We start from the raw sequence: 57,388 nt of genomic DNA, 5'->3' as shown, positions 1-57,388 counted from the left end.
AAATGCACAAAAATCTGAAAACACCACCATTCTCTACTTCAGGAGTATTTCCACCACACTGAGAAGAAATGTATAAGCTTTCTTGCAGTTACTTCCAATCCCCATCTCCCTCTAGTCCCTGGTAACCACTAACCTAATTTCTGTCTTTATGGATATGAATGTTCAGGACATTTTATACTGATATAATCAGATAATTTGTGGCTTTTCATGTAAGATAATATTTCAAGGTTCAACCAATAATAGCATGAATTGGAACTTCACTCATTTTTCAAGGCCAGATAATATTCCACTGTATGGCTAGGGCATATTTTGTTCATCCATTTACCCATTGTTGGGCATTTAGACTCTTTCCACTTGGTGGCTAACCCTTCTAACATTTCTGTACAAGAGTTACTAACAATATCTTTTTATTATACTAGCAGTGGAGTTGTTGGTTCATTCATTGATAACTCTGTATTTAACTGAGGATGTATCCACAGTTTCATACAAGATCTTATTATCAGTCATGCAGCTTTGTCAAAACAGGAAGGACAGATGCCAGTTTGGTGGGGCTGAATCAGTGTGGGTGCTATAGTCCTTGTCAAATGCTTCAGGTAACCCCTATATCATGGATATTTGCTCACCCTTGTTAAATGGGTCAGTCCTTATAACCTGGGAATTTCTGTTTCTTTGCAGCATTTTTAAATTTTTTAGAACTTGAGAATCAATTCCTTTAGAACTTTGGTTTCCCAGACCTTCTCATCTACACACACACACACACACACACACTTTCTTTATCCACAATTTTTTTTTAATCCAAATTTTTCCTAATTTCACTCCAAATCTCTGTTCTCATTCTCAGGAGCCTCTAATGTACTTTAGTTCAGTGTATATGCCCAAGTCTGCTGCTGGCCATGATCCCCCAGCTGTGGGCCTTAGGAAAGACCTAAATCTTCCTGTGTTATCTGTTAATGTAGAACTAGAAAATGTACCATGCAGGGCGCTTTCCCTTATGTCTTTTCCTCAGAGGCTGGATCTGGTGACAGTGTAGTCGAGAGTGGCTCTGCTGTACCAGCTCCATCCCCTCAGTCTCTCCTGAGGGCACCTGCTGGGACTTGTAACTCCCAACCTTTGGAAGAAGAAAAAGGGGAGTGAACTGTCTATGGGTCTTAGTCCTTAAGGTTGAAATGACATTTGGTCAAAGGACCGAAGAGGTAAAAGGAGAAAGAACTGTGAGGTTTGTAACCTTTCAAGTCTAATCACACTTTGTTTTCACTTTCTAGTACTCCTTCTTTTTATTATTAATCTTCCTTTTATTTCATTATTTTTTGGTGGTTGTTATTTCATATGTCTATGAAATAAATATAAACAAATGTTCATATGTTTATGTTGTATTTCTATATGTTGTTATTTCAATATGTGTATTTTCTTTCCAGGTCTAATTTCTGTGTTGATAATTTTCATGAATGTTTTGGGACAAAGTGGGGAGTAACTGCAATAGAGCCACCAACCAAAGGCCATTTCAGGTAGGAAGTTCCCAAAGTAAATCTCAAGATGCTTAGGACTCTGAAGGTAGGTTCTATCCAGAGGTTTCTTTCTGTGCTCTCTCAAGCTTGCTGTATTGTGAGGACCTCACCTTGTCCTAAGCCATAAAAGAAACAGCTGAAGGTAATTCCATGGCTCTTTCTGCGCTCCTCTTGTGATGCATGTCCCTATGTGCACCTGGAAGGGAGGACAGTGCGGGATCCTGAGTTGATGGCAGCTCATTCTGGTACAGCCAGTGTGAGACAGCAAAGAGAGGACATTCTCTGGGCCCTGGGGATGGTTTCTTAGTGAATACTCAGAGAAGTCTAGCCCTTTCATCATTGAAAGTGTTGCCAGATCTGCTGAAGGACTCCCAGCCTTCCTCGGTACACTTTCTGTCTCTCCATAGTCCCCGTCTACCACCCTATCAACACGTTGGCATTACCTGGTATTCAAATATCCACTTATGCCGACTACAGGATACCCTCATCAGAGGCATTTAGCTCTCTGCTTTTTTTAACTTACTCATTTTTTTTCTGGAGTTTCTATAATAATTTGCCTTAAAACTGGGAGTAGAAACAGAAAATTATTTCTTGTTTGTTCCAGAGCATTATAGGCTTTTCAACTTGAGTGACTCCTGTCTGTAGATGATATAGAAAAGTACAATTTTTCAGTTTGTCACATACCCAGAAGAGTTTGATTATAGCCATTTGTAAAGTTACATTAAATGCAGCAAGAAAAATGGAATGAGCCATATCATATACCTGCTCATCCTGCAGTTTGCTTCCCTTTCAGAAACCAAACTAAGCGATTGGTATGCCCAGCTGTGTTCATGGTCCAGTCATGACTCAGGAGGGGATCAGGGGATAAAAGTTGTAGTTATGGTGTTTTGGTATCCCAGGAAAGGTCTGTTTCTTCACTTTCTCCTTTTGTCATCAGAGTATAATCTCATGTGCCTTATTACCTGGGGGACACTGGGACCAGTTACCATCAGAAGCATCCACCACAAAGGGGCTTCTGCTATAAAATATATCACCCTTATTGCCTGGGAGCCTTACAAGGTTGAAATAAAGTCTACTTTTTGCACTGCTTTAATCTTGCATTTCAGAATCCACCCCTCCCCTCAAAAAGCTCATACATGGTAGAATTCTAATACAATAGAGAAGAATTATTCGTAGCCTTTTAAAGCCAAAACTCTGATTTCTGATTTAACTTTTTTGATATGTTTGCAGTTATGTTGTCTATGATATAGTGTTGCTATGAGGATTAAGTAAGATGAAGGCATTCAAGTAGTTTAGTGTGTTTTCTTCTCATTTTTTGAGTCTCATCTTAAGGTTGTTTCCTTAGAGGGGTTTCCTCATCATCCACGTAGAATTTTCACTTGTCCTTTGCCTTCAACACTCAGTCCCTGTTTAAATTCTTTCACATTCTGATCACAGGCTGTAGTTAATGTGATATTTAATCACCCTTCCTCTTGTTTCTTCCTTCTTTCTGTCGTTCCTTTTCTGTCTCTTCTCACTAAAATGTCTTCTGTGAGGTTAAAGGAAGGCACATTGTCCATCTCCTTGACCATTGTACCAGGTACCAATACAACCAAAAAGTAGATTAAAACTCAAAAACAATTTCCTGCATCAATCAATAAACAGAAAAGGTTTCGGTGTCCAATTCAGTGGAACTGGCTCTAGGCTCTCTCCACTCTTGATCACATAGGGGACCCAAGGATAAATCTTAGCCTCTCTGGACTCCACTGCATTCATCTGTGAAGTAAGGTCACTAGATATATTGAGGTGAAGATGGCCCCCAAATTTTGATGCTGTCTCCTTCAATTTTGGTTTCCTTACAATAACACTGGAACAACCAACATAAAGGGATCCTCAGAAGGAAGCCTGGATGGGACTTGTGGAAGAGCAGCAGAATAGCAAAGAACAGTGCATGCACATCCCAGGAGCCTGGGGCCAGGCTGCCCCTAAGGTGCACAATAGCCTCCCTACTGCAGTGTGGGGGATGTTTCTCCATGAAGTTCCCCTCCCTGCACAACAGCTTCCCAGTGGTAACCTGACAAAAGGATCTCTGGAAGACAGGAAAACAGAATGGGGAGGAGCACCATGTCTGGAAGGGCCCCTTGCTGGGAGGTCCAGGGTGGGTAGAGTTGGCCAGTGAAGGTGTCAGGAGGGAAGAGACACTGACACAGATGGCAGAGATGTGCTGGGAGAGAATCTAAGAAGGAAAGGAGCATCACGAGAGGGGAACACTGGGGGTGCCATCCTGGAGGGTGACCCAAGCTGCCCTGCCCAGTGGCGCCTCTGCTGCCTGGTGTCTGACTAAGGAAACTCCTCACAGCTTTCATCACAAGGCTGTGCTCTGGGGAGGGAGGGCTGTGGTTGAGAACTTGTTATTTATTTTGTGAAAGTTCTGACCTTGTGAAATGAGGCAGCATTGAGTGGATTATGTTGTCCATCATGTTGACAAAGAAGGTAGATGAATCACTAACTAAGAAGAGGGCCACAGAGAGACATGAGCCCTGAAATGACAGAGGATGGCAGGCTCTGGAAGGTAGTTGCTAATGGGAAGGGAGACGGGCTTGGGTTTACAGTGAAGAGGTCATGTTGAACCAACAGAACTAGTTTGGCAATGATTTCTTGTGGTTTAGATCTAGAATATCCCCAAAGTCTCCTGTGTTTAGAGGTGGACTTTGGGGGAAAACATTGAACCATGAAAGCTCCGGGGATTAATCCATCCATGGCTGCATGGACTACTGACTGGGAAATGGGACCTAGGCAGAGGAAGCAGGTCACCAGTGGTGTGTCTGGAAGGGTTCATCTTCTCTCAGTTCCTTTCACCCTCTCTGCTCCTCAGCTGCTGTGGGCTGAGCAGCTTTCCTCCACCGTTGCCTTCCACTGTGATTTCTGCCTCACCTCAGGCCCAGAGCAACAAAGCTGCTGAACGTGGACTCAATCCTCTGATACCATGAGCCAAAATAAATCCTTTCTTCTCTAAGTTGTTTTTGTCAGGTACCTTGGTCATAGCATGGAAGAGCTGACTAACCCATAGTTCATTGGTTAAGAAATAAAAGTTCAAGATCACACAGCAAAAGTGGAGCTGGAGTGTACACTATTTAATTTTAGAATTAAAATTAGAGAAGAAAATAGCCAAAGGAAAAACCAACCAGAGATGGAGATTATTTTTTTCTGATTTGTTTTGTGGTGTTAGTGAGTTTATTCTGAGGAGTAGGGATGAATGTGGCCAAGAGGGTTAGAACCTTACAAACCTAACCCTGTCTGTAAGTAAGAGGAAACATGTCAGAGAAGACAGAGGTAGCCAAGAAGGATGGAGAGCAGAGGGATGCACTGAGGAATAACTGTATACATATGGCAATATAATTGACTTACAATGAAGTGCACATACTTAAGAGTATATGGGATTACACCATGAACTCATCCCACAATCAAGGTGGTGAACATCCAAGTCCTCATGCCCTTTTGTAATCAATTCTTCCTGCACCGCCCTATACCACTGATCTGCTTTTAGTCACAATACGTTAGTTTCAATTTTCTAGAATTTTAAATAAATTTTAAGTACTGCTAGCAGGTTCCTCTATTTTTGTCAGATTCAACCAAGGATCTGAGTCTCAGTCACTCACAGTAGTTGGGCTTCAGCCAATCACACATGGTACCTCATAAGGCAAAGGCCAGCCGCAGCCACTCGGGTTGTTTCTGTAGGTCCCTTCATTTTCTCTGTTTATAAATAAAACCTGTACCTGGGGGAGGGCATTCTGCTCATCTTGGATATGGGCTGCTGCCAGGGTCTAGATCCCCTCTGCTCTTGGAAATAAGTGTTTAATATAAATGGTCTCAGGTTTGTTTGTTTGTTTGTTTTTTTGAACAGTTTCCAATGGACATTGTAACAAATTCTCACAAGCTGCAAGGTTTAAACTATACAAAAAATGTTCTCACATTTTCTAGATGTCTGAAATAAAGGTGACAGCAATTTTGTCCCCCTCTGCAGACTCTGAGGGAGAAGCCGCTCCACGCCTCTCTCCCAGGCTCTCACAGCAGTCCTTGGTGGTCCTGGGCTTGGAGCAGCATCAGTACAGACTGAAGGAAATGGACAGTGGAAAAGGAAGCAAAGAGGAGCCGAGGGAGAAAGGGAAAGAGAACGGGGAATGAGAAGAGGAGGTGGAAAACACCAGAAAGTGTTAAGGGCAGGTGAGGAGGACTTTTCACCTCAGCCTTTGCTGATGCAATTGTCAGTTGCTTTTTGACAGTTTATTCCAACACAAATTTGAATTTGGTCAGAAAGTGATCTCTGTCTTGCAGAAAACTCATTGCCCAGGCCACTGCAAGTCCTTGTAACTGTCACTCCATGACTGAGCACCAGAGGGCGCACTGTCCAGCACAGAGTGACCTCCCTGGGGCTGGAAGGACTGCAGCCCTAGGTACACAGCCTCCACAGTTCTCAGGAGACTTTCCACAGAAGAAACTCAGCCCAGCCTTTTAACCTCCCCCTGTCCACATCACAGAGAGAGCCCACTGTCCCATACCTCTGTCCTCTTTGGGAGAACTTCTGGGAAAGGTTTTCTGTAGCTACTGTCTCCATTTCCTCACTTCTCACTTCTCCTCCACCCACTCTAGTCAGGCCACCTCTGTCCCTGCGACTCCACTGCAGCTGACCTGTCCAGATCACCAGTGTCCAAGTTCCCAACTCAGTCTTCCCTCTTCAGTGCTCACACTCCTCTCCTGGATTCATGAGGCCATGCTGTCTGTCCTGAGTACCCCGGACTCCACTGTCGCAGCCTCCTCAGCCTCCTTGGCTGGCCCCACTCAGCTTCCCTTCTCCTCCTCACTGCCCTCCCCACAGGCCATCTCCTCAGTCTGTCCATTCTCCAGAGTTTGGCCTCCAATGTTAGGTTCCAGAGACCTTTTAGTTTCTGTCTTGCTCTCTCTTGGGACATTAGTGTCACAAGGACAGTCAAGAGCCCTAAAGAAGAGCAGACATATGAAGGAACTGAGATCTGGTGCCACCTTCCAGGGAGGAACTGAGGACTCAGCCAACACCTGAGTGAGGGGGCCACGTCTGAAGTGGACCACCAACAATTAATCCTTCAGGTGACGACAGTACCTGAAGGTAAACTGCAGCCTCCTGAGACATCCTGATGCTGAATCTCCCACTAAGTTGCTCCCAGATTCCTGACTTTCATTCACAGATTGTGAGCATAATAAATGCTTGTTGCTTTAAACCAGTAAACTTGGTGGCAATCTCTGCAGCAATAGATGGCTAGCACACTCATGCCCACCTCTCTGACCTCATCTTTCAGTGCTTCCTCTCCTGATCCGACAGCACCGACCTTCCTTCTTCCTGGTTTGAAAAACACCAAACTTGTTCCTGACCAAGTTCTCTGCTTCATCTTCCTTCTGGCTGGGGTTGTCTTAGCCTGGATCTTCACACGTTAGCTTCTTTCTGTCATTCAGGATTCCTTTTTTTTTTCTTTTTTTTTTTTTTTTTATGAGAGCCCGTGTGCCTAAAGCAATTTGGGTAACACAATGGGTGTGATCAGTAAATATGAAGTAAAATAATGAATGAAACCAGGTAGATATCATTTAGTAGAAACATAATGCTTGAGAAAGTCTACCTATTTCTGTGGTTAAAGTCCGAACATTTTTCTATTAGTTAGCTTGTTGACTTAGAATGTTGCAACTGTACTAAGGGTTTCCAAGGACAGATAGAGTCAAACATAGCTAAGGAGTTTAGAGGAAAGGCAAACAAACATTGTGTGAGATAGTTTAAAGGCCTAATGTTTCAAAGTCTACAAAGATTAAAGTTGTGCTGATTCATCCTGCCCCATCTAAGTAGCTCTAGTTGTCACAACACTGCTAATACACACATGTTCTTCAACAATATTTTGGAAAACTGATAAGTGAACGTAAATAATTCCTCACATCTTGAACTAATCCTCCTAGTTCAGTCAGATAAGTTGACATCCACATTTACCTCAAATATACACACATACAGAGCGTCTCTTTGAAAATGGTGGATGATATAAAGATTAAAAATCAAATGTTCATTTCTTTATATTTTTATATCACAGACTACCAGGAGAAACATTAAAAATATTTAACATCTGTTGTGATAAAAACAATATATAGGGCTGGGGATGTGGCTTAAGCAGTAGCATGCTCCCCTGGCATGTGTGCGGCCCGGGTTCGATCCTCAGCACCACATACAAACAAAGATATTGTGTCCTCCAAAAACTAAATAATAAATATTAAAAATTCTCTCTCTCTCTTAAAAAAAAGACAATATATAAATCTACATATGTATCTTACATTAAAATTATATTTCTTCTTATTTTCTAACTAATATTAATGGTGTGTCAGATAAAGATGGATAAAGCTGTGGAACAAATCGGTCATTAGTCATTGTCCAATTTTGAGTCATATTGCGATTTCATAAACTGTCCCTGCATCTGGGCTGTTTAGTTTGACAGTGGTACCTTCCTCTCTGAAGGCCATCAGGCTCTAGGAGGTGGCCCATCTTGGAGGTGTGATTCTCAGTGTGTTCCTAGGTCCCTATACTAGGACCTTGTCATTTCTGCACTTTTTATTGAGGGATGGGGTGGTAGAGTCTTCTTACTGTTGCCAGCTTCAGAGTTCTCCAATCCCCACTTGAGGGATCTTCATCCTATACTTATACTTATAAATAGGTATTTCATTCAACTTTCTTCAGTGCCTGCCTCTCTGCTCTTTTCTTTTTTCTTTTCTTTTTTTTTTTTTTTTTTTTTTTGATACTGAGAATTGAACCCAGGGTTGCTCTATCACAAAGCTATACCCCAACTCATTTTTAACTTTTTATTTTGAGATATGCTCTCATTAAGTTGCCCAGTCTGAACTTGAACTTGAGATCCTCCCTCCCCAGCCTCCTAAGTGCTGGTTATTACAGGTGTGAACCACCATGTCTGGCTTCAGCCACTCTTTTGGACTGGTTCTTTGGCTTCTTGCAGGGATGCTCCTTGGCCCAGTGTGACCTATTGATTTGTAATTCCTTTTATGCAAAGTTTTTTCATTATGGTTTATTATGCATTCCTCAATCTTGTATTCCTAGCACCAAGAGCAATGAGGTAAATCTTAGGAAATTCACTCCAGGATAAAAAGAAATTCTAAATATATGTAATAAGCTAAGGAATGCTGAATCTGGGGAGTTAAAAAAAACTTTGTTCTAGAGTGTGTTAGTCAGCTCCCCTTTCCATAACAAGGGACCTGAGATAATCAACTAAAAGAGGAAAGGTTCATTTTGGCTCACAGTTGCAGGCGTTTCATTTGACCTTTTTGTTTTTGTTCCTGTGGTGGGCCAGTATATCATGGCTGGCAAGAACATGTGTCCGAGGAAAACTGCTCAAATCATGTTGGCCAGGAAGAAAGGAGAGAATGTAGGCAGAGTGAGGGGAGGGAAGGGACCGGCTTCCCACAATCTTTTTCAAAGTCACACATCCAGGAAGGTTAAAAAATCTCCATTTTAAAGATTTCTACCACTTTTCAGTAGTGCCAAGCTGAGGAATAAGTCCTAAGACAGGGTCTTTTGAGGGACATATAAAATTTAAAATGTAGAATTTTGCCTGGGACCTCCATCGTGTACATCACAATACAAAATATGTTGGTTCTGTCCCCAAGGCCGATTAAGAGTGTCCTGTTCAAAAGACACGTAACACCTAATTCCCTGAGGAGTCTCCAGGTGAGAGCAAGCAGGTGAATATGCAAAGGGACCTGGGAACTCTTTAGGAAGCTGTCTAGGAAGGAACATCTTGGTTGGTCTCAGTTGAGCTAATATTGAACAGACATTTAAAAAGTATGAGCCATGGGTCCCAGGACACCCTCCGCCCTGCTACAGCCATCTGTGGGGAAGCTCACTCTACAAAAATGATTAACAGAAACTAAGCCCCAGATTCAATTGCCTGCATTCCATGGGCTTGCCATGGGACAAATGACTAATTATCTCAATCTATATTTTGAGATTGCAGACCTGAAGGAGACCTCCTCTTCCTTCCCTTCCTGTAGGGAATGTGAATGCTGCTACTCAGGGGGAAAAATGGTGGCCAGCGTTTTGACCAAACCTCAGATCAGGGAGTCTGTGAGACAGCAGGAGCAGTGTGTGCAGATGGCAGCAGAGGACCACTCAGATTTTCAGGTATTGTTTCTGAACTACTTGATTCCTTGAATGGAGTAAGCCCCAGGCTACTGTCTCTTCATGGCCATTGATTGTGCTGACCTCTGCCTGGATTCTACTCCTGCTGCCCAGTGCTGGTGCCACCCGCCCCCTCACTGATTGTCCCTCCTGCTCATCTCACCTCAGATATGACTCCCCTCCTTGAGAAACCTGTCTCACCCACAGATCCCAGCAGATGTCTACTCATGGTGCCCTCCCAACATTAACTCCTCTGAGCATGGTGTTGTAGGAGAAAATCTGTCCTGTGAGAGGGCTATGTTTAAGACCTACCCTTGACTACCTGTCAGTGTGACCTCATATGGAAAAAGGGTTTCTGCAGAAATAATACAGGTGAGGTCACCCTGGAATAGGGTGGCTCTTCATCCAACTGGTGGTATCCTCATAAGAAGAGGGCAGTTTGGACAGACAACACATACAGGGAGAATGTCCTGTGACCATGAAAGAGGAGATTAGAGTGTTGTGACAAAAAAACTGAAAAACTCCCAAAATGGCCAGCACCTGTCAGATACTAGGGAGAGGCTAAGAAGGAGCCTTCCATAAAGCCTTCAGAGAGACCACGGCACGGCTCATACCTGGACTTCCCACTTAGCTCCAGAACTGTAGGGGAATGCATTTCCATTATTTTAAACCATAGCAGGTTTGCAGGAATTTCTTGTAGCAGCCTTAGGAAGGTGATACACATGCTGTGTATGATTTTAGATTATTTTATCTGTTTTTTTGTTTGTTTCTCCCACTAGATCCATTGCTATGATAGAGAATGTATCTGGTTTTTTCATCATTGATTATCTGGTTCCAAGTACACAGAATATTTCATGCTAGACATAAATATAGATTGAACAAATAACAGGAAAAAAGTTTAAAGAAAATGGTTCTTTATAGGTTTGTTTTTAATGTGTTTTGGTGAGAAAGGTAGCAAAACACAAAACAAAAAGATATTTTTGCCTAAGCAGGGTATCAGATGAAAATTTCTACCTAATTTTCTTTGAGATAATACATGACAGATGTTATAAGATAATTTTTAAATAGACCAGTGCCTAAGAAACTTTCTCCATTCTATCAAATTTAAAGAGATCCCAGGTGGTGATCATGGTTATAAAACTTCACCAAAACTAAATAGACTGGATTGCAAAGAAATATGCATAGCTCCTTTCTAACTAAATTAGCACAGAAATTTTGGGAAACTTTGTTAGCCTCATAATAATCGGGATCAACATTTAGATAAAGCCCAGTATTGTATGTCTCCATGTCTGCCTCCATTTAACTGAAAAGCTTCCTTGCTATTTCCACACATTTTCTATCATCAAAGGGCTTCCTCTGGCTGCCAGGCTGCAGAAACTTCTTCACTGTGGGCAGGTTGCTGACTCTGGTTCTCAGGGCCTGCAATTCAGAAGAACACAGCCTGAGAGTGGAGCCCACACCAACACCCATTAACACAATCAGGAAGTCTTGGACATTCCCAACATGCTGTCTGGGAAACACAACCAATGAGCTTTCTAGATAAGAGCTAGAAAATAAAATTCAATGACAATTTCCCCCAACTTCTTTTTTTTAATATTATTTTTTAGTTGGACACAATACCTTTATTTTATTTGTTTATTTATTTTTATGTGGTTCTGAGGATCAAACCCAGGGTCCTGCACGCTCTACCTCTGAGTCCTAACCCCAGCCCTTCACCAACTTCTTTTTAAAACTGTATGCAGTTCTAGCCATCCTGTCTTTCACCTTACACTTTAATCCTATAAATTCATTGCTACAGTATGATATAAAGAAAAAAATGTGACATTTGCCTGTCATACGTGGAAACAGAGAAACACTCAAACAGGTGAAAAGAAGATATGGTAATACTGAGTTAGAAATGATGATAGAAATAGACCAGAAAGTGCAGGTGCCAGTCACTACAAATTATCACACTGAGAGATAAAGATGGCAGTTGCTGAGGGTGGGAGTAAGGGAGGGAGGATTGAGAGAGAAATATAATGTTTGAGGCTGCGAACCTGAGGAGGAGGAAGGAGAACTGATGGAAGGAGACCTGCTCAACATGGAAAGACAAGGGCATACGGGGGGTGGAGGGATTCCCAAGGAAGTCATGGATAGAACTCAAATGGAATAGGGGCTTTGAAGAGAAAGCTGGGCCCTTGGTTTCACTTATTATACAAAGCCAAATATACTTCTTAGAGTAGCATCCACCTCAAATGTCCTTGCATAGCAAGATTCTTTTCATTCCTCAGAACCAGGGCCTAGAAGATCTTTTTGGAGGCCAGAGAAGGGAGGGTGAAGACTGGAAATGTCTAGAAGTCAGAACACCACGAGCCCTAGTGTTTAGATGTTAGATTCCTGATGGAGGTGTGGGCCTCTGTGAGGACTTGAGAGAGAGCACCTTCAGTAGAGGGAAGTTGGCCAGAACAGTGGAGTCCAGCTCTTCTGTGTGGTAGAGAAGTTCAGTGAGGTGAACGTCAGCCTTGCTCAGCCTGTTGCCAACCAGGTAGTCTTGCCCATGGCTGGTTAACACCTGAAGATAGGAGGAGTCAGGTCACGAACACACATCACACACATGACTTGAATCATCATATTTTTGTGACATTGGCTCAGCATGATGGTACAAAATACACGTTAAATTATCTAGGAGTGAACTGCACTGACATTTGCATCTTAGTCTGAAATGCACGGGAAAAGCAATATGTGGTGAGACAGGAGTGGAGAGATGGACACATGATAAAATGTACATCATACGATGTAAATTCTGCTACCTCAAAGATGGGCACATATGGATTCTTTAAACTTTCTGTCAATTTCTGAATGTATTATAATTTTCACAAAATATTTTTTTGTAATATGTGATATTTGTTTAAATATCTCAGCAATAATGAGGAAGAATAAAGAGAAAAAAAACCATGGCACTACCAATTAAAAAAAATATTTTGTCAGCCACCCTATCAAATTAAGTTTACACAGAGAAGTATGAACAATTGCTTGGTACAAGAACAAAACACAACATCATATTTATGCTACAATTTAAAGCACTCTTTTAGCTTTACCTCCAGTGTGCTCGGAACTTCCCACCGCCCAAGGGTTAATTTCTATACTATGAATTCTGTACATAGAGAATTCTAGTTTGATTCCCAGTAATTGAAACTTTGAACTTGGTATCACTAGTGCAAGCCTTTCTCCCAGTCTATCTTCACACAATTTCTCAAGTGCCAGAGTACTAAATCAGTATGAAAGAAGGCCCTCTGGAAGTGAAGGTCAATGTCCAAGGAATCCAAGGCACTGTTTTTCTCCTGCTTCTGTTATGGGGAGAATGTCTGAGTCCCTCCAAACTCATATGTTGTGATCCCAATGCTGTTAGGTTGGGCTTTTGGGACATGATTAGGTCCTGTTGGAAGAGTTCTCAGGAATGGCACATTTTAAGGAATGCTCTTATAATGAGAACTTGGACCCATCTTCTGTAGAAGGACACAGTCCAAAGTCATCCATTCATGAACCAAGAAGCAAAGCTTTCCAGATACCAATCCACCATGTCCTTGATCTGTCGCTTCTCAGTCTATGAGAAATATATATGGAATTATTCATATGGCAGTCCTAAGTACTAAGATAACCTGTTGGGACTAAGACGCCCTCTAAACTCCGTCGCTGTGCTGTACTCATGAACTGCATCCTGTTCTATATGACTCTTCCCTCCTTTCCACTGGACTGTCCCATCAATAGCAAGCCTCACCCAGATAAACAGAAAGCCAGTGTTTGTGCTCAGGCCCAGCCTGATGCTGGTCATGATCTCCCTGCCCTGGTCCTTCTCACTCAAGGCATAACCTAAATCCTACCCCTGTTGATATAAGAATAGAAAATAATGCAGTACAGTGTTCTTTCCTTATGTCCTTCATATAGAGGTTGTATTTGGTGGCAATATAGTTGAGAAGAACACTGGGCTGACCCAGTTTTATCCTGTCAATCTTCAATTTAGAGGGTGCCCTATAGGTGAAATCAATTCCACTTACCTTCTCAAAGGCAGGAAAGTAACGGTTTCTCGATTTCTCTTTGATTTGAGTAAGTCTTCCATCTTTGTCCCTAGATGGAAGGTATGGGTAAAGAAGGACCATTTCATTCAAATCTACCATCCCTTCTGAATACATATCAATTCTGGAAAAAAACAAAACAAAACACAAACACTCTGTCAAAAGCCTTCTGCCCTGCATTTTTTTCTGACCCACATTTTATAGTTTTGAAACACAAGAGAATAAAGCATCAGATAGGAGCAAATTAATTCTCCTCTAGTAAGGACCCTTCAAAATCCAGTTACAATCTTCTGGGTTTTATTTATAGATTAACATTTATTTCTTGGAGCAACCTACAGGGAATGCATGTCTAAATTTTTGTTATATACATGACCACATACAGTTCCAAAGAGCATACTGGGCCATCACAAGTTAAGGTCTTTAGAGAACTTGGTAGTACATATAGGCTATGCTCTCTGTGCTGTGCCTTGTTCTGGACATAAAGATACTGTGATTCCAGTGGCTAAGCACTTGCCTCCTAGGTACACTCAAGACAGAGTCCCTGGCCCAGCCTCTCAGACAAGTCCCTCTCCTTCCTTCTTTCTATTATATAGCTCAGGATCATTCCATGTTCAATGTTAGAAATAAAGTGCTTCCAATTATTTCCCATAATTCATGCTCCCTAATCCGTTCCATATACTGTTGCCCAAAGCTGATCATGATTGCATTTCTTGTATCCCCACCTAAGAAAGTCCTCTACTTGCTGCAATTCTTTATATAGTTACAGTAAGTTCATGACATAGGAAAGCTTCATTTCTTTTGCTTCAAGTGGGTTTTTCAAAATTCTTTTTAAAAAGCAATTTTATTGACAAACGTTCACACCGTAGTTGTCACCCAATTAAATTCTACTATTCAGTGATTTTTTTAGTACATTCACAGAATTCTGCAAATATTAATATTCTCCAGTTCCAGAACATTTTGATCATGCTGGGTAGATTAAAAAACATGTATACCACCTCTCCTACTAGCTCCAGAAAATACTAATCTCCTTTCCATCCCTGTAGACACAAATGTTCTTCACCTTCATGCTTGAGAAACCATACAAAATGTGATTGGGATCTTATTTCTTTAATGTGATATAATGTTGTCAAGGTCCATCCATGTTGCTACATGCATCAGTACTTCATCTCTTTGGACATCAAATACTATTCCATTGTATGACCAAAGAAATTTTCTTCATCCATTCATCCATTGGATGTTTAGTTTATTTCCACTACTTGGGTATTATGACAATGCAGCTGTGAATATTTGTGGACAAATACCACTCAGGATGTATTTTTATTCCAGAACTAGGGTATATCCCTAGTTCTGGAATTGCTAGGGTATTACTAACTCTAAAATTTTTGAGGAACTTTCCACAGATCCCTTCAAGATGTTATTTTCAATAAAGCAGTTCCAGCCCAGGAGGGAGGAGACCTAAACCCCTGTGCTGAATCAGTGGACTTCTTCAAGTCTACATGAAAGCTTTGTGTCACCCTCATGTCTTGACACCAGACTCCACCAATCCTCATCCAGTTGACCCATTTGTAGAATAAGAGGATAGCTTAGGTTCCTGCCTGTCTGTCTTGCACTTTCTGGAAATGGAAAATCAGATGCTTTAGACCCTTCCTTCTCGGGCCTTCAAGTCTAGACACTCAAATCCTTTCCCTGTACCAAGCTATTGCATAGAGTTTGTCCTATAAAGCCAAAGCAAATGGAATCAGGATTCCACCATCTTCCTGAATTCATAGTTCCTCAGGATTTGCAAGCCTCTATGAACCATGTCCTCTCTACATGACACTGCCCTGAATCCACTCCATTCTTACTCTTCCTGCATCTCCACAGCACTCTCCCATACTGACCTCAGTGTTTATGCCCAGGGTCCACCTGGGGCTCCTCAGGATCTCCCTGCCTTGGTTTTTCTCACTCAAGGAAGAACCTTAATTCTTCCCATGTTATCTGTTGATGTAAGAATAGAAAATATGCCATACAGGGCTCTCTCCTTTATGTCCTTTCCATAGAGGTTGTATTTGGCAGCAATGTAGTTGAGAATGGCTCTGGTCTGCACCAACTTCATCCCATCGATCTCCACCATGGGCACCTGCTGGAACATCAAACTCCCATCTTGTGGAAGGAGAAAACAAACAGAATGAAATGTGGTCACTCATGTCCACAATGTAAAACAGTTGTGGGAATGACTGAAGATACAAGAGGAAAAATTATCACTTGATAAATCTTCAAGTAAGACACCAATTCATTTTTAGTTTTTGTTTCTTCTTTTACTTATCCAACTGCTTTACTTTTAACCTCTTGTCTCACAGCTGTTTAAATTTCCCATCCATACATACACATTGTGTGTCCCTGAATATTTGTGAGTTTAGCTCATCTTCAGGAATATTTTATAAGAAGTTGGGGAGCCTGCGACTGGTCAGGAGCCAATTCCATTCAGCGAATGAAGAAGGCAAGGAGAGGGCATACAAGGGGCCCTGAGTTTGTTCCTTAGCAAGGACTTACAATGGTCTCACTCTTGGGACCCCAGAGAGTTGCCAGGTGTTACATTTTAACCACTCTCTACCTCTCCTCTATCAGCACTGCCATCCTCACAGATACATGAGTATTGTCTGGTGTTTCAGTCTTCCACTAGGAACCTTCTTGAGAGGTATTAAGATATTTGTTCTTACCTTTTCTTAACTTTTCCAAGTCTTCTCGAGTTTTCATGAATTTCTCTTCAAACTGGAGAGCAGAAACAGTAAATGAGTCCTGATTAGTTCACTCAATCGCCTTGCATGCTTGTCAATTTGAATCATTCCTGTCTACATATGACATGAAGGGGGTAAGATTTCTGAGATTGGACATATTTATGGAAGAATCTGGTCAAGGCTATCTGGAAATTTATAGTACATCTGTCAGGAAAAATGCATGGGTCACAACCTTGAAAAATGCTTGATCCCATCCATCACAGATGTGTGGGCAGCTCAAGGGCACGGACCTCATCTGTCTAGTTCACTGTGTATCCCCAGGACCTACTACAAAACCTGGTTCTTTACAGGTGTCCACACAATTATGCTGGATGAATAGGTTCCAATGGTTAATAGGCAGTTTGTTACTGTCTCCTCCCTCCTGCCCACCTCACAATTGTGGTGTGTATTTTCAGTATAATTGCATTCATTTTCTTATGTGGTAGAATTTAGATCTTTTTTAATGGGAATTTCTGACATGCATAAAAATAAACAATTGAGTATATTGTTGCTCCTTTATCCCTCACCAATTTGAACAATTATCAACTGTTACCAATAGGCTCTCATCTAGGTGTTCACCCACTCTTCTTCTCTGGTAATAGTTTAAAGGAAGTCCCATCTTTGATTTCATGTACAGTCATGCCCCATAACAATGTTTCAGTCAATCACTGACTTTGTACACAAAGATGGTGCCATAAGATTATAAAAGAAAGGAAAATTTCCCATTGATTAGTGAATACATCAGTGAACAAAATTCAGTGAAGCATTTAGTAGAAGCCTTTGAAAACCTCCATAAGATCCTTCAAAATGTTGAAAACACAAGGGCTGCAAGTGTAGCTCAGTGGTAGTGCACTTGCCTGTCATACACACTGCCCTGGGATCAATCCTTAGCACTGTAAAAAAATTAAAAATTATGGGGATGGGGGTGTGGCTCATTGGTAGAGCACTCGCCTAGCACGCATGAGACATTGGGTGCCATCCTCAGCACCACATAAAAATAAAATAAAGGTATTGTGTCCACCTAAAAACTAAAAAATAAATATTAAAAAATTGTATGCATTTCAGCTAATGTGTTTAAAAAATATAGAATTAGAATCACTGAGATTTGCCTGTATCAAAAATAAATTTTTTAAAAGTTGAAAACATAAATTTCAAATGACAATTTTCTCATTAATAGTGAGAATTTTTCATGGTACATTATCTGCTTCCAAGTAAATTATATATTTATAAATAAGAAAAGTTATGTATTTATTAATGAACAAAAAGCAAAACAAGCAATCCACCATGCACATAATTCTGCACACTGATGCCTCCTCACTACAAGCATCAGAATGATCCTTAGTAGCTAGATCAGGAGAAGGCACTGTGATCATAGCAGGTGACAGATCCATGCATGTTTTTGCCCCCAAAACCTTCCAGTGGTGCCTGGTGGGGAGGAAGAAGACAGTGATATTGTTGATTCTGAACTTGTGTTTGCTTCTTAACTTTTAATGGAAGAGTTTCCAAAAAATAAAATTAAATAAAAATAAAAAATGGAAAAAGCTTAGAGAACAAGAAATAAAAATATTTTACACATCTGTACAATGTTTTCATTTTAAGTATTATTACACAAGAGTCAAAAAGTTAAAAAATTAAATGGTTGTAAAGTAAAAAGTTTACAGTAAACTGAGGTTCATTTATTATTGTGAAAGGAAAACATTTTAATAAATTGAGTGCACCCTGTGTGTACACATTCATAAAGTGTGCATTGTGCTAAATCAGCTTTTCATTATCTTAAGAAACACCTAACATAATCAGCTTTAAAGAGGGACAGGTTAATTTTGGTTATCACTGTTTCAGAGGTTTTGGTCCCTGGTCATTTGGCCCTGTTGCTTGGTGGCAAGGCAGAACATCATGGCAGGCTGCACGTGGGGGAGCAAACCACTCACCTCTTGGCTGTCAGGAAACCAAGAGAGACACAGGGGCTGCATTCCCACACCCCCCTCAAAAGCAAGCCCTCAGCCACAGAACTCCTCCCACTAGGCCCCACCTCTAAACAGTTCCATTACACCCAGTGCTGCCTCAGGGTAGGGACACACCTTTAAAACATGGGCCTTTGGGAACTTTTCACATCCAAATTATAGCATTGGGTAGTGACCTGGGCCTTCACTTTCACTCACCACTTACTCACTGACTCAATTGGAGCAATTGCCAGACCTAAAAAAAACTCTAGGACTGATAGAGTGCTGCATATAGGTGTTTCATATTTCTTCTTTTTGTACCACGTTTTTTCTGTGCCTGTTTGATGTTTAGATACCAAATGCTTATCATTGTGTTACAATCACCTACAATATTCAGTACAGTATCATGCTACACAGGTTTGTGACACATGACTGTGTTTCATTCTTAAATAGCTCAATTAGTTTCTCTAAAATACAGGAACTATGTTTAAAAATAACTATTAATATAGTATCCCACCAAAAACATTAATAAAAATTTATTATCACCAATATTCAATCAATAATCATGTTTCTAATTTTTATACATTTTATGAATTATTTTCTATAGTGTTTAAACTCACATCCAAATAAGGTTCACAAATCATGGTATATTTTTTACATTAATGTTTATCTTTTTTATGAGAATACTGACAATTTATTTAATAAAGTCTGTGAATCTCTTAATAATTGGCAATGTTGTTTAGGGTACAATTCTTGACATTGTATCTAGTAAGAAATATCACCTAGCTTATGTAAGAAGAGTATCTAATAACAGTGAATATTAGATCCAATTTAAAATGATCTAACTCAGAACTTACCTCTACTCCAGCTGCGGCCAAGAGCCACCGGATGGACTCCATTCTGGCCCGTCCATCAAAGTAGTGAAGAATGGGTTTCCCTGCCATGATAGCAGTGTGGGGTTTTCCTAAATGTGTGTGAGCAAATGAAGCTGTCACGATGGCAAAATCTAAACAAATCCTCTAGCTTCACTTGCTCTTAGTTGACTTTTTAAAAAATCACTAATTTTTGATTCACAAAGTTGGACAATACATTATTAGTCTCATGTTAGCTTTCCTAGTAGAAGACACCTCTAATTGAGGCCACCTAAAAGATTTAAAAACTATTCCTCAGAGAATGTTATCACCCCTATTCTCCAGGGGAAAGATGCTTTTCTCCATCTCCCTTGTTCTGGGGGGATAAGTAGCCTTGTGTATCCTAATAAGTGCAGAATGAGCTATTCTTGAGAAAAGTAACTAAAAAGATAAGACTTTTTAATCAGCAAATTTCCTTTAGATTAACAGAACCCTCACTATCCTGTGACCTGTGCTAATAGCAACCTGTGCATGAGAGAAGCAGGTCACCCAAATTAGTAAGTACACTGGCACCTGCTTCTGTGATGTACTTCCTAAAACTCCCAGAACAAGTCCTGCACTTGGAACCCTATGCAACATGGTCTTTGTTGGAAGTAGCCTTTGATTTGCTACATTTTCAATAAATCTTTTTTTTTAAGAGAGAGTGAGAGAGGAGAGAGAGAGAGAGAGAGAATTTTTTTAATATTTATTTTTTAGTTCTCGGTGGACACAACATCTTTGTTGGTATGTGGTGCTGAGGATTGAACCCCGGGTCGCACGCATGCCAGGCGAGCGCGCTACCGCTTGAGCCACATCCCCAGCCCTTCAATAAATCTTTTTTCTTTTCCTCAGCAATTTTCCTCAAGCCACTGGACTTTTCCAGAAGAAGCAGTGAACAGGGATTGAAGGTTTCCAGACCATCATATCAAAAAACATACTTTCAGATGTACGGTAGAACACCACCAGCTATACAAAAGAAAGACCTGCCTTCTTTGTGACAGGGTGGGAGAAGTTCTTGGAATATACACCTAGGTCCAATGGGTTACCCATCAGTAGCCACCCTCAGATTGCACCAAACCAGTCTCATGTCCCCATTAGTTAAATGTGACTATTCTTGGCAGGCTCATTGGTCACCATGGATGGTAGAGGATGTTAGTGGGAAGAGAAAGAACCAGAATTTATTGAAAACTTCCAGAGCCCACCCCAATACAAATCTCATTTGATAATCATGTTTTTGATATTCAGACAGCTTTGATATCAGTTGTGTTTAATCTGCACTCTTCAGTTCATGAAACTGAGCCTCATTGAAGTGAAATGTAATGTCCAGTCACACCAAAGACACCAGGGGACATGAAAAATCACAACATGAAACAAGAACAAGGAGGGTCTAGAACCACACAGGTGAAGCCCTTGAGAATTTGTGAAGGCTCTGAAATAAGGATGCCACCAACAGCAAGGACCAAGAGGAGCAAAATCACTGTTCAGTCCTTTGGCTGTTAGGCTGCATTGCATCAGAAGTAGAAATGAGGGCTCAGGATTTGTTCACTTGTAGCTCACAAAGTCCCAGTTCCTCCCAGAGGCAGAGGTTGCTGATTCCTTTCTTTTTTGGAATGCCACACTCTACAGCTTTTTCTGTGATCTAGCAAAGGGATGGTGCTACATTCACTTGACGGTAACATTTGTTCAATGCCAGCCACATTCTCAGAATGCCACAAATTTATCACAAGTTTAACCTAAAAGAAACTAATCCTCAGGGGACTTCATAGAATGTGATCATTTTATAGTTGGGGATGATGTGGTTTCTAGAAGAACTTGCCCATATGAAGTGATGAACCAGAGTTCAAACTCACCTCTGTTCAAAACCAAAGTCTAGGCTTGAATTTCTGTTATTGATTTTCAAAATATGCAATCCTTCTGTGGATTGTGAGATCCATTAATTTTGTAAATGAAGTAGAAAGAAACAGCAAATATCAGGGTGTGGAAAGGGTAAGCAATGTTTGGAGAGGGTTCCACTTCAGTTTTGTGTATGGAGTGTGCATAGGAGTGTGTTCATGTGTGTGCTCAGATGGCCATTGTAAGTGGTACTAGACACACTGATGGAATCCAGTGAAGGAGCTTCAATGGCCCTCTCTGTGTCTCAGGCTGCTCAGGGGGTGGAGCACAGCAAAGAATCAGAGAATGAAAATAAGTGGCTCCTGGAACTGAGGTGACTTTATTGTCATGAGTGTGAATACAATCACAGGAGACCCACTGAAAGCAGGAGTCCTAATGAGAGGACTTCAAGGGAAAACGGTTACATTTCATCTGAAGTTCTATTTTAAAACATTCTGTCTTCTTGCAAAGTTTTGACATTGAGTTTAACACAAGAATATACTTGTCTTTACCATTAGAAGTACTTCTGAAAAATTGTGTGTGATTGAATTTTAGGTGTCACATTTTAAAATATCACATTATAAAATAAAATATTCACATTTTAAATTATGGCACACAAAAATCTAAACTTTATGAAGTATGATCCTTTAGAAACACTGAATTAATACTCAGTCTGTTAGGAAGTCCATTGTGTGTATGAGGGAAGTGGAGGAGGCGTGTTCAGCACAAGGGAAGGAAAGTGAGGCTCAGACTTGTGCCAGGCGTGTTGAGCTTCTCAGGAGCTGAGTTCTTAGGGCCACATGATCCTCATCCTCATACTGTGCTCCCTCAGCTGTTGTCTGGATCCTGTTACACAGGGTGATGAGTTTTACCTTACATAAGGCTCTATCATGATGCTCTTTCTTCTAAGTGACTTTCTCCAGCTTCTGAATGTGAGGCATTCAAAGGCCAGGCCAAGACTGGGACAGAGGTCCCCATAAAGTTTTGCTGGTTGGACAAAGTGGGACCAAGAGACTGGATGCTTTGCTGGGGTCCCATACAAGTTCCTCACTCATAGTCAATATCTAGTTGTGAGTGTCCCCTCCATGACTGTTAGGCAAGAGATGGATATGAGCAGTGGGTCAGGAGTTTAGGACAGTATGAAATGGTTCATCACAGTTCTGCCTCATTGGAGCGGCAATGTCTGACAGGATGGCTATTTCAGGACCCTTGCCTGGTCTCAGCTCTATAACCTATTCCTCCTAAAATGGAGGAAGATAGATGAATTCAAGGGCCAAAAAAAAACACAAAAAGCAAGCATATGTTTGCTCAGAGGGCTCAACTGCTAAGACATCTTCAACAAGACCCTACACAAACAACACACACCAGAGATTTCCAGGCCGAGGAAAGCAGGATGATTAAGACTGGAGCCCCCTGACCTTAAATCTTGTAAAGCTAGACCTAATTAAGACCTGTCAGTGAAACCAAGATAACCAAGAGTTGCTGTTAGGTTGTTAGCTAATGTAGTGTATCGATCCAGAGGCCAGAGGCAATACCTCTGTGGTATCTTCTAAAACCTCTCTCCCACTCCAATAGAAGCTGGGACACAAACAAGTGTGCTTTTGCTTTCTCCTCTCTCTCCCTTGAGGGTGCTTCTTTCCCCTTGTTTCTCCTCTAATAAACTTAGCTATACGTTCACTAAGTCTTAGGTCTTGCTTGAAACCCTCTGATGTGAAAAACACAAGAGCTGAGAACACAGTGCATTCTCTCTGGTAGGATCTGGGCATCTTCTATCCCCTATTACCACAACCACCTGGGGACAGCTCCTGGTGTCCTACTGCAGAGGACACACTAAAGGTGAGGAGGGATGGCCACCTCCTGCTCACACACTTCAGTGTGGGTTATTTGCACTCCTCTGGTTCCAGGTCAGGCCTTTTCCACTCCAGCTTGGAACCCTCCCCTCCTTCTATGCTTCTCTCTGAGGAAATTTCCATATTTTCCCAACCAGAGTCCTATAGCCACCTGAAGATGAGAAGCAGAGGGAGCTAGGAGACATAGAATTCATGAGCAGCTTTTCAGGGGCTTCATGAGAAACAAAAACAACAACAACAAAATGATAAAATTGTCTCTTGCTTTTTCCTTGACATCCCCCAAAATGAGTGAATTGAAAACTAGAATAAGGATATTTGCTTCATTAAGAATATGGGCTTGGGGGCTAGGGTTGTGGCTCCGCAGTAGAGCACTCACCTCCCACATGTGAGACCCTGGGTTCGATCCTCAGCACCACATGAAAGTAAATAAACAAAATAAAGATATTGTGCCTATGTATAACTAAAAAAATATATATTAAAAAAGAATATGGGCTTGTTTTGAAAGGACTATAATCTACAACAATTCCAGTAGTAGGTTAAAAGAGGTATGTCTCTGAGCTGGTTTCCACCCCCTACCATATAGAAGGCTGACTTACAGAGAAATCACTACTTTCCTCTTGGGGTAGGTGAACTCAGTACATTGTTTAATTTCTTTTTTCTTTTCTTTTTTTTTTAGAGAGAGAGAGAGAGAGAGAATTTTTTAATATTTATTTTTTAGTTTTCGGCAGACACAACATCTTTGTTTGTATGTGGTGCTGAGGATTGAACCCGGGCCACACACATGCCCTGTGAGCGCGCTACTGCTTGAGCTACATCCCCAGCCCCGTTGTTTAATTTCGGACTCCAAATTTTCTTTTCTGAAAATACATAGAGTTCCAGCTAAGTTTGAGAACTTTTCAGAAATTGCACTGAAATAATGTGCATACACTCATAATAGGCACTCAGTACATGGATTCTCACTGTTTCTCCATCTCCTGGGAGATGAGTGTGCACCTGAACACATTGGGTAGCCCATGAATCCTTTCTCTTTCCATCCATCCTACTAACTGATCATCCACCCATCATGTACTATCCATCTATCTGTATCTGTTTTGTCCGTAGAACTCTGTAGCAGTTTCCATGTACCAAGCAAGAATGATGGCTACAGGGAGCAAGGTACCAGTTTGACTTGGCCTCTTCCCTGAAGGGATTAAAATCTAGTCAAGAACACAGCATTAGAGACACCTGGCAGATCAGAAAGACTCTGGAAGTGAATTCACTTTATGGGTCTCTGGGAATTCCAACCCAAGTTCTGAGACCAGGGCAAAGGACAGGTAGCCAGATTATCAAAGAAAAGGAAATGGGTAGAGAGCACTTCCCCATCAAGCAGTTGATAATATCTCCAGGTGAGGGAAGAATCACACTCTCCAACACAAGGAATTGCCCCTCTGGGCAGCTTTGTTCCTGCCTTTTGGTGGCATAAGCATGATAGGAAGAGGAGGTGGAGAAGGAAAGAAAACCTGACATCTATAAAAATGCAAGACACCCCACTCCCAGGGGCACCAGCTCTGGGTCCCCAGCTCCTCTCCAGAGGAATGTCTCTCTCTCTCTCTCTCTCTCTCTCTCTCTGACACACACACACACACACACACACACACACACACACACAGAGATATATAGAGAGAGGAACAAGGACCTGATTCTGATTTCCAATTCCAGTATCAGAACCATGATTCTGCTCACCAGGTAAGTCAGCACAAGGGGAGAATCCTGCCAGCCTCAGAGAACTGAGGACCCTGCCCTTTTACCAAAATGAGCTTTTGGTTACTAGGATAGCCTCTCTATCTCCAGACTGAATTGATTTTGCCCCCCAGGTGTCTGCTTCCTACTCTGTAAACCAGGATCACAGCTCATCCTTCTCCAAACCCTCTCTGCAGCCTCTTGCAGCACGCTTTTCTTCATTGTCATTTCAGTATCTTCTCCCAGAGGTGATGCACTATGTCCTGTGATTCTGGTAGACCCTGGTTTCTCTGACACCTGGATTTTCAGACACTCTCCCTGAAACTCAGCCTCTCCTTTATAGAAACTTTCCTTCTTCCCAATATTAACATTCGTGCAGTGCATTGCTGGCTTTTAAATTCCAATTCTAATAACTCGTGCATTCCAGTTAAGTGTTGCTGTGCTTTTAAGAACTAGTTACACGCTCCAGTGATTGACGAGTCTTTGCACATAGACTTCTGAGTTATTGCCTGGCAAATCATGTCTCTCAGTTATCCTCAACCAGAGTGGCACTGCTTCGCCAGCGCTGAGGATGGTGGGCAATGTATGGAGAGGTTTCTTTACATCAAAACCTACCAACTGGAAGCATTGGAAATGCTACAGCATCAGGTGGGGCAAGGCCAGGACGCCTCTGAATATCCGACAATGAGCTAGACAGCCCCCCACACAAAGGTCAAATGAGTAGTCTTGTTAAGGTTGAGAAAACTTAACCTTTGTCATTCTCCTGTTTCGCCATGAGATGGTGAACCCCAGAGAGCTAAGACTTGCCATCTGGTTAATTAGTAGCAAAGACTGAAATAGAGTCTAGTTCCTCTGTTATTCAGATTACATTTTCTGTATCATAATAAACCTTAATTTTGATCTTCACAGGCTAAGTTGCATTACAGTAACACAATTCACAATTGTGTGTTGATGACTTTTATAGAAAAAATAACTCTAGCATAAGCTCCTACATCCCTCGTCACTGGTCACAGTCTCAGTTGGTCTACACTGTAGTCGTCTCTCTTTTCTCCTGACATTTTTTTTTTCTCATACCATGAAACTCTCCTGCCTTAGTTTTCTAAATTCTTCTTGTCGACATTTCTGTAAAGTTGTATCCAACAGAAACTGAATCAATAATTCTTGAACTGTCAGCTAAGCACAAAAAGAAGACTTAATGTGAACACAAGACAGACTTTTGCTTGTGGCTACAGATATTTTAATGTATTTTTCTTGGTATCTAAAGATGAGCAGGTGAAGAAATGTAGGACATTTGATTAGATCAGTACTTACCTATTAAGGGCGGCTCCCTCTTAGCTCCACAACACCACAACAGAAAAGAGTCCCTAGTGTGTTTAGGAACTACTTATTCATTGGAATAATTCCTCCCAGTAAAGAGTGAAGTCTATAATTAAGGAAAAGTCACCTGCATAGTGTTTAGGGGCCACAAGTTTCTCTACTGGACTAGAAGGAAAGTGCCAAGTCATCTTCTTATCAGAAAACTGTTGGTTAATATGTTGCTTTTAAGGGTTGGCAAAGAAAATTTAACCAAAACACTTCAGACAGGTTTTACTCTCTCTGCCTGTCACTAAGATTTTTTTTTTAATTTTTTTTTTTTAGTTGTATATGGACACAATATCTTTATTTATTTCTTTGGTGCTGAGGAACGAACCTAGTGCCTCACATATGCAAAGTAAGCCCTCTACCGCTGAGCCACAACCCTAGCCAGAGGATTGGGTTTTCGAGGACTAGGTTTTTGAGGAATCTGACTGCACAGTTTTCATGAACAGAATGCAAGGATTTAGACAGATTTGAAACCTCCACTGTGAATTGCAAACACCATTTTTTTCTGGTGCAGAATAGATTTGCACAAGGGAACAGAGTGGCAGTTTAGATACCAATTAAATATTCCACTAAGGTTAAGCAGGACTGAGATTGTCATAATAAAAAGGATGTCAGTGCCCCAGCTTTGCATCATCCAGGGAAGATTGGTGAGATTGGCACAAATTCTGTGGTCATTTATTTTGTAAATCCACTGGGGTATCCATATCAAGAGCAAAATTGTTGTAGAAATGACAAGGCTAGACACGGAGGAATTAGCAGGAAGCAGTTTTATTGGCTGCACCCAGGTCCAGAAGGGAAAAACATTTTCACCATGATCAGTGAATCCCCCTAAACCCAGAGTTCAGAGTTTTAGAACTCTATATCCAGTGTGTAGGTGGAGGGGCTCAGAGGCTCACAATCTGCAGAGGTCCACATAACAGTAGGGTTTTTTTGTTGTTGTTTTTTTCCCCCTATACTTCTGGGCTCCCAACTCAGGCCAAATTACCAAATAATACCAAGGACACTCTCTGGGCAGTGGCTGGGAAAGGGAGAGTCTTTCCTCCCCTTTTTCCTGCCAGGTGGCTTCCAGGATTTAACTACTACTCTCCTTTGAAATGCAAACACCTCTGTGACCTTGAGTTAGTCTTTCTTCTTGTACTCTGCTTTTGCAAACATACCAACCCCGCTCAAGATTTGCTGAGAGTCTAATAACAATTATGGTGAGGGTCTGTGGAGAAGCTTAATTAAGATTTTCTGTGAAAGAGGGTTTGCCACTACAAAATGACACATTTAGTATTTCTCAAACTTTGTGAAGTATTGTGCCATAAAAGTAAAATCGCTGAGGCTTAGAAAACGATTTTTCCTCTCTTTTTGACTGTTCTGAAGACATTTAGATTTCTGTGTTATCATTTTCCCTTTGTCACAAAAAAATCTTCACCAAAGACCATATAGGTTATCTCTGTAGTTAGTGTTTCTTGCTGTGCAGAGGAAATCCCACTGAGCTGGGAAGGCTCAATCCCAGGAATCTTGGCTCACAAGAGAGAAAAGATTTGGTGATTTCAGAATGTGATCAGAGGGAAAATGTCCTTTAGGAAAGGTAGGGCTATGTCAGAGCAACAAAGACATTTTTCTTGCTCAGGAGGAGAGGCAGCTCCCCAGAGGCATGTCTTATGGTTTAAACCATCTTGATATGGTCCTTTTTCATTTGGTTGCAGTGAGCTATAAACTTTGGGGAAGGGGATCTTTGTCTTCCTGGAGCACACTGTGCAAAGATTGTTTTACTGAAGAGTAATGATTGAGTGATTAGTGCTGAGGATTGAACCCAGGGACATGAGCATGCTAAGCACATGCTTTACCTCTGAGCTCCATTGCTAGCCCAAATGGATTTTTATTACAACCTTGATGAGCTCTTGACAATATGCATGAATTCCCCCTTGTGTGATTTAAGAGTGCACGGCTACAGGACAAAATGCATAGGGTTTTTGTCATGATTTAAAATGGAGAAACATGCTTTCTCCTATGGAGACAGGCCTTAAATTGGACACAATTATGGGAAGAGCTCTGGGCTATGGCAGCATAAGAGTGTATACATTTTACCAATTGGGTTTCTATAACATAAATGCTCTAGAATTTGTTAGATTCTACAGATATTTGTTTGATTTTCCATCAAAATAAGGACTTTTATGCCTGCGTAATCTCCCAATTTGGAATGATTATCATTTTAGATGCACTTTCTAAAACAGTAGCTCATCTATAAGGAAAGGCTTTTATCCAATAAGAAAACCTACAAGTCAATATTAATAAACATATTAATAATGCTGTTATACAAATATGACTTAAAGTATTAAGGAGTGATTGCGATAAATCACTGAGTCTATCTTAAAGCAGGAGACAGAAATTTTATTCACCAGTTGGCTGTCTGGATCCACCAGCTGGTGGGCCAAGGGGTAGCTGCAAGTCTACACCCTTCCACCCACTCCTGGGGTGTGAGTAAACCTTTTATAGTCCAAAACCACATTAAAACACATTAAAAAGTGGCTGTTGCTATGATTCAAAACCACAAACAAATGTCATGAGATATGAAATCATACACATAAAAGAGAGTGGGCCAAAATCTGCCTATTTGTGTACAAATTAAAGAATGGTTTCTAACATCTAGACAATCAATCTCTGACAGGTTACATTGTCCAAGAAAATTGGGACCAAAAAGAGAACACTTTTACATTGTATAAGAACTGCCATTTTGTGTTGCCAAACATGCTATGCTAAGCAACTGTGATGGGTACAGAGGTGAGACTTTCCCTGGGGAAGCATTTCTTACATGACGTGAAGTTTTAGGGCAAAATGGAGTCTGTTTGGTCATTGCCCATATAGCCTAGCCCAAAACAAAAGAAAATTAAACACCATTTTTAACATCCATTTTTCCATGTAATGTAGCAAATCAAAAAAGATTGTTTATGTTTTCTCAGCCTTCCAAAGGTTCTTCTGGAATGTTTAAAGTTCTTTTGAGACCCAAAAGACTTAATTTTAGAATTTGATTTGGGGAAGTTTGTCATATACTAAAGGTTTAAAACACTTGATCAAAATGAATACACAGATCACTGTGAAATAATAGCTATTTATTTGGTAACTATGATTTGTAAACCAGATTTAACCATCTATAAAGTGATCAAGACTTTCAAACAACTAGATAAAAAAATAATCTTAATTCTTTGAAGGCTCAGTTTTTTTTTTAAAGTAATCAAGACTATAACACATCGAAAAAATCACAAAAAAATATTGACAAACACAAAATCTGTACTTTTAGGTTAATTATCAAAAGGTAAAGAAAAATTTGTATTGTGATTTGCCAGAGTCTCGGCTTGGCACCAGAATCACGAGCCACCACACACCTTTGTAGGTTCAAACAGCAATTCTTTATTCCCGCTCTCACACCGCCTCCAGACAGGTCCAGGGGCAATCGCGTTCTGCCGTCTGCCCGCACAATTCACCTACTCCATGAGGCTATCTCCAAATCCCATTTTAATCTCACGAGAACTCAACGGGAACAAGCAGCAGGAACACCCTAATCCCAGCAATAATCTTCAACCTCCAACTTCCCTAAAACCCATTGTCTTAAACTGGCAACGCCTTAAACTCAAGGAGCCGGTTACTTCCTCAAACCTGATCAGCTCTAAACCCGGATCCGCCTTGGTCCTTGAGCAAGGTCACCTTATTAAAGCATGCATGCAATGTCCCATCGAATGTCCTCTAAGCAGCATGGGGTACGCTTGGCAAGGAAATTTCGATGCGTCATTCCTACTTGACAATGGCCCTCAGCAGTGATTGATTCTCCTGCGGGGAAGCAATTTAGATCACTTGGGAGTCAAATTAGTCTCTGGAGCAGAGAAACTTGTGACTCTTAGAAACAGTGAAAAGCACACAAAATGGTCTGGTCACATAGAACAATCTGGATGCACCAAGGGAAAAAAAAAATAAAAGCAAAGAATAAAGTTATTTTAGGCTGTCAAAATTAAACATTTTTAATTTTAGACCCTAACAGCAGAAGTCAGAACTGGGGAAATATAATACGCTTCCAGGAGCCAACTGAAGAGTTGAGTGAGTCATGCTTAAATGCACATTGTAAAACAGGAAAAGCCAAAGTTCGAGAGATGGTTAAAATTTTTTAAAAAGTAGATTTTAGAATTAAACATTAAACCTCTAGCAAGTTTTTACTAAGAATAGTTCACCATGTCAAGAAAACCCTATTGCTTTAAACATAGCGAACTAAATTTTGTTTTCAAGATAGTATATGGATGCCTAAGTTTTAGACCAAAATATTAAAAGTTTTCTTTTAGGCCAGGCTTGGTGGCACTTGTAATTCCAGTGGTTCAGGAGGCTGTGGCAAAGAGGATCACGAGTTCAAAGCCAGCCTCAGAAATGGCAGGCGCTAAGCAACTTAGTGAAAACCTGTCTCTAAATAAAATATAAAATAGGGCTGGGTGAAAGGAAATCGAGGAACCAGGAGACAGGAGAGCAAGAAATGAAAGACAGAGACCAGGCAGACATACACACGACAAATAAAGGTCATATCTCCATAGATGGAGAAAGACAATACAGGATTGGGTTCCGTGATTTTTATGGGGGTAGGCTCAGGAATTAGAGCCTGGCAGGTCCTAATGGTGGTGGTTAAGAGTGGGGTTGGTATAAGGGAGTGGTGAGCCTTTCTCAGAGACATACTTTTTCTTAAAGATAGGAGCGAAACTTTTTCTTAAGATGGGAGCTGTAACTTATGATGGCCATCCAGATGCTAAGCCAGGACCTTACACTGGGGATGTGGCTCAGTGGTTGAGTGCCCCTGAGTTCAATCCCCAGTACTCATCTGCCCCCCCAAAATGTTTCCTTTAATCCAACTTGACCCCATACAACTTTAATAAGATTTGTCCTTTACAAACCATTCATGACTTGCTTAAATCTTTAGTTTTATATTATACATATTTTTTAAATTCTAGAGCAATCTAGTCATTCAACTGTCAGATAAAAATTTTACTCCATCACAAAATTATTTCTCAAACAACAACAAAAAATCCTTTTTCTCTTTTTAAGTTTCTATACCAAAAATATATCCTCATATTTACACCATTCTTTCCTTCTTTCCCCACTACTTACTAGTTTCTTTCCATCTGGGTTTTATATCTTTTACTAAATTTACTTAAAATCTCTGAATTTGAAGAAAATTTGTCTTTTCAATAAAAGCAAATATTTTGTCTTTTCATAATTGTTTATCAAACAACTTATTTTTTGTATTCTTTGCATAGAGAATTGCATATGTTTTTCAGACTTTTAAATTTTTATCAACCTTAATTTTTAGTGAAAAGTAAGAAGCACTGAGAGTTGTCCTGTATCAGCATTTACCATTTTATAACTTCTAGAAAGATATGTTTTCTCAATTTCTTATTATTATTAATAGACTTATGTATTTAACATTTCTATACCATGTAGAAACAAGATGTCAAAATATATGAACCAAGTTTTATAATTAGTAATTAATGTTTTTGTATTTTAACTTTCTTGAAATGACTTAGTCATTTTATAAATATCTGTTAAATAGTATAACTTTAAGACTAAGTTAATAAAAGATTTTTGAAATTATTTTTAATAGATATATATTATATAATTATTATTGTGAAATAGTTGGTTTTTATATTTTTATTCTATTACTTTGATACCTTATTTAATTTACTTAATTTTAATAATTATGTCTGAATCATTTGTAAAGAACAAGACTAGTTATTGTTTCAGTTCTTAGCTGCTATTTTATTTATTTATTTTTTAAAGCAAAAACTAAGCTAACCTTGACTCAGTCAGCCTTGTCTTTATTTTTGTTTTAAATATTGTTTACTTGTCAATGGCCCTTTTTAAATTTAATTTAATTTTTTTGTATGTGGTGCTGAGAATAGAACCCAGTGCTAAACAAGCACTCTGCCACTGAGCCACAACCCCAGCTCCAGCCTTGTCTCTTAAATTTTTTTTTTTTGTACAGGGAAGTGAACCCAAGGGTACTTAACCACTGAACCATAACCTCAGCCCTATTTTGAGACAGGGTCTCACTCAGTTTCTTAGGGCCCCCTAAGTTGCTGACACTGGCCTTGAATCCTCCTGCCTCAGTCTCGCCAGGTGATTATAGGCATGCACCACCATGCCTGGATTTAGCTAACCTTGTCTTAACCAAGGCCTCTGAGACATCAGATGCAGTATCCTTCCCAATTCCTCCTTCTCCCTAGTTAGGTGGTGTCCCAAGCACCTATATGGCTCTCAGGGCAGCTATGAAACAGGGCCCATCTGGTATGGGTCCTTTGATTTATACACTGGGTGCAGAACCTAGGACAGAAGACAGGCAGCTGTGAATGTCTGTGGGCTCTGACCCCTTACATAATGGCCAGCAGGCAGAACCCAGCCAGGGAGGATAAGCCCTATTTGTTTAGCTTTGCCTTGTAGCTGGAGGTCCAGGAGTTTCAGACACACACACATGTCCCCAGATTTTACCATGGCCACCTGCCTAGACCTTAGAATCCAGAGGCTTCGAACTGAAGACATAGTTCAAAATAAGATATGTGCAGGGCCTTAGGAGGCCCAACAGCTGGTCCTTACAGCTTTAACTCACTGACAAGACAAGCACGCATCAGAAATATCAAAGTAGCCACTGTTTTATGACCTTACATCTAGCAGAGGCAATATAACCTGTTTGACTGGCAGACCAAAGCAAAAATGTCCTTTATATTTAAATACTGACAAATTTGAACTTTTTATTTTATTTTACTAACTATTTCAAAACTGGCTTTATTTACCAAAGATTTATTAACTCATATAAACAAAAGTGATCTGGATTAATTACTCTATATGAATTTTAAGAGGATAATTTTTGTTTATTATAAGTGCTGAGTTAATTTGCTTAAATTAATTAAAATACAGTATTTATAAATCAGTAGTAGAAAAAAGTCACACATTTATAAAATAAACATATTTAGACACAAATGCATGAACAGAAATAGATTTTATAGTTTTTGTCTGTGCAGCTCATAGTCATATCTAGGTCCTATAATTTAAAATATATAAGTTGGGGTTGAAAAATGAAATAAATTAACGTTAAAAAAGGTCTTTTAAGAATTAATTTGCTCAAATTTTAAATAGTGAAAGGACTGTCAAGAGAACTTTTAGAAGCATATTTTAGTTTCCTCCTCATTTTGTTTTTGAGCATGTAGTATTAGCTTAGTTGAAAAAGCCAGAAACAAGATTCTTACCTTTCTTTCTTGAGTCAAAGGAACCTTCTGAGAAAAAGGATTTAGAGAATACCTAGCAACTTTTCTGGTGTTTCCTCTTTAAAGGACCAGAAAGGCAGCAGGCTGCCAGAAATAAAGAGACAGACAGACAGACAGAATGTGCCCCAGTGTGGCAAGATAGGATTTTTTTTTTTAATTGAAATGTTTTCTAAGCAACCTGATAATTACTTTCCCTGGGAGAATCTATACTTGATTTGCTATTTCATTTTATTTTCTTTTTTAAAAAAAAATTCCATTTAATTTTATTTGGCTTCAATTTGCTTTTTCAATTGAAAGCACATGTAGATTAATTTGGAGGTGTCAAAAGATCCCCGATTTTGTATCAAATAATGCAGTTTGTAGTAATCTGTGATAGGAGCCACAAGAAACTGGTGCATTCTTTCCCACCCCCCACTAGCATGGGATTATTTTGAAACAAGTGACAGGCACCATATCACTTTGCATATGCTGGCATTTATGTCTAACAGGTCAGGAGTCTTTACTAAACATAATCACACTATTCTCCTACCATGCCAACGTTTGAATTCCTAAAATTCAGCAACTATTTAGCATTTCTCCAGTTGTTCCATAAGGATTTCTTTAAAGTTGAGTTATTTACATTAAAATCCAAGCAAGGTCCACACAAGGCATTTGAGTAACAAGAATAAATATATTTTGTAGATGTGACTAAATGAACACAGAGAGTCAGGCAGAAGGTGTAGAGATGTGTGAAGAGTTCTCAAAGCCCACAGTGAGGAGGTGCCAGGTAGTATTAGCTTAGTTGTGACAAAAAGTCACCTGGAACAGAGGATAGCTCTGTTCTGTTCTTCATTATTTCTCTATCTCTTAAAAACAAACAAACAAATGAAAAACAACAACAACAACAACAAAACACTGAAGAATCCATAGTAGACCTAGAACTCTTCAGATGCATGTAAAAAAACACTAATTTTTATTATCTTGAATAAAATGGTTTCAAATAAAAATTTCATCATCCCATTACTTAGAAGAGTATCAAAAACAACCATGAAGAACCATTTTTCCTGTTTATACCTGAGATTGTCACACTTGACTCTGACAGACTGTATCACAGATAATACAGGATAATTCCTAGACAAGATCAAACAGGCCACATAATTTATCCTGGTGGCTTATTTCTTAACAAATACTCAGAGAAGTCTAGCCCTTTTATTATTGAAAGAGTTGCCTGACGTGCTGAAGGACTCCTAGCCTTTACATGGTATCACATTCTGTCTCCTCACGGTTCCCGCCTACCACTCTATCAACACGTTGGCATGACCTGGTGTTCAAATATTCACTTATGCCTTCTAGAAGATACTCTCATCAGAGACATTTAGCTACTTAGTCCTCCTGTTTCTTGACTTACCTTTTTTTTTTTTAATTTTTCTGGAGTTTCTATAAATTTCTCTTAAAACTTGAAGTAGAAACAGAAAATTATTTCTTGTTCATTCAAGACCATTATAGGCTTTAAAACTTGAGAGACTCCTCTCTGTACATGATATGGAGAAGGCAAGATTTCTGAGTTTGTCAGAGACACAGAAAAGTTTGATCATAGACATTTGTAAACTTACATTGAATACATCAATAAAAGGGCATGAGCCACATCATATAGCTGCCCATCTTGAAGTTTGCTTTACCTTCAGAAACAAAACTCAGTGATTTGTATGTCCACCTGTGTCCATGGTGCAGTCATGATTCAAGAGTGGATATCACTAGAGAGAAGGGAATAAAAGTTACAATTATGGTGTTCCAGTATCTGAGGAAATGTCTACTTCTTCACTTTCTCCTTGTGCCATCAGAGCATAACCTTGTGTGCCTTCTCACCTGGAGGACACAGGGCCAATTACCATCATCCACCACGAATGGGCTTCTGGTATAAGAAAGATTATAAATAACAGAATTCTGATAAAATGGATAGGAATCAGCGTGTAGCCAATTTTAGCCAAAACTGTGGTTTCTGATTTAACTTCTTTGATATGTTTGCAGTTATGTTGTCTATGATACAGGGTTGTTGTGAGGATTCGATAAGATGCAGACATTTGAATCAATTAGTTTTCTTCTCATATTTTTTATGTCTCATCTTAAGGTTGCCTCCTCAGAAGGGTTTCCTCACCATCCATGTAGAGGGCTCACTTGCCCTTTGCCAGCAACTTCTCAATATTCAATACTCAATCATAGACTCAGTTTAAATTCATTCACATCCTAATCAGAGGCTGTAATTAATTTAATATTTAATCACCCCTCCTTTCCTTATTTTTTCCTTCCTTCCTTCCTTCCTTTTCTGTTTCTTCTCACTAAAATGTGTATTCCATGAGGTTCAAAGGAATATACATTGTCTGTCTCTTTGACCATTGTACCCTGCATCAATGCAACGACACATAGATGAAGACTCAAAAACAATTTCCTGCATCATGAATAAATTCCTCCAATTCAGAGGAACTGGCTCTAGGCTCTCTCCACTCTTGATCACATAGGGGACCCAAGGATAAATCTTAGCCTCTCTGGACCCCACTGCATTCATCTGTAAAGTAAGGTCACTAGATATATTGAGGTGAAGATGGCCCCCAAATTTTGATGCTGTCTCCTTCAATTTTGGTTTTCTTACAATAACACTGGAACAACCAACATAAAGGGATCCTCAGAAGGGAGCCTGGATGGGACTTGCAGAAGAGCAGCAGAATAGTAGAGAACAGTGCATGCACATCCCAGGAGCCTGGGGCCAGGCTGCCCCTAAGGTGCACAATAGCCTCCCTCCTGCAGTGTGAGGGATGTTTCTCCATGAAGTTCCCCTCCCTGCACAACAGCTTCCCAGTGGTAACCTGACAAAAGGATCTCTGGAAGACAGGAAAACAGAATGGGGAGGAGCACCATGTCTGGAAGGGCCCCTTGCTGGGAGGTCCAGGGTGGGTAGAGTTGGCCAGTGAAGGTGTCAGGAGGGAAGAGACACTGACACAGACAGCAGAGATGTGCTGGGAGAGAATCTAAGAGAAGAAGGAAAGGAGCATCACCAGAGGGGAACACTGGGGGTGCCATCCTGGAGGGTGACCCGAGCTGCCCTGCCCAGTGGTGCCTGTGCTGCCTGGTGTCAGACTAAGGAAACTCCTCACAGCTTTCATCACAAGGCTGTGCTCTGGGGAGGGAGGGCTGTGGTTGGGAACGTGTTATTTATTTTGTGAAAGTTCTGACCTTGTGAAATGAGGCAGGATTAGGTGGATTAGTGTGCCATCATGTTGACAAAGAAGGTAGATGAATCATTAACTAAGAAGACGGCAACAGGGAGACATGAGCCCTGAAATGACAGAGGATGGCAGGCTCTGGAAGAGAGCTGCTAATGGGAAGGGAGACGGGCTTGGGTTTACAGTGAAGAGGTCATGGTGAACCAACAGAACTAGGTTGGCAATGATTTCTTGTGGTTTAGATCTAGAATATCCCCAAAGTCTCCTGTGTTCAGAGGTGGACTTTGGGTAAATCATTGAACCCTGAAAGCTCTGGGATTAATCCATCCATGGCTGCATGGACTACTGACTGGGAAATGGGACCTAGGCAGAGGAAGCAGGTCACCAGTGGTGTGTCTGAAAGGGTTCATCTTCTCTCAGTTCCTTTCACCCTCTCTGCTCCTCAGCTGCTGTGGGCTGAGCAGCTTTCCTCCACCGACCCCTTCCACTGTGATGTTCTGCCTCACCTCAGGCCCAGAGCAACAAAGCTGCTGGACATGGACTGAATCCTCTGACACCATGAGCCAAAATAAATCCTTTCTTCTCTAAGTTGTTTTCGTCAGGTACCTTAGTCATAGCAAGGAAGAGCTGACTAGCATATATTTCACTTGTTAAGAAATAAAAGTTCAAGATTTAGACAGAGAAAATAGAGCTAGAGGGTAGACTACTTGAATTTCAAAACTAAAATTACAGAAGAAAATAGCCAAAGGAAAAACCAACCAGAGATAGAGATTTTTTTTTTCTGACTTGTTTTGCCGTGTTTATTAGTTTATTCTGAGGAGTAGGGATGAATGTGGCCAAAAGGGTTAGGACAGTACAGAGATAACCCTGTCTGTAAGTAAGAGGAAACATGTCAGAGAAGACAGAGGTAGCCAAGAAGGATAGAGAGCAGAGGAATGCACTGTGGAATAACTGTATACATTTTAAATCTGCAGGTTTTTAATTTGACATTATTACTTTTATTATCATATTTGGGAATATAGTTGGCTTACAATGAAGTGCACATACTTAAGAGTACAATTGGATTACCCCATGAACTCATCCCACAATCAAGATGGTGAACATCCAAGTTCTCATGCCCTTTTGTAATCAATTCTTCCTGCACCGCCCTATACCACTGATCTGCTTTTAGTCACAATACGTTAGTTTCAATTTTCTAAAATTTTAAATAAATTTTAAGTACTGCCAGCAGGTTCCTCTATTTTTGTCAGATTCAACCAAGGATCTGAGTCTCAGTCACTCACAGCAGTTGGGCTTCAGCCAATCACACATGGAACCTCATAAGGCAAAGGCCAGACGCAGCCACTCGGGTTGTTTCTGTAGGTCACTTCATTTTCTCTGTTTATAAATAAAACCTGTACCTGGGGGAGGGCATTCTGCTCATCTTGTTATGGGCTGCTGCCAGGGTCTAGATCCCCTCTGCTCTTGGAAATAAGTGTTTAATATAAATGGTCTCAGGTTGGTTGGTTTGTTTGTTTTTTTGAACAGTTTCCAATGGACATTGTAACAAATTCTCACAAGCTGCAAGGCCTAAACTATACAAAAAATGTTCTCACATTTTCTAGAGGTCCGATGTCTGAAATAAAGGTGACAGCAATTGTGTCCCCCTCTGCAGACTCTGAGGGAGAAGCCGCTCCACGCCTCTCTCCCAGGCTCTCACAGCAGTCCTTGGTGTTCCTGGGCTTGGAGCTGCATCAGTACAGACTGAAGGAAATGGACAGTGGAAAAGGAAGCAAAGAGGAGCCAAGGGAGGAAGGGAAAGAGAACGGGGAATGAGAAGAGGAGGTGGAAGACACCAGAAAGTGTTAAGGGCAGGTGAGGAGGACTTTCCACCTCAGCCTTTGCTGATGCAATTTTCAGTTGCTTTTTGACAGTTTATTCCAACACAAATTTAAATTTGGTCAGAAAGTGATCTCTGTCTTACAGAAAACTCATTGCCCAGGCCACTGCAAGTCCTTGTAACTGTCACTCCGTGACTGAGCACCAGAGAGTACACTGTCCAGCACAGAGTGACCTCCCTGGGGCTGGAAGGACTGCAGTCCTAGGTACACAGCCTCCACAGTTCTCAGGAGACTTTCCACAGAAGAAACTGAGCCCAGCCTTTTAACCTCCCCCTGTCCACATCACAGAGAGAGCCCACTGTCCCATACCTCTGTCCTCTTTGGGAGAACTTCTGGGAAAGGTTTTTTGTAGCCACTGTCTCCATTTCCTCACTTCTCACTTCTCCTCCACCCACTCTAGTCAGGCCACCTCTGTCCCTGCGACTCCACTGCAGCTGACCTGTCCAGATCACCAGTGTCCAAGTTCCCAACTCAGTCTTCCCTCTTCAGTGCTCACACTCCTCTCCTGGATTCATGAGGCCATGCTGTCTGTCCTGAGTACCCCGGACTCCACTGTCGCAGCCTTCTCAGCCTCCTTGGCTGGCCCCACTCAGCTTCCCTTCTCCTCCCTACTGCCCTCCCCACAGGCCATCTCCTCAGTCTGCCACCATCCTCCAGAGTTTGGCCTCCAATGTTAGGTTCCAGAGACCTTTTAGTTTCTGTCTTGCTCTCTCTTGGGACATTAGTGTCACAAGGACAGTCAAGAGCCCTAAAGAAGAGCAGACATATCAAGGAACTGAGATCTGGTGCCACCTTCCAGGGAGGAACTGAGGACTCAGCCAACACCTGAGTGAGGGGGCATGTCTGAAGTGGACCACCAACAATTAATCCTTCAGGTGATGACAGTATCTGAATTAAACTGACTGCAGCCTCCTGAGACATCCTGATGCTGAATCTCCCACTAAATTGCTCCCAGATTCCTGACTTTCATTCACAGATTGTGAGCATAGTAAATGCTTGTTGCTTTAAACCAGTAAACTTGGTGGCAATCTCTGCAGCAATAGATGGCTAGCACACTCATGCCCACCTCTCTGACCTCATCTTTCAGTGCTTCCTCTCCTGATCCTACAATACCGACCTTCCTTCTTCCTGGTTTGAAAGACTCCATACTTGTTCCTGACCAAGTTCCCTGCCTTCATCTTCCTTCTGGCTGGGGTTGTCTTAGCCTGGATCTTCACATGTTAGCTTCTTCTCTTGTTCAGGATTTGTTTTTTTATGATAGCCTCTATGCCTAAAGCAATTCGGGGAACACAATGAGTGATCTATAAATATTAAGTAAAATAATAAATGAAATTAAGTAGATATCATTTAGTGGAAACATAATCCTTGAGAAGATTCTACCAATTTCTGCAGTTAATTCTGAATATTTTTCTAGTAGTTACCTTTTGTTGGCTTGTTGACTTACAATATTGCAACTGGACTAAAGGTTCCCAAGGACAGATGGAGTCAAACACAGCTAAAGAGTTCAGAGGAAAGTTGAACAAAAGTTGTGTGAGAAACTTCAAAGACCCAATGTATCCAAGTCTACAAAGATTAAAGTTGTGCTGATTCATCCTGCCCCATCTAAGTGCAAGAATACACTTACAAGTGCAAGACTCATATTAGGAGTTGTGGGAAATGCATCACAGAAACATGTGCCAGTATATTTCCATATTCCAGTGTGCTTAGAAGTTCGGGGTGGCTGCTTTTTTGACGCACGGGTTGCTGTTAGCATAAGTCACAAAATGTTCTGAGTTCTGTAAATCTACAGAAAATTTGCCGATTAGAAAATCTTATGTTCTTATATTTTTAGTTACTTTTCTCAGGAAAAGCTCTGATGCAGAGGCCTTTAAGTCCTCATGCACTGGGTTCTGAACAATTATTGCATTCAGTCTGGCAAGGCAGTGCCAAGTCTCAGTAACTGGGGTTACTGAGACTTGGCACAGCTGGAATAACAAGGCGTGGCTCCAGGAGTAGGCGACACCCACTGGGGTTGAGTTACACTCACCTATTCCTTTGTAATCCTACCCCTTTGCCCTTTTGGGGATAAAATATTCAATGGACCAGCCTCCCCCAATAAAACCCCGGGTTTGAGGCATGCTCTCTTTATTGCCTCCTTTGTGAGAGAAGAGTCAAAGGAGCCATTGGCGGAACCCAAAGAAAAAGGTATTTCTCTATCTCTGTGTGATCATTTTGTGCCAGCTCAGTACACCTGGAGTGGTCCTGACTGGTTTAGCCATGTGTTGTAACACAACTTATTCTTCAGTTTTTAGGATATACAAGGCCACTTTCCCCCAGAGAACAGGGGAGATGGAGAAATGCATCTTTCCCCTGGAGGACACAGGGTGATAACATTCTCTGGAGAACAGTTTTTAAATTTCTTAGGTGGCCTCAGACAGAGTTGTGTTCCTAGCAAAGCTAACATGAGACTAGTCAAGAGTTGGCTGACTGTGTGAATTCCAAAATTAGTGATTTATTTTAAAAGCCAACTAAGAACAAGTGAAGTAAGGTTTTCTTTAGGTTTTGCCATAGTAACAGTTTCTTTCACTCACTCATATTTAGGAAAACCCAGACACTGCTATCATGGCAGGGAAACCCATTCTTCACTACTTTGATGGACGGGGCAGAATGGAGAACATTCGATGGCTCTTGGCTGCAGCTGGCGTAGAGGTAAGTTCTGAGTTAGATCATTTCAGTTTGGATCATTTTAAGTTATTAGATACTTTTCTCACATAAGCTAAGTGATGTTTCTTAGATACCATGTCAAGAATTGTGTCCTAAACAACACTGCCAATAATTAAGATACAAACTTAACTAAATTGTCAGGATTCTCATCAAGGAAGATAAACATTAATGTAAGAAATATACCACAATTGGTGGACTTTATTTGGATTTAAGTTTAAACACTATAGAACATAATTTATAAGAATTAGAAACATGATTACTAATTGAATATTGCTGATAGTTATTATTAGTGTTTTTGGTGAGATAATATAGTTATTTTTAAACAGTTTCTGTATTTTAGAGAAACTAATTGAACTATTTAAGAACGAAAGAGAGTCATGTGTCATTAACAATGAGGACTCAGTCTGAGAAACATGTCATTAGAAAATTTCATTGTGCAAACATTATAGATTGTACCAACACAAAACCCCGGGGTGGGGGTAGCCTCCTATATTCCTTGGCTACATTCTGTGGTCTGTTGATGGTAAGCCACACACCTGTGTGACATGATAGTGTACTGAATATTGTAGGTGATGGTAACACAATTATAAGCATTTGTGTATCTAAACACAAAAGAAGCACAGAAAAACATGGTACAAAAGAGGAAATATGAGACACCTATATGCAGCACTGAATCAGTTCTCAGGTCTGACAATTGCTCCAAGTGAGTCAGTGAGTGAGTGGTGAGTGAAAGTGAAGGCCCAGGTCACTACCCAATGATACAATTTGGATGTGAAAAGTTCTCAAAGGGTGTGTCCCTACCCTGAGGCAGCACTGGGTGTAGTGGAACTGTTTAGAGGTGGGGCCTAGTGGGAGGAGTTCTGTGGCTGAGGGCTTGCTTTTGAGGGGGGTGTGGGAATGCAGCCCCTGTGTCTCTCTTGGTTTCCTGACAGCCAAGAGGTGAGTGGTTTGCTCCCCTACGTGCTGCCTGCCATGATGTTCTGCCTTGTCACCAAGCAACAGGGCCAAATGACCAGGGACCAAAACCTCTGAAACAGAGATAACCAAAATTAACCTGTCCCTCTTTAAAGTTGATTATGTTAGGTGTTTCTTAAGATAATGAAAAGTTGATTTAGCACAATGCACACTTTAAGAATCTGCACACACAGGCTGCACTCAATTTATTAAAATGTTTTCCTTCCTCAATAATAAATGAACCTCAGTTTACTGTAAAATTTTTACTTTACAAACTTTTATTTTTTTAACTTTTTGACTCTTGTGTAATACTTAAAATGAAAACATTGTATAGATGTGTAAAATATTTTTAATCCTTGGTCTCTAAGCTTTTTCCATTTTTTGTTTTTATTTAATTTTATTTTTTTAAAACTCTTTCATTGAAAGTTAAGAAGCAAACACAAGTTCAGAATCAACAATATCACTGTCTTCTTCCTCCCCATCGTGTATCACTGGAAGGTTTTGGGGCAGAAACATGCATGGATCTGTCACTCGCTATGATCACAGTGCCTTCTCCTGATCTAGCTGCTAAGGATCATTCTGATGCGTGCAATGAGGAGGCATCACTGTTCAGAATTATGTGCATGGTTGATTGCTTGTTTTGCTTTTTGTTCATTGACAAATACATAACTTATGTATAAATATATAATTTACTTGGGAGCAGATAATGTACCATGAAAAATTCTTACTATTAATGAGAAATTTGTCGTTTGGAGTATGTTTTCAACTTTTAAAAAATTTGTTTTTAATACAGGCAATTCTCAGTGATTGTAATTCTATATTATTTAAACCCATTAGCTGAAATTTATAGAATTTTTTTAATATTTATTTTTTTAGTTTTTAGGTGGACACAATACCTTTACTTTATTTTTATGTGGTGCTGAGGATGGAACCCAGTTTCTCATGCGTGCTAGGCGAGTGCTCTATCACTAAGCCACAACCCCATCCCCACAATTTTTAATTTTTTTACAGTGCTAGGGATTGATCCCAGGACAGTGTGTATGACAGGCAAGTGCTCTACCACTGAGCTACACTTGCAGCCCTTGTGTTTTCAATATTTTGAAGGATCTTATGGAAGTCTTCAAAGGCTTCTACTAAATGCTTCACTGAATTTTGTTCACTGATGTATTCACTGATCAATGGGAAATTTTCCATTCTTTTATAATCTTATGGCACCATCTTTGTGTACAAAGTTAGTGATTGACTGAGACATTGTTATGGGGCACATGACTGTGCATGAAATCCATGACAGGACTTCCGTTAAACTATTACCAGACAAGAAGAGTGAGTGGGCACCTGGATGAAAGCCTGTTACTACCAGTTGATAATTGTTGAAATTGGTGAGGGATAAAGGAGCAACAATATACACAGTTGTTTATTTTTATGCATGTCAGAAATTCGTATTAAAAAAGATCTAAACTCTACCATATAAGAAAATGAATGCAATTATACTGAAAAATTTTACTAAAAATACACACCACAATTGTGAGGTGGGCAGGAGAGAGGAGACAGTAACAAACTGCCTATTAACTATGGAACTCGTCATTCAACATAACTGTGTGGGCACCTGTAAAGAACCAGGTTTTGTAGTAGGTCCTGGGGATACACAGTGAACTAGACAGATGAGGTCCGTGCCCTTGAGCAGCCCACACATCTGTGATGGATGGGATCAAGCATTTTTCAAGGTTGTGACCCATGCATTTTTCCTAATAGATGTACTATAAATTTCCAGATAGCCTTGACCAGACTCTTTGATAAATATGTCCAATCTTGAAAATCTTACCCCCTTCATACCATACGTAGACAGGAATAATTCAAGCTGACAAGCATGAAAGGCGATTGAGTGAACTAATCAGGACTCATTTACTGTTTCTGCTCTCCAGTTTGAAGAGAAAATCATGAAAACTCGAGAAGACTTGGAAAAGTTAAGAAAAGGTAAGAACAAATATCGTAATACCTCTCAAGAGGGTTCCTAGTGGAAGACTGAAACACCAGACAACACTCTTGTATCTGTGAGGATGGCAGTGCTGACAGAGGAGGGGTAGAGAGTGGTTAAAATGTGAGACCTGGCAACTCTCTGGGGACTCAAGAGTGAGACCTTTGTGAGTCCTTGCTAAGGAACAAACTCAGGGCCCCTTGCATGCCCTCTCCTTGCCTTCTTCATACGCTGAATGGAATTGGCTCCTGACCAATCGCAGCCTCTCCAACTTTTTATAAAATATCCCTGAAGATGAGCTAAACTCACAAATATTCAGGGACACACAATGTGTATGGATGGCTGGGAAATTAAAACAGCTGTGAGATAAGAGGTTAAAAGTAAAGAAGTTGGATAAGGAAAAGAAGAAACAAAAACTAAAAATAAATTGGTGTCTTATTGAAAATTTACCAAGTGATAATTTTTTCCTCTTGTATCTTCAGTTATTTCCACAACTGTTTTACATTGTGGACATGTGCGATCACATTTCATTCTGTTTGTTTTCTCCTTCCACAAGATGGGAGTTTGATGTTCCAGCAGGTGCCCATGGTGGAGATCGATGGGATGAAGTTGGTGCAGACCAGAGCCATTCTCAACTACATTGCTGCCAAACACAACCTCTATGGGAAGGACATAAAGGAGAGAGCCCTGTATGGCATATTTTCTATTTTTGCAGATAACACAAGAAGCGTTTAGGTCATTCCTTGAGTGGGAAAAACCAAGGCAGGGAGATCCTGTGGAGTACCAGGCTGACTCTGGGCATAAACACTGAGGACAGTATGGGAGAGTGCTGTGGAGATGCAGGAAGAGTAAGCATGGAGTGGATTCAGGGCAGTGTCATGTAGAGAGGATGAGGTTCATGGAGGCTTGCAAATCCTGAGAACTATGAATTCAGGAAGATGGTGGAATCCTGATTCCATTTGCTTAGCTTAGAGGTTAAACTATGCAATAACTTGGGATAGGGGAAGAGTTTGAGTGTCTAGACTTGAAGGCCTGGGAAGGAAGGGTCTAAAGCACTTGATTTTCCATTTCCAGAAAATACAAAACTGACAGGCAGGAACCTAAGCTACCCTCTTCTTCTACAGATAGGTCAAGTTGATGATGGCTGATGGAGTCTGGTGTCAAGACATGAAGGTGACACAAAGCATTTCAGGTAGACTTGAAGAAGCCCACTGATTCAGCACTGGGGTTTAGGTCTCCTCCCTCCTAGGCTGGAACTACTTTATTGAAAATAACATCTTGAATGGATCTGTGGAAAGTTCCTCAAAAATTTTAGAGTTAGCATTACCCCAGCAATTCCAGAACTATGGATATACCCAAGAGGAATAAAAATACATCCTGAGTGGCATTTGTACATGAATATTCACAGCTGCATTGTTCATAATACCCAAGTAGTGTAAATAAACTAAAAATCCAATGGATGAATGGATAAAGAAAATTTCTTTGGTCATATAATGGAATCATATTTGATATCCAAAGAGATGCATGTAGCAACATGGATGGACCTTGACAACATTATATCACATTAAAGAAAACAGACTCCAATCACATTTTGTATGTTTCTCTAGCATGGTGAAGAATACTCATGTCTACAGGGATGTAAAGTGGATTAGTATTTTCTGGAGCTATTGGGAGAGGTGGTATACATGTTTGTTAATCTACCCAGCATGGTTAAGATATTCTGGAACTGGAGAATATTAATATTTGCAGAATTCTGTGAGTATACTAAAAAAATCACTGAATAGTAAACTTTAATTGGGTGACAACTATGGTGTGAAATTTGTCAATAAAATTGCTTTTTAAAAAGAATTTTGAAAAACCCATTTGAGGCAAAAGAAATGAAGCTTTCCTATGTCATGAACTTACTGTAACTATATGAAGAATTGCAGCAAGTAGAGGACTTTCTTAGGTGGAGAAAGCAAGAATGCAATCATGACAACATTATATCACATTAAGATGCAGATGTCAGTGCAGTTCACTCCTGGATAATGCAGCATATATTTTAGATCATCATGCTGAAAGCCAATGTCACAAAAGATTGATGATTCAAAGTCACTTTAGATCCTAGACCCATAACCAGGACATTAAGAAATCAGACAAGAGGAAAAACAGCATTCGGCAACAGTATATGGAACGGATTAGGGAACATGAATTATGGGAAATAATTGGGAGCCCTTTATTTCTAACATTGAACATGGAATGATTCTGAGCTATATAACAGAAACAATGAAGAACAGGGACTTGTCTGAGGGGCTGGGCCAGGGACTCTGTCTTGAGTTTACCTAGGAGGCAAGTGCTTAGCCACAGGAATCACAATATATTTGTGTCCAGAACAAGGCACAGCACAGAGAGCATAGCCTATATGTACTACCAGTGTTTGTAGATACCAAGTTCTCTAAAGTCCTTAACTTGTGATGGCCCAGTATGCTCTTTGGAACTGTATGTGGTCATGTATATAACAAAAATTTAGACATGCATTCCCTGTAGGTTGCTCCAAGAAATAAATGTTAATCTATAAATAAAACCCAGAAGATTGTAACTGGATTTTGAAGAGTCCCTACTAGAGGGGAATTAATTTGCTCCTATTTGATGCTCTATTCTCTTGTGTTTCAAAACTATAAAATGTGGGTCAGAAAAAAATGTGGGGCAGAAGGCTTTTGACAGAGTGTTTGTGTTTTGTTTTGTTTTTTCCAGAATTGATATGTATTCAGAAGGGATGGCAGATTTGAATGAATTGGTCCTTCTTTACCCATACCTTCCACCTAGTGACAAAGGTGGAAGACTTACCCAGATCAAAGAGAAATCGAGAAACCGTTATTTTCCTGCCTTTGAGAAGGTAAGTGGAATTGGTTTCACCTATAGGGCACCCTCTAAATTGAAGATTGACAGGGTGAAGCTGGGTCAGCCTTGTGTCCTTCTCAACTATATTGCCACCAATACAACCTCTATGGGAAGGACATTAGGAAAGATACGGTATTATTTTCTATTCTTATTATCAACAGGGGAAGGATGTAGGTTATACCTTGAGTGAGAAGGACCAGGCAGGGAGATCATGACCAGCATCAGGCTGGGCCTGAGCACAAACACTGGCTTTGTCTTTATTTGGGTGAGGCTTGCCTATTGATGGGACAGTCCAGTGGAAATGAGGGAAGATTCATATAGAACAGGATGCAGTTCATGAATACAGCACAGCGACGGAGTTTAGAGGGAATCTTAGTCCTAACAGGTTATCTTAGCCCTTAGGACTACTATATGAATAATGCCATAGAGGGAGGTTTATGCAAAAAATATATATTTCTCATAGTTCTGGAGACTGAGAAGTGACAGATCAAGGACATGGTGGATTGATATCTGGAAAGCTTTGCTTCTTGCTTCATGAATGGCTGATTTTGGGCTGTGTTCTCCTATGGCAGATGGGTCCAAGGTCTCATTATAAGGACAGTAGTGCCATTTTTTGCAAACTCTTCCCACAGGACCTAATTATGTCCCAAAAGCCCCACCTAACAGCATTGAGATAACAACTTATGAGTTTGGGGGACTCAGATATTCTTTCCATACAGAAGCAAGAGAAAAACAGTGCCTTGGATTCCTCGGACATTGACCTTCACTTCCAGAGGGCCTTCTTGTATACTGATCTAGTACTCTGGCACTTAGGCATTGCGTAAAGATAGACTATGAGGAAGGCTCGCACTAACGATACCAAGTTGAAAGTTTTAATTACTGGGAATCAAACTAGAATTCTCTATGTACAGTATTCATAGTACAGAATCAGCCCTTGGGCAGTAGGAAATTCTGAGCACACTAGAGGTAAAGCTAAAATAGTGCTTTAAATTGTAGCATAAATATGATGTTGTGTTTTGTTCTTGAACCAAGCAATTGTTCAAACTTAATTTGTGTAAACTTAATTTGATAGGGTGGCTGACAAAATATTTTTTGAGCACACTAGAGGTAAAGCTAAAATAGTGCTTTAAATTGTAGCATAAATATGATGTTGTGTTTTGTTCTTGAACCAAGCAATTGTTCAAACTTAATCTGTGTAAACTTAATTTGATAGGGTGGCTGACAAAATATTTTGTTTAATTGATAGTGCCAGGGGTCTTTTCTTTATTCTTCCTCATTTCAATATTGCTGAGATATTTAAACAAATATCACATATTACCCAAAAATTCTTTTGTGAAAATTTTATTACATTCAGAAATTGACAGAAAGTTTAAAGAACCCATAAGTACGCATCTCTGAGATAGCAGAATTTACACCATATCATGTCAACTCTATCATGTGTCCATCTCTCCACTCGTGTCTCACCACATATCACCTTTCCCATGCATTTCAGACTAAAATGAAGATGTCAGTGCAGTTCACTCCTGGATAATGTGGCATATATTTCAGACCATCATGCTGAAAGCCAATGTCACAAAAGATAAGATGATTCAGAGTCACTTTAGATCCTGGACACAGAACCAGGACATTAAGAAATCAGACAAGGGAAAAACAGAGACACTGAAATGATGTACACATAGGGAAAGAATGCTTATAATGTGGAGACACTGTGTACAGAGACTGGAGAGAAAGGAGAGTGGAACATCTTAAAATTACCTGTTGCTCAATTTAGAGTGTAGGGCAGATGGAACCATGGCCCATCAGATGCCACGCCCTTGGCACGTGTGGAAGATGGAGGGCGTGGTGAGCTGTGTGAACAGTACAGGGGTGTGGGGATGAGAATAAAAGGATCACGCAGGATTTCACAGAGGAGGGAGCAGTGACCCACTTCTGATTCTCCTTCATGAGTCAGGGACTCCATAAAGATCTTCTGGGTAGCTCCACACCTTCTCAGGAGGCAGGAGTTACGGAGAGTTGAGCTCAGAGGCTCAGGGACAAGCTGGGGCCCCAGTCTGGCTATGTGTGTTCATGACCCGACTCCTCCCATTCTGCAGGTGTTAAAGAGCCATGGGCAAGACTACCTGGTTGGCAACAGGCTGAGCAAGGCTGACATTCTCCTCACTGAACTTCTCTACAATGTGGAAGAGCTGGACTCCACTGTTCTGGCCAACTTCCCTCTACTGAAGGTGCTCTCTCTCAAGTCCTTGTAGAGGCCTACACCTCCCATCAGGAATCTAACATCTAAACACTGGGGCTGGTGGTGTTCTGACTTCTATCCATCTCTAGGCTTCACCCTCCCTTCTTTGGGCTCTAAAAAATCTTCTAGGCCCTGGTTCTGAGGAAAGAAAAGAACCTTGCTATACAAGGAATTTTTGAGGTGTATGCTACTCTAAGTATATTTGGTTTTGTATCATAAGTGAAACCAAGGGCCCAGCTTTCTCCTCCCAGCCCCTATTCCATTTGGGTTCTGACCATGACTTCCTTGGGAATCCCTTTGTTCCATGTATGCCCTTGTCTTTCCATGTTGAGAAGGTCTCCTTCCATCTGTTTTCCTTCCTCCCCCTCAGGTTCCCAGCCTCAGACATTATATTTCACTCTACAAACCTCACCCCCAACAATCCCATCTTTATCTCTCAGTGTGATAATTTGTAGTGACTGCCACCTGGATTTGCTGGTCTCTTTCTATCATTGTTTCTAACTCAGTTTTCCCATATCTTCTTTTCACTCTGTTTGAGTGATTCTTTTAGCCCACATGTGACAGGCACATGTCACATATTTTTTCTTATATCATACAGTAGCAATGAATCTGCAGGATTAAAGTGTAAGGCAAATGAGAAGAATGCTGGAATGGAATACAGTTTTAAAGAGAAGTTGGGGAAATTGACATTGAGCTTTATTTTCTAGCTCTTATCTTTTTTTTCTCATTCAATGTGTTTCCCAGCCAGCATACTGTGCTGGTGGAGGGATTCATACTTCCTGATTTTGTTAATGGGTGTTGGTTTGGGCTCCACTCTGAGGTTGTGTTCTGCATTGCAGGCCCTGAGAACCAGAGTCAGTAACCTGCCCACAGTGAAGAAGTTTCTGCAGCCTGGCAGCCAGAGGAAGCCTTTGGAGAATGAAGAATCTGTAGAAGCAATAAAGAAGATTTTCAGTTAAATGAGGCAGACATGGAGACATAGCACTTACAATACTGGGCTTTATCCAAAAGATGATCTTGATTACTAGGAGGCTAATAAAGTTTTCCAAAGTTTATGTGCTAATTTAGTTAGAAATGAACTATGTAGTCTTCTTTGCAATGTAGTTTATTTGGTTTTGGTCAAGTTGATAATCATGATCATCTTCTGGGATATCTTTTTAAATTTAAATAGAGAGAGAAACTTTCTTAGGCTCTGATTTAATTTTAAAAATGTCTTACAGCATCTGTCATGTACTATCTCAAAAATTAAACTACAGCTAGGCATGGTGGTAGCAATTTTCCTCTGACACTCTAGCTTTTGCAAAAATATCTTTTTTATGTTTTGCTACCTTTCTCACCAAAATACACAAAAACAACTTATAAAGAACCATTTCTTTCTACTTTTCCCCTGTTTATTCAGTCTATATTTATGTCCAGCATAAAATATTCTGTGTTCCTGGAGCCAGACATCAATGATGAAAAAACCTGATACATTCTCTACATCATGGCAATGGTTCTAGTGAGAGAAAGAAACAAAAAAAAAATAGATAAACCTAATCTAAAATCATATATACCATGTGTACCACCTTCCTAAGACTGCTACAAGAAATTCCTACAAACTTGGGGATTTTAAATAATGAAAATTCATTTCCTCAGAGTTCTGGAGCTAAGTCTAAAGTCAAGCTACAACTGTTCTATGGTGTCTCTGAAGGCTTTAGGGAAAGATCCTTTTTAGCTTCTTCCTAGTATCTGATAGGTGCTGGCAATTCTTAAAAGAGTTTTTGGGAAAAAAAATTAAAAATGTCACAACACTCTAATCTCTGCCTTCATGGTCACAGGACATTCTCCCTGTATATGTTGTGTGTCTAAATTTTCCTCTTCTTACGGGGAAAACAGCAGTTGGATTAGGAGCCACCCTTATCAGTATGACCTCAACTGAATTATTTCTGCAGAAACCCTTTTTCCATATAAAGGGTTAGGACTTAAGCTGCCTTTTGTGAGGACATAACTTCTCCCAAAACACCATGCTCAGATAAGCTAATGCTGGGAGTTCACCATCAGTAGACATCCGCTGGGATCTGCAGATGAGACAAGGTTTCTCAAGGAGAGGAGTATATCACTCTGAGGTGAGATGAGCAGGAGGGACAATCAGTATGCATGGGTGGCACCAGCACTGGGCAGCAGGGGGTAGTACCCAGGCAGAGATCAGCACAATCAATGGCCAAGAAAAGAGGCCAAGCGTCAAGTGTTTGAGGAAAGAGAACACAGCTGCTTTCAGGGGATCATTAAACCTTAAGACAGGAACAAGTGACCCTGAGGGGACATCAGGAACAGGTCTCAGAGTATGGAGTAAAGACTTTGAAGACCATAGGAAAAAGTTAGATTTTGTGGTGAGGAAAATAGAAAGTCATAGAATAAACCCACACACCTTATCTTGCCAACGTGACATAAAATCACATTTTAAAAACTGTTCTTTAAAGTAACTCAGAACAATGACATTTTCCCCCACTGAGAGTCCCTTATCCATGTTGAAAGATAAGTTTAGGCACATTCGAATTTTAACAGGTTTATTTCAGTAGACATAAATTCATGTATCTAGCATTAACAAACCAGAATGATTAGGCCACTACCCAGGTAGACGTGAGAGGAAATCTTTATAAGGTAATTATGGAAACAAGAAAAGGAAAACATTTGTTTGGTTAAAGTGTAAAATCGCTGATTAGATGTCAGTTGTCAGTTTCTGATCAGATGAGATTTAGTACACCTTCCTGACGAGTTGGGTTTCGGTTTACATACATGAGAGTCAGGGACCTGGAGCTCTCTCATCCTAGTGGCCTCTCAATTAACCATTCTAAATACCACATTAAATCCAGTAGCCTGGGGGTTTACTCCATTCCAGGAATCAAGGAGCTCAGAGACTAATACCTGAACATCTGAATGGTCCTCTGCTTCTGTCTCCACATACTGCCCTGTCGTCTCAGAGGCTTCCTGATCTGAGGCTTGGTCAAAACATTGTCCACCACTTCTCCACCTGAGCAGGAGCATTCCCATGCTCCACGTGAAGGGAAGGAAGAGGAGGTCTCCTTCAAGTCTGCAATCTCAAAATATAGGTTGAGATGCGTAGTTATTTGTCCTACGGCAAGCCCATGGGATCTAGGGAATTGAATCTGGGGCTGTGTTACACCTAATCATTTTTTTAGTGTAAGCTTCCCCACAGATGGCTCATACTTTAAAAATATTTATTCAATATTGGGTCAGCTGAGAGCAAACCAGATGCTCCTTCCTAGACAGCTTCCTAAAGTGTTTCCAGTTCCCTTTGCACATTTGCCTGCTTGCTCTCACCTGGAGACTTTTCAGGGAATTAAAGGAAAGCCTCTGTTAAAGGTCTTTTCAATAGTATATTCTCAATCTGCCTTGGGGACAGAACAAAGGTATTTTGCATGGTGATGTACATGAGTCTTTGGGGGGGTCTGAGGCAAAATTCTACATTTTAAATCTGGAACGTCTCTCAAAAGATTGTTTTTAAGGCCTATTCCTCAGCTTGGCACTTCTAAAGTTGGTAGAGATCTTTTTAAATTATTTATTTATTCTAAATACATGACAGCAGAATGTATTACAATTCATACACATATAGAGCACAATTTTTCATATCTTTGTATAAAGTATGTTCACGCCAGTTCATGTCTTTCTACACATACTTTCTTTGCATTACAATTCTTATTACACATACATAGCACAATTTTTCATATCTCTGGTGGAAATCTTTAGAAGGGGGACTTTTACCTCCCTGGAGGTGTGGCTTTCAAAAGGATTGTAGGAAGCTCATCACTTCCCTCCCCTCACCCCACCTTCTCTCTCTCTTTCCTTCTTGGAAAATCCTGAAGTGAGCAGTTTTCCTCTGACACGTGTCCTTGCCAGCCATAATATACTGGCCCACCACAGGAACAAAAACAAAAAGGCCCAATGAACACTGACTGAAACGCCTGAAACTGTGAGCCAAAATAAACCTTTCCTCTTTTAAGTTGATTATCTCAGTTCCTTTGTTACAGAAAGGGAAGCTGACTAACACACTCTAGAACAAAGATTTTTTTTTTAACTCATCAGATTCAGCACTCCTTAGCTTATTACATACATTAAGAATTTATTTTTATCCTGGAGTGAATTTCCTAAGATTTACTTCATTGCTCTTTGTGCTGGGAATACAAGATTGAGGAATGCATAATAAGCCACAAAGAAAAAACTGAACACAGGAACATTTTATAAAAAAATCACAAAGTGACTGGATATTTGACAGTGATTTATGACTGATTGGCTCCACAACTTTATCCATCTTTATCTGACACATCATTTATATTAGTTAGAAAATAAGAAGAAATATATTTTTAATTTATGGCACATATGAAGATTTATATATCATATTTATCACAACAGATGTTAAATATTTTTAATGTTTCTCCTGGTAGTTTGTGATATAAAAATATAAAGAAATCAACATTTGTTTTTTAATCTTTATATCATCCACCATTTTCAACGAGAGGCTATATGTATGTATATTTGAGGTAAAAGTGGATGTCAACTTATCTGACTGAACTAGGAGGATTAGTTTAAGATGTGAGGAAATATGTAGGCTAACTTTTTAGTTTTTCAAAATATCTTGAAGAACAAATGTATACTAGCAGTATTTGCTCCATGGAGAAAATGGGTCTTGATATTTATTTACTTATTTGCCCCATGAAGAAAATGGGTCTTGATATTTATTTATTTACTTACTTACTTATTTTTGTGGTACTGGGGATCAAACCCAGGACCTTGTGCAAGTGAGGGCAAGCACAGTACCAACTGAGCTATATCCCCAGCCTGAAAACAGGTTCTGAAAGGAATATAATCTATATTAACTCCAGTAGTAAGTTAAAGGAGTTATATCTCTTTGGTGGTTCTGGTATCATGGGGACGGGGTGATATTAGCTATATTTCTAATAGCTAGAAGAAAGGCTATACTTCCATTTGGAAGTATGTGTACTTGGTGGATTGCTTAGTCTTTAAGTCTCGATTTTCTCTGTTTTAAATAGAGATGGTTATGTTTACCTTTGTGGGCTATTGAGAAATTGCAATGAAGTAGAATATGCACACTCAACAATAGGGACTCAGTACGTGGATGTTCACTCTTTCTCCAGTTCCTAGGAGATGAGTGTGCAGCTGAGCACATTGGGTAGCCCATGAATCCTTTGTCTTTCCATCCATCCAACCATTCATCCATCATGTTCTATTCATCTTCTATCCATGTATCTATCTCTATCTCTGTTTTGTCCATAAAACTCCAGAGCAATTTCCATGAATCAAGAGATGATGATGGCTATTGGAAGCAAGGTACCAGTCTGGCTTGGTCTCTGACCTGAAGGAGTTTAAATCTAGTCATCAACACACCATTATAGGATACCAGACAGATCAGAATGAGTCTACTTTATGGGTTTCTGGAAATTCCAACACAAGAACCCTGATTCTGCTCACCAGGCAAGTCAGCACAAGGGGAGAATCCTGCCAGCCTCAGAGAACTGAAGACCCTTCCCCTTCTCCCCATGGGGATTGCTAGGTACCAGGTTAAAATCTATATATCTCCAGACTGAATGAATTTTGCCCCCCAGGTGTCTGCTTCCTACCTTTTAAAATAGGGTCACAGCTCTTCCTTCTCTAAACCCTCTCTGCAGCCTCTTGCAACATGCTTTTCTTCATTACCATTTCAGTATCTTCTCCCAGAGGTGCTGCACTATGTCCTGTGATTCTGGTAGACCCTGGTTTCTCTGACACCTGGATTTTCAGACACTCTCCCTGAAACTCAGTCTCTCCTTTATAGAAACTTTCCTTCTTCTCTATATTAACATTATTGCAGGGCATTGCTGGCTTTTAAATTCCAGTTCTTAATGACTCATGCCTTCCAGCTAAGTGTTCATGTGCTTTTAAAACTATTACACGCTCCAGTGATGGTCTGGTGTTTGCATGTAGACTTCTGAGTGTTAGCACTTGGGAAGTCATGTCTCCCAAGGATCCTCAACCAGGTGTAGTGCTGCTCTGTTAGCGCTGAGTATGGTGGGCAATTGTTTGTTTGGCTGTCACATCCTGGGAATTTGAAAAGTGCTACGGCATCCGTTGAGGCAGGGCCAGGATGCTTCTAAATATTCTACAATGAGAAAGAGAGTCCCACTCAGAAAGATTTACACAGGCCAAACAGGAAGTCCTGCCAAAGATGAGAAAAGCTGCCTTAACCATTCTAGTTTAAAAAAAAAAAAATTTGCTATGAGATGGTGAACCCCAGAAAGAAGGTGAGACTTTTCATCTGGTTAATTAGTAGCAAGTTCACAACAGAATCTTATTTTCCTGGCATACAAACTAAATTTATTTCTGTGATAGACTATATCAATGCTGAATTTTCACCGTGTTTATAGTATTACAGTATCATAATTCCAATAATTGTGTGTTGACGACCTCTAGAGAAAAAGCAACTCTAGTATAGATCTCATACCCTCTCCTCTTCACTGGTCATAGTTTCAGTTTGTCTAACCTGCTATTTTTTTTTTCTACTCCTCATTAATTTTTCTCATAGCACGAAACTCTCCTGCATTGGTTTTCCAAATTCTTCCAAATTTCTGTAAAGGTGTATCCAAGAGAAACTGAATCAATAATGCTTGAACTGTTAATTAAGCACATCCAGGATACATACTGTGAGTGTAAAACAGGCTTTTGCTTGTATTAAGGACACACTTTAAAGTATTTTTTGTGGTATCTAAAGGGGAGTATGTGAGGAAATTTGGGACCAATTTATTAGATCAGAACTTACCTTGTTAAAGGCTGCTCTCTTAGCACCACTGCATGAAAGAGTTCCTGATGTGTTTATTTTATTTCATTTTTTTTTCATTTGGGTAACTCCCTCCTATTGAAGAGGGAAGAGACCAAGTGGGAGAAAGCCACTCCCACAATGTTCAGGAGCCAGAGATTTCCACAGAGGGAAAAAAAAAATGCCTACTCATTCTGATATTACAAAACAACTAGTTAATAAGTTCCTTTTCAAGGTTGCAGATAGAAACTTAAAGAAAACATTTCAGATAGATTTTTCTCTCTGCCTCCCCCTCTCTGCCCTCCCTGCCTGTTTCCCTTACTCACTGGAGACTGGCTTTTTTCAAGAAACTTTGTGTGGGGTTTTCTTGAATGGAATGCATGCATTAAGACAAATGAAAAGCCTCTATTTTGAGCTTTGCTGGGATATGGCTGTATGGGTTGAAAGGCACCTTTTTAAATGAGCATGCATTTTCTAATATTTTACATTTTAATATTTTTATTATGAAAATTTCTGACATGTGTGAAAATAAAGAGCAGATATAATGTTGTTCTTTGTACCCTTCATCTAGCTTCAAGAATCTTTGATTTATGTGCATACCCACTCTCCTCTTGAAATAGGAAAAGGATTCCACATATCATATATATTTCAACCTTAACTACTTCAATGTGTTTCTCTAAAACAGAAACTATTTTTTAAAACTAACAATACACAGTCATATCATTACTAGCTAAAACACTAAGTCTTTAATGTCATCAACTATTTATTCAGTATTCAGTTTTCTTTTCTCCTCCTTCTTCCTCCTCCTTCTCCTCCTCCTTCTCCTTCTCCTTCTCCTTCTCCTTCTCCTTCTCCTTCTCCTTCTCCTTCTCCTTCTCCTTCTCCTTCTCCTTCTCCTTCTCCTTCTCCTTCTCCTTCTCCTTCTCCTTCTTCTTCGTTACTGGGGATTGAATCCAGAAGTTCTCTATTACTAATCTACATCCCTAGCCCTCACCTTCCCTTTTTTGTTATTTTCTTTCAAATCTTTTGAGACAGGGTCTCACTAAATTGCCGAGGCTGGGCTTGAACTTGCAATCCACCTGCCTCAGGCTCCAGAGTCTCTCAAATTACAGAAGTGTACACCAGATTCATGTTTCTAATTGTTATATAAATGCCACAAATTTCTTTTTACAGTTCGTTTAAGTCAAAATCCAAATGAGGTCTACAAATTGTGAATAGTTTTTTAAATTTATTTCAATGTTTATGTTGTTTCATGAGAAGAAATATTGACAATTTACAGATCCAATCTGTTACTCTCTTTTTTCGAACTGGCAATTTTTTAAGGTAACAGTTCTTAAGAGGCCACAGTAGGAAACATCT

At 40.3% G+C, this 57,388-nt stretch overlaps 2 protein-coding genes and 1 long non-coding RNA gene across 9 annotated transcripts; 2 read left to right on the top strand and 1 right to left on the bottom strand.

Moving 5' to 3' along the window:
* Positions 1–3,834: 3,834 nt before the first annotated feature.
* Positions 3,835–10,796, top strand: LOC144366182 (uncharacterized). Its single transcript, XR_013425104.1, has 3 exons — positions 3,835–4,056; positions 5,509–5,708; positions 9,552–10,796. It is a non-coding gene; the product is annotated as an uncharacterized LOC144366182 (long non-coding RNA).
* On the bottom strand, positions 10,576–26,243 carry LOC120883630 (glutathione S-transferase A3). Of its 6 annotated transcripts, none has more exons than XM_005318563.4 (7): positions 26,069–26,243; positions 19,284–19,390; positions 16,430–16,481; positions 15,740–15,872; positions 13,713–13,854; positions 12,098–12,229; positions 10,576–11,097 (listed from the first exon to the last, which is right to left on the bottom strand). In XM_005318563.4, exons 2-7 carry the CDS (start codon positions 19,368–19,370, stop codon positions 10,978–10,980), a joined length of 666 nt encoding a protein of 221 aa, XP_005318620.2. In that variant the 5' UTR covers positions 19,371–19,390; positions 26,069–26,243; the 3' UTR covers positions 10,576–10,977. The 6 variants fall into 6 exon arrangements, with proteins under 6 accessions (XP_005318620.2, XP_077876010.1, XP_077876011.1 ...); XM_078019884.1 differs by lacking the exon at positions 26,069–26,243 and adding an exon at positions 24,907–25,156; XM_078019885.1 differs by lacking the exon at positions 26,069–26,243 and adding an exon at positions 24,907–25,156 and having other exon boundaries at positions 13,713–13,782.
* Positions 26,244–40,499: 14,256 nt separating this feature from the next.
* LOC101958905 (glutathione S-transferase alpha-3) lies at positions 40,500–50,288 on the top strand. Of its 2 annotated transcripts, XM_005318562.5 has the most exons (7): positions 40,500–40,657; positions 41,054–41,161; positions 44,053–44,104; positions 44,662–44,794; positions 46,839–46,980; positions 49,079–49,210; positions 50,061–50,288. In XM_005318562.5, the coding sequence occupies exons 2-7, from the start codon at positions 41,075–41,077 to the stop codon at positions 50,178–50,180; spliced, it is 666 nt and encodes a 221-aa protein (XP_005318619.1). In that variant the 5' UTR covers positions 40,500–40,657; positions 41,054–41,074; the 3' UTR covers positions 50,181–50,288. The 2 variants fall into 2 exon arrangements, with proteins under 2 accessions (XP_005318619.1, XP_077876009.1); XM_078019883.1 differs by lacking the exons at positions 40,500–40,657; positions 41,054–41,161; positions 44,053–44,104; positions 44,662–44,794 and adding an exon at positions 45,279–45,297.
* The last annotated feature ends 7,100 nt before the right edge of the window (positions 50,289–57,388 follow it).

The sequence above is a fragment of the Ictidomys tridecemlineatus genome, chromosome 8 (assembly GCF_052094955.1).
Source record: "Ictidomys tridecemlineatus isolate mIctTri1 chromosome 8, mIctTri1.hap1, whole genome shotgun sequence".
Lineage (NCBI taxonomy): Eukaryota > Metazoa > Chordata > Mammalia > Rodentia > Sciuridae > Ictidomys > Ictidomys tridecemlineatus.
This window is presented reverse-complemented; position numbering and strand designations above follow the sequence as displayed.

Coding starts and splice junctions, on each gene's coding strand:
- LOC120883630 (XM_078019884.1), bottom strand. CDS start 25,141: ATGCACTGCACGAATGTTAATATTGGGAAGAAGGAAAGTTTCTATAAA. Junction 15,873..16,429: donor CTTGGAAAAGTTAAGAAAAG/GTAAGAACAAAT, acceptor TCCTTCCACAAG/ATGGGAGTTTGATGTTCCAG. Junction 13,855..15,739: donor GACATAAAGGAGAGAGCCCT/GTATGGCATATT, acceptor GTTTTTTTCCAG/AATTGATATGTATTCAGAAG.
- LOC101958905 (XM_005318562.5), top strand. CDS start 41,075: ATGGCAGGGAAACCCATTCTTCACTACTTTGATGGACGGGGCAGAATG. Junction 41,162..44,052: donor TGGCTGCAGCTGGCGTAGAG/GTAAGTTCTGAG, acceptor TCTGCTCTCCAG/TTTGAAGAGAAAATCATGAA. Junction 44,105..44,661: donor CTTGGAAAAGTTAAGAAAAG/GTAAGAACAAAT, acceptor TCCTTCCACAAG/ATGGGAGTTTGATGTTCCAG.